This window comes from Glandiceps talaboti, chromosome 17 (assembly GCF_964340395.1).
Source record: "Glandiceps talaboti chromosome 17, keGlaTala1.1, whole genome shotgun sequence".
Taxonomy (NCBI): Eukaryota; Metazoa; Hemichordata; class Enteropneusta; family Spengelidae; genus Glandiceps; species Glandiceps talaboti.
The window spans coordinates 9,548,565-9,611,066 of record NC_135565.1 but is presented as its reverse complement, the minus strand read 5'-3'; the positions used below and the strand labels follow the sequence as shown (position 1 = coordinate 9,611,066).

The window sequence follows — 62,502 nt, the reverse complement described above, 5'->3', positions numbered from 1 at the left end:
GTGTGATCATTTCGATTTGAACACTATCCCCAACTAGACGCCCCTAGTACAATATCACCCAAATACCACTGCCATCAGCCCTGTGATTGTGTTACACATATATATCACTATGTCTGTATCACTACTGAACCATAACTATGCACCATTCAGTACAATTCTCTATAGACATCCTTGCCGTGTTCAAGTGTCCAGGGTAATGCTCAAAGTGGCACAAGCTGAGGTTATAATTTTTGACTCAAGTGAAAATAGTGAAAACCACATTCCAGTAAGACAATGCATACCTTCTCTGACGTTGTCTTCTGGCATTGTCAGTAGTCAATTCCATTGTAAGGATTTCCTTAGTCTTACTGCTAGACGGACGGGCCTTCTTTCTGATACCATAAGCGAACAAAGTTTGCAGTGAGGGCTTTGCCCGAGGTCTAGCAGATAGACTAGGATTTCCTGAACATTTTTTGATACGTGATAAATTATGTCATCGGATTGATTGTAGGTTATATCTGAATATAAGGTTTGAGTTCAGTCAATTGCAAGTAGAGGTAAAAAGTGCTTCAGTAAGTACAATACTGCAAGTACCTTGTAAATATGCAATAACAGCTATGCCAAAATTTATATAAATCCAGGTTGTGCCCCTTTAAATTTAACAGACAGACAGACCATATAAGATTTGCATAATAAGACAGTCTATCTTTATTTCCTTAGTGAAGAGTAAAATAATTAACAAAAAGTGAAGCAGTCAATATTCCCTGTCCTCAAATTCCTTGTATGCAATATGTAGTATACTGGTTATCAAAAAGACAAAAGATTATTCAGATTGGCCACTTGGAGTGCTGTTCAGAAGCAGTGCAGCTTTAAGACAAGGGAGGGCCATTGTGATAGTCAAGTACTACAGTCACCCTTGAAAAAGTCAATTCCAAGTATTTCATGACACAAGTTGGTTGCAACCACAAGCAGTCAAAATATTCCACAGACTTTGTTTCTGGTAAGTCATTTAAATAATGTTTTGTTAACCAATTTTATCTACAGCCATCTCATTCTAGCCTTCATTTTCCCTCATCTAGCATGTTCTCTTGTGACAATTCTTTCCAAAATGACTCCAAGGTAGAATATGTCATAGGGGCATGTTGAATATATCAAGCAGTTACAAAGAAACTGACAAAAGGAATTCTGACAAGTCTGGTGTCTCGGCACAAAAGATGTAAAATACAACATGACATATTAGAACTCCTCTCTCAATTTTATCAATACAAACAGCTTACTAAAACATAACAACGCACTATAAAACAGCTAAATTTGCAAGGGCGACAATGAATTTAATATAAGCTTACCCTTCATACAAGAAATGTTACCCCTCTGAAATAATGGTATAGTCATGATAAATTTACATCACAAAAAAGACTATACAACTGTGTTCAAACGTCCACACTCAACAATAAAGGGGGGGGGGGGGGCATTATACCAGTCCATCATGGAATCTGTGACTGCTGCATTTGCTCTCATTTTACTATCCCACGCTGCTTCACTATGGGTAGTAGGACAAGTGTAGATTCACCTATCCAGTGAATTAAGACAGGCTAGGGGTCAACTTAAAATGTTTTTACTTCGGCAGGACTCGCATATTAATGACATATGAAGACTTAGTACATCAACCTGACATCCAAACTAATAAATGTTCAAGTTTCTAAATCTGACTTCATTTCTAAAAATAGAACAAATTGAAAAAATAAAAGAACAATTCTTAAAAAGTACTCAAATAACTTCACAATAAACCGTATTATTTTGTCAAAGAAATTTGGGTTTTGTATCATCAACCATATGTATACCTCGAGAATGAATGTTCATAGATGCCGGGTTCATATTATGTAATGAAATTTCTACTCACAGAGTCAAAATATTCCAAGAACTGACTATTTTGATACTGTGAGTAGAAATGTCATTACTAAATATATGTATACTGTATTGGAGATTTTGTTTGTTTGTGGTGGTGGTGGTGGAGTGGGGGGGGGGGGGGGTGTCTTTGGGGTGCATAAACAATATAGTATATCATGTCTGTCCACTTGTAAGTAATCAATTTAATTCAAAAAGAAGACAAGAAAACAGAATAAAAGTCCACCATAAATTCAAGTCTCTAAGACATTGAAAATAACATTTCTTCTTGAATCCACATCTCTAAGACCCTGAAAATGACATTTCTTCTTGACTTCACACCACTAAGTAATAATCCTCTTATGCCATATAGTTTTCAGAAAAATTCAGAGAGTCAGATTGAGCTATTCTTGTAAAATGAAAACAAAATTACTGTGGTGAGTAGGAACCATTTTCTTCTTGAATTTTTGGTTGTTCTTGAACATCTGGTAGAGGTCTGTATGATGGAGGTGACCTGTAATGGAGAGGATTGAGGGTTGGATTAGATATCACAAACTGACACACTATACCGGTAACTAGTCTAGGGTTATCATTTTTGTGACTTTACAAACACGACATGTTGTTAAGCAAAGTAAATAACATATGATTTTCCATTTTGATAGCTTACATCAGTTAACAAACTTCAATATTCATAATTTGGGTACATTTCCGGAAATACCAGATGGCACGACCATTTTGAAAAATGGCGTCCATCTTGGATTTTGTAGTGACAGTTTTATTTTCATAAGTCACTTCAACAAATGAAGTGTTCCTGTCGATATTAAACTTGTATTACAAAGGTAATTATTGAAATTACTGTGCCCCCCCCCCCTCCCCTCGCACGCCTACAATGTAGCTAAATTCAATGTTCACTTTAAACCCTGGTTAATGTACAAATGGCTTTAATTTATAACAGGAAGGGTGAAGTGGCTTATGAACTCGGGTGAACCATGAACATTAATTGATTCTCACACACAATGTTAAGCCTATGACGACTACCATTAAATGATTTTATGCCAACGAATTTGAACTTGAAGCTAAGTTATGCACACCTGGGGTGGTGGTGGTATAATAACCAATCAACATCCTTACATGAAGCCAAGCTATATACACCTATGAACACCTGGGTGGAGATGGCACAACCAATCAACATACGAACATGAAGCATACCTACAGTGTATAGTTATATACACCTGGATGACAATTTACAAACCAATCAACACTCACATATGTAATGTATATGAAGATTACTATGGTAGAAATCAGTGTATTCACTGGTAATTAGTACAGCAATTTTCAATACTTTGTCCATTTGCTGGCAGACAAAAAATTGAATTACCTGAAGATATCTATATATTCAGCTTTTAACCTTTTCTATATTTTGTTCAGAAATATTTGCTCAGTCATTTCAACTCTGTGGAGTCAGCATGCCAAACAGCAGGGAATGAATTTTTAGGTGGTGAATATTTTACTGGACAGGTGATTCAGAGAACTCGTGAATTTGCAAACGGTACAAATACACCATAGAATACACTGATTTCATCCTCTTTTTATAGACCTGTATTTAAATGTAGCAATGTGCTTTATTATCACACTGAGTCTATGATTATAGTAGTCTTTTCCATTTCAGCAAACCTTCTATCAGGACTGATGTCAATGTCTCTTCGTGGCGAACCCGATTCACTCCTGTGGAGATAAAACATTTGAAATGTAAATACCACGGACATAAAACCTGTAAGAACCACATGAATAATAACATATTTTCAATTATGCTTGTTCATATGTATGTTGTTCCTTTGGTCAAACCTTTCATGTAAGAGGGTTTTTTTTTAAAAATTAAAAAAAAACCACAATTTCATGATCAGACACAACAAACTTACAATTTGGTGATTAACATTGAGATGTTATTCCCCAATATTTTTCTTCGTTCAGCCAAGGAAAATACGAGTGACCTAAGGGGCCTTTTGATAAACCGTGTGTCAGGTGTATTTTCCAGCTGAATGAAGAAAGATACTGGAGAAAAACATAATTATACCACTGACAATAGTATCAAGAAAAATTGGGGAAAGTAAGGGCAATTTTGAACGTTTTGACTCATATTTTGAACACAGCAGAACCAGTGATGTAGATGCACTTGATGATGTAGAACGACCAGGGTATATATTCCATATTTATGGTTTATCCATGGTATAGTGATAATTACACACATTTAAAACTTGACATGGTCACAATACACACTTCTAATAGCTAAATATCATCCCATCATACTGCCAATTTCTATAACAGTAAAACATTCATTTAACAAAATAGTGAATTTATTTCCTGGAAAGAAAATGAGGTTTCAGGAAAATTTCTTGGACCTAGAGGATCATATAGCCATACAGCACATTAAAATTTAGATGTGATCTGTAATAAACCTGTGTGCCATCTCATCTTGTGGAAGATATTTACCACACTGTAAGTAAGAAGAGTGTCGTTCAGTTTGACTCTACCGAACACAGGTTTTCCCCAGGTACTCCGGTTTCTTCCCCCATTAACACTAAACCTATGAGGGATGGTTCTCACTGGACTTCTTGGGAGACAAGTGTTTATATTATTAAAGAACTATCCAGTACAAATAAAAGACCATTATTATTATTTATTTCAACTGTAACACATACCTTCTTTTTCGTGGACTCTTGCTAGAACTTCGAACAGATCTTGATCTGCTTCTGTGTAAGGGAAAGACAGAGAAATATAAAATTAACAATAATTATATGTATGAATGCCTTTGACCACCAGCCCATAGTAAAGAAAATAATACATACTGTATCAAATATATCAGTCAGTGAATACAAAAGAGCTTAAATACTGCAAATTCCTTCAAGACAACTTTCCTTCCTCAATGCAAATGCTTCTTAGATAAATTTTGCTATGTTACATTTAATGCCTGTTTGAAAAAAGTTCACCGATGACTGTTGACTTGGATGTCAAAACGCCTATCTCTATTTTCATCACAATGTGATTCTCATGTTTTAGATTCAAGAATGGCTTTCTTCAAATTACAGCTCTTAATTTATTCATAAAAGTGGCATTATGGGTATTTACTGTGATGTGCGAACCAACTCACCTTTTCTGTGCTACTGGTGATCCAGCATTTCTTGGTGTTCGTGACCGAGACCGTGATTTAGATCGGGAGACACTCCTACACAAAAATACAAATCAACATGGTTGTTTAACATTTCATTCGTGAGTGAAGATGGAAATCACATACAGTAAAGTATTCAGTTATCTCTAAACAATCAGTGTTTATGCTACCACTGTCAAGTCAGTAAAATAAACCTGGTTTCCGCTGCTATTTGACAAGGGTTTCCCACCAATATGGTATAGAAATCTATGTAACTATTACACGTAAACCCCCCCCCCCCCCATCTATTGCCATGGTACCAATCAATTTATGGTTCCTACTATGAAAATCATTGCAAATTCTACCAGGTTTCTCTAACCATTAACAGGCTTCCCCACTCGACGAAAATAAAATACAAATTAGCCACTGTTCAGTTGTGCAAAAAGATAGAATAATTTTGCAAATATAACTCACCTGTCCTTACTATAACTCTTCTTACTGTGTTTCCTAGCATAGCAAGACAAAATAATTCAGCAAAGTGTCAGTTATGATTTATAAACATTTCACACAGTATAGTAGATTGATCGTGCCATTCACTTCGAAAAATACATGCACAATTAAAAAGATTAAGGTCAATAACATATACAACTACATCTAAATACATAGACCTTTGTGATATAGGTTTCTGGAAATATCACGTGGCAGCAATCTTGAAGAATGGTCACCATATTGAATTATCAAACGGCTAGCATTTTTTTCATATTAGTGTACTATTTGCTTGTTACATAATTTGAACGGTTATGCCACTCATCTTATCTGCTCCCTTAGAAAATTGTACTGTTCTAATAACAAATTGAATCAGTTATACCTGTCACGACTTCTGCTTCTGCTACGGCTTCGACTTGGAGAATGTCTATGGCGACGGGATCGAGAGCGTGAACGGGATCGTGAGCGGGATGGTGACCGACTGTTATTTGGAAATAAAGAAGAACAGTTTTTAAAACATGAAACAACTCAAATTTATCAACAGCCGTCAGTTTATACTAAAGACCAACAGCATTTTCTAAAACTATGATTGCAGTGTTGATTTTATATCTAGTTATCTATACAATGAAGTATATAATATAGTCAGACAAAGCAATACACATTGATACTGTTTTGGTACATTCCAAGCAAATTATCTCTCATATTAATAATATAATAATAATAATAATAATAATATAGTATTTTATTTGCCACAAACTCAAAATCATATCAACATAACAAGAGAGAAAGTAAAAAAGACAGTGGAATAAATATTATACATAAACTGATGGATGAATACAGAGTTTATGGCTGGACCACAAAAATAGTTTGAAACAAACTAGTCAAGTTTGTGGCCCATACTACAATTGATTAAACAAAATATCAAAGCAAAAACAAAAACAAACTTGAAATTAAAACAAAAACAAACAAAAAAACAAACAAAACAAAACGCGTTCTCATCAAAAAAAATATAACAACTGGCATTAAATGCAATGTAAGGTAGAAAAGTTTAGTTTTTAGACTGTACGATACATTATGTCACTCTGTCCTCGCCTGGCTGCTCTGAAAAGGGTTTGACTCATGTGTGAGGGTGCACTGTCACGGCATACCTTGCAGACAAACTACTTATAAACATAAACCCATGACTTTGAATTACTTAAAAAAGTAGGTCGCCACTGTTGGATATTGTCAGTTTTGAATAAAACGAATCTTACACCGTTACAAAGTGACTTTATAATTTTGGTTCATTTATCTTGAAAGAGATTACTGAAAAACATAAAAACTGAAACATATCAGTTTTATTGCTTTAGTTTGTACCTTACAATTTGGACCCACAGTACAGTCACCTGGATATTTTCAGTTTTATTGCCTTAGTCTCTACCCTACACTGGATCCGCAGTCACCTGGATATTTTCAATTTTACTCCCTTAGTCTACCCTACACTGGATCAACCCGCTCTGTAATTCTTGGTACCTTCAATAGCATTTTACCTCATGCTAGAGGGTCAAAATAGAAATAGAGGGTTGACTTATTCTCATGCGCGTCTATAGTAATGAATTTGAATCGAGTGAAGACTAAGTTATGGTGTCGACCAAGAAATTGAATGTTCATTATTTTTATGATGTGCCTCGGGAGTAATATTCTATTTCAGGTACTGAGAATTCATTTCATATGAATTATTTTATTAGTATTATTTAGACTATTTAACTAGTAACTGGAGATTTTACCATTTCATTTGAACAATCTACATGAACAATAAGAGGACTTAATTACATCTGGGTGGAAACTGTCATTGATGTATCACCATGCCTACAGCACTACAAAAGTTATTGCGTTCACTTGTGGCTAAAATTGAGTCCCAGTTGAACTTCGTAACTCAAAGACTATGAAAATATAACTTGTGATTTGTTTGGAATATACCTCAACCAGATCAATACATAATGTCAGATCTGACCATCTTATATACCTGTTTCTTACGTCCCGTGTTCTTCCTGGCCATGGTCTGAAGCACAGTGGGTTGAAGAATATGAAAAGAAAGATAACATATTGATAGTAGACATGTACAATTGATTAGAATTAATTATCATTATCATTTCACTAGAAGGCCAATTAGAAAGTAACTAAAAAGCATCTGTGTCAAGTACATCATTTAACATATTAGGATATCGCAAGTAGTATTTGATGATTTGATGTCTGGTAGCATTGAATACATGTGGTGATATATATTGACCCACTTTGCTGTGATGGCAAGGAAAGAACACTGCCAGAGACACAATAAATTGATGTTACAGTTTCAGTATCGTCCAATCATTGATATGCATGGCTCAGAACATAGTTGAATTCCAACCTCTCCTATCTCAACAGAATGTTAAATTAATCACACAGTTATCACCTGATAGAAGAGCTGGCCTGACTTACATGTACTACTATGTATATAGCCTTTTAGTTATAATCATAATCTCTAATTCTTATAAAGTGCATTACATTAAAAATAATCACAATGCGCTGTACAACTGATTGGAGAAACAAACAAACAAACAAACATAAAAGACAACAAAAATACACCCAAAAAAAACACCTGTTAAAACTTGTGAAAAGGTTCACATGCAAAAAGGTAGAATATATAAAGTTAATTATATAAAACGACTTCAAAAAAATTATTTTGGTTATGCAGATTCCACTAGATCTAACTGACCCCCTTAAATCTCATTTTCAATTCTGTGATCTTACTTTGAGAAATTGTTAACTGTTAAGATAGTGTCAGTTATCGTATGTTTCTTATTTAAGAATGTTAACATGTCAAAACTGTGTTAATAGTCTGTATGATACAATGTGTTGTGCTGCCTTATCAGTCAGGAAGAACAGACTGTTAGCGACAGAGCAACACAACGTATCATACAGTCTATTTCCAATACAACATATCGTACAGTAAATCAGGCCAGCTCTCATCTATCAGATTTTCATTACTCTAAATTTAAAGTCGTTAGTGTCATTGTTTAAATCCCACAATTCAATCACAAGTAGTATATTATTGGTAGGTAGCCATGGTAATGGGGTAAACTTGCACATATATCATCTTTACATTATCATCTACAGCACTATAACTTGTACGGTGGGTTCCTGTTATATGGAACACAATGCATATATTTCCATACTTTATAGTTTAATTTTGTTTGAGGTGCCCAGGTAACAGATGGGGTGGGGGGGGGGGGGGAGGGGAATGTTCTGATAAACATAGCATTGATTTCCATACACTAATTCTGGCAAGCAAAGTTAGTTAATAATCTTGGAATCTCCGATAAATTTGACCCACTCAATTAATTACACTTCACAAAAACACTGATATAGTGAACACATACAAACTTAGTAACTGTATGAACTGGGAAGAAGCTAGGGTAGTTTGTGCTGGTAGCTATTGCTGTAAAGGAGTGCAAGGGGACTGCTAAGTGTGTGTGTGCTTGAATTTAGAGGTTTATTACTTTAAGTTGTTACAAGTGTGGTACTAGCATATAACAAAATTAAGATGGTACGACGAAGAGTTGTGTTATCTTTCACTAAAACTATCATGTATTTTTTTTCTTTACTCAGCACACGAACTGTGTGTTAAAAGGTGTTGCTTAGGTCATATGTAGATAACACATTCACTCCAGAATCTATGGTTAGCATTGACAGAACTGTGTGGTTGTGTGGTGCAGGGTGTTGCTTAGGTCACATGTAGATAACACATTCACTCCAGATGGCTAGGACTGACAGAACTGTGTGGTGCAGGGTGTACCTTACTAATTAGGTCACATGTAGATATTAAACACATTCACTCCAGAATCTATGGTTAGTAATGACAGAACTGTGTGGTGCAACGTGTAGCATTTAGATATCATAATGGTTATTTTTTTTTATCTAGATGCTGACATGCCATCCTGTGTAGCCTCAACAATGTATGTTATATCAACTTTACTTTTTCATCCAGCAGTTGCAAAAGACTAGTTATACAAACACGAATTGTATAGTGGTTCATACCAAAACTGAAATCAGTCAATTATTTAGTACAAACACTATCTATACTTGTTTACTTAACAATTACCTTTTACTCCATGGATTTACTAACTCATTATAAAATGTCAACATAGGTATGAATATACAGCAAATTGGAATATCTTAGTTGTGTATTTTTGTACAGTCAAATATCTAAGTGGGAATTATCAAATTTGTGCACAGCTGTTATCTACAATATTTTCCCAAAATTATTTGTTTCCACTATAGATATCCATCAATCTAGAGTTGTTGTGTGTTCTCAATTACATTGTGAGGGTCCGGGGAAAAAAGAATGCATTGTTATGTTGTTTCTACCACAGGCGGTTGTCATAGTTACTACATATGTTAGCACAACATTGATCAATAGGGAAGCAGGGAAAACAATGTTAGTGACAAGTGACAGTGGAGAGACACACACACGTCAGGAGTACCTAGAAACACACTGCATTAATTGTTAGTCGTGGGGTAAGATAGTCTGTGAGATACAACATACGTGCCATGCTATCAGCTATCAATGGAGGTTTTAATAGAGGCTTGATAGGACTGAACGACATGACATATCTCACAGTCTAGGTTAAGATGGGTCCTATTATCTAGTCAACGTCATCAATTTTATCTTCGCACTATGTCTCAACAGTTCTTACAGTTACATTTCATGAACTGTTACAAATCATTTAAAACTTTAGACTGTACCAACTAGCTAAAATATATCTAGCTTTCAACTTTAGTTCTCAGTTCATTTGCAGGGTATTCACAAAGGCGAACTCCATCAGAATATTTCCATCATTTATCAACTGAGACAGGGTTGGGGTTTTGCACTTTTGAGTCTAGATGTGGGTGGGGTAAAGTGTGCCCTCTAGCGATAGCCAAATTTTGTTATTGTGGGCCAGTATGATAAAAACTTACATTTTGTGTGGGTCACCACATAGTAAGAGATAGGGGAACACCAAATGTTGGTGCGTCACTAGAAATTGTGTGCATCAGTAGCACGTCAAATTAGTTTAGAGGGTACACTGGTGGGGCATTCACTTTACAACCAGTATGGTACAATATTATGACTTGAAATTCCGGAAGACCTGAGAACGCTAGTAGAAAGCTATGATTTATCTGAGCATCAGCATGCAGTATACAGTTCTAAATTGCTTGTAACTACATTGTACATGCATATCACCTACACAGATGAGTTTCTTCATAATTAATACATTTACTGTATTATACAGGGTCATGACTGCAATGATCATATTTTGCTGTTGCAAAAAAACATTGTCACACTGCTACTTTCTGGTTGACATGTTTTGTCTGTGTTTCATTTTTTTTCTTTCAAAAAAACCGAATCTTGGCTGTACAAAAAGTGGACAACCCAAAGGGTACTTACTTACCATACAACTTGTATGAGATGTTAAACTCGTTATCTCAACTGGCCAATATTGACTTGTATGAAACCATTGCACAAGTAATGCAGGGACCTTAGTATGTAAACACTGATGTCTTTATGAAGACATAGTGTTTATATAACACAACTCTACCACTGCACTTAGACCATTTGACCATTTGTTTCTGACGATTTACGGACTCGATATCAGTTAACCATTTCATGATTCTACCATTCAATACCACTTTATCACCCCTATCTATCCACCATTACAATTCATCATCATCATCATCTCTCATCCCATTACTGCATTGTTACCATGGTAACCAGTTACCATACCAACTAACCAATATCACAACAGCCTGGCATATAGTAGTAGCAGTAAAATAAGTCAGAGAAAAGGCAAAGCAACAACAAAGCCAAATAATTGGTGGCAACAGTACATGTTATACAGAAAATAGATAATTGGTGATTCTTTTCATTTGTCTTTTCGACACATCACATCCTGCTGTACATGTAGGGGCATCCAAAATGTCTAAAATGTCTCTGATAATGTGACACAAGTCCAAAAAATAGCTAAAGGATTATTGGTGACATTTTGATTGGAAGAACAAGTGAAAATATTATACAGATGTTGATAGATTGGACCAAGTTTATTCCAATTCTTGAAGTATACAGGAAATTGGATGACATCGACTCACTGTCCATGCAACAAGTAATGATGGGACAAAACAAATAGACCGTGGTTTCAGCTTCTCCCTCATAAGACTACTTTGCAGAGATACAGGTACATCTATTTTGTGTACAATTGTAGCACACAAGTTCAAATAATTTACTTACTATATAATAATAACTGATCATACAAACTTACAGATGAGAAAAAATTCCAGACAATGGCAGCTACTAGTATGTTCACCTATAGTATTTATAAGATGACATTATCAAGGAGGTTTACCGTAACACACCAATGTTGTCACTGTCGTAGGAAATGTGGAACAACTTTCAAACCAATTCTAGTAATCTATCAACATCTGTATAATCATTTGTGTTGGTTCTTCTCTTGAAAAACAGTGTCAACTATTAAACACCTTCTACTTTGATGCTTTCAAATTTTGGGAATATAAGACAAGAGAAACTGAACAGGCTTACAAAAACAAGTATTGTACACAAAGATGAATAAATTATACATCTTATATAAATATAAATTATACATAAAACTGATTGTATTATGAGCTCTAAATAGCTAGAAAATTTGTTTAAAATTTAAAAATAAATTTGATAAAGGAGTGTGCAAGGAGGAGTATACATCAAATGTAATAACTTAAGATATTAAAGATGCAAGGTAGTATGTGCCCCTGGGAATGAATTCCCTGAAAATTGAAATCTCTTCAAACTCTGTTTTAAAGCTTGTTCAAGTTGTTGTAGGTTCTTTTGACTTTTCCCATAGTTAATTTGACTGTCATATTGAATTCTAAAATGGCAATACATTGAACATTGTTATCATTTGGAGCCCCATTTCAAAGATTTGTAAAATGAACCGATTTATTTCTTGGTTTTCACAGAGAATAGGTTTTGAAGGAAAGGATACAGTTTGTTATTCTAGTATCTGAGGCACATACTACTAGTATGTTTAAGTGTAACTTGAAAAATATGTACAGTGATTCTACCTGTATTGATTTACATATACATACCGTCTATAGCTGGTACGAGAATAGTTATTGCAGTCTCGAGAAAAGTGGCCTCGCCCTCCACACTGATAACACCGAAGGTTAGGATCGTAGCCCCTGCGTCCCCGACCACGTGTTCGTGGCCGTGCAAGGCTTACACGAACCCTCCCACCACATAGCATCCTAGTATGAAAGAAAAGCTGTTAACTAAATATTGGTCACAGTATGAATTTGTATTTATGAATGGATAGTTTTAGTTCTTAAAAGACTGATTTTTTTTATGCACTACTAAGCGTGGTACACTATTTATGTACAAAAGAGGCACTTTAATCGCTACTTATTTTCATGTTTCTGTTCTCCAGTGAAATACTGTATGCCAAAATAAGTCTTTAATGAAATGGTACAGATTTCCAATACATACCTAAATTGTCAATATGGCATTAAGAATAAGATATATATTTGCCTACCAATTGTAAACACGTATTAACATGAAATGCTATGAGTTTACAACTTTGGAGAGAGACAGATTACATTATTCATAATACTTTGACCACCTTTTACACTCACAATACACTAATCCAAGTAACATTACCTGCTAAATTTGTAAGTCACTATTGTCTCACATAGTAGTCATAGAATATATGCAAAATCTAGCATAACGTTAAAATCAAAGAAAGAATTGTCAGCGGTATTGCCAAGAAAGATGCACACCAAATTTCTCAAAAAGTATACTTTTTGAAAGAAGGCATGCATCACCGGGGGAAGTTATTACTAGAATAGTAGGAATAACAAGGGGGTAGAGGAAACGTTCTAAATCAAAATGGCCGCCGAAGCTTGGCAGGGGGCATCTACGATTGTTAGCGGTTTCATTAAATTCACAAACCGACACAGTCAGTTATTCAATTGCTGATTTCTTTTAACTTAGACATGGTGGTAGCAAAAATCCTGAATGTTGTTTGACAAAGAACCTAAATGAAGGGACATTCCAAGAGTCGAAAGGGCGAGAGTTTCAACATTTGCTTGTGCACGAATGAAATTAAACCAATCTCCAAAAGGGGGAAGTAAACTAATACTTGCCTCCCATCCATGTCTCGTATCGATTCCTCGGCATCTTCTCTATTGAGGAACACCACAAACGCAAAGCAAGGTGGATTTCTGGCAACCCATACTTCATCGATTGTTCCGTACTTGCCGAATTGCTTTTCTATTTCTTTTTTGGAACAATCAATCCCCAAGTCGCCGACATACACTCGATAACCGGTTATTTCGTCTGGGGATCTTGATCGAGAATGGCGTGAACTCCGATGCCGACTAGAGCCATAGCGATCTCTTCTGGGTGACCTGGATCGAGATCTCGATCGTGAACGAGAGTAGGATCTGTAACGGCTCATTGCTGAAAGATGGATAAATGCACAGATTGAGAAAAGAATTGAGAGAAATGATGCAACATCATGAACATGGTGGCATACGCGACGTCGTGTTTCTAAAATTTCACATACATACAACATATTCGACGCCATGTTTTACCAAAATTCACACGCCGTACTATTAAACGCACATTTTAACTGTGCGAGGTCTGTAAATTATTTAAAACCTAATATCGTACCCCGACAATCAAGCTAACACGAAAAACGGCTAATATAAGCCCGAAAAACGTTGATAATACCTACTCGCGTGTGCTTTCCTTTTCAACGCTGTGAAAATGGCTGCGTCCCAAAGCGTTGGTCTTTGGCGGAGGGCGTACCTCTCGTACGTATTGGTTGAAATCTCGCGAGAAATTAACTTATCGTCACATGTACAAGAGTCTGTCGGTGAGATTATGTACGTACAGAATTCAGCACCAGAGCTCAGCACTGTAACTTGTATACTGAGGTCAATGCAAATTACTGGTATGTCACTGAAATATTTATGTTAATAAAGGCTTTTTAAGAATCATGGTGGAAAGAATATATAAAGTGAAATTTTGCGTAAATGATGCGTTATATATAGTACGATATGATCAGTGCAGTGGTATGACCCACAGTTATGGAACCAGTTCCTAAGTGAAAGTGATCACTGCACTGCTTTCCATAGTCTTGGTTACCCAGCCTCTTGCCGTTGCCCTCAACGCAAGAGGCTGGGTAACCGAGACTATATGCTTTCCATGACATGTCGAGCCAACCTGGAATTTCATCAAGCCCTTTACCTATAAATTATTGTCATATTTGTAATTAACAGCAATGAAAATTTGGCTGAACCACAAGGATCTCAGGAAACACGTTAAACCTCAGACCACTCTTTTTAGTGGTCTGAGGTTAAACAGAAAATAAATAAGGAAACAAACAAACAAACAAACAAACAAACATGAAAGCAAGCAAGTAAATAAATAAATAGATAAATAGATAAATAAATAAATAAGTAAATAAATAAATAAAACTAAATATACACAAACAAACAAATTATGCATGAGTAAATGAAATTACCGCTTTATTATAATTGAATAATGTTTTTAAGGGGAGAACCATTTGATTTCTGGGGGGGGGTATGGAGGATTTTGAGGGGAAAAAATTTGTTTCCAGGTGAACCAGAAAAAAAAATTTGATCCTGTAATGGCTTGGGGGAAAAAAATTGTCATAATAGACAGAAGTGAAAAAAAAAATTGTCACAATGCACCAGAAATGAGCAAATTTGGAAACCTTATTCTCATGTATTCTTTGGCGGCGTGCCGCCATAGGCGGCACAAATGTTTTTTAATACAAGTATAAATTCCTTATCATTAAAGCATGCACTATATAGCTCTGCTTTAAACCCAAGTGCACACAAAGTTTTCATTTCCTTTTCTGACCCAAGAAAACATATTTCAGGATTTTTGTTGCAATATCTCAATGACACAGTCAATATCGGAAGGGGACTATTTGGCTTCTGTAAATTAAGACAATTTAAAAAACAAGACAGGAGTCAATAGACTAGTGTTAAAATCAATATATATTTCTTTCAATATAAATCTCTTATAAAGATGTACAAATAAATCTTTCTCAAGTGGACAATGAAAATTGAGGAACAACAAATATAACGAAATACAAAAAAATAATATCTTCCCTGAGAACTTAGAGGAATTGACTGATTCAAAGAAAAGCAGGTTTAGTACTGATCAGAGTTGATTTTGGAACTGCTCTATAATTTAAAGTTGTAATTTAACGTTTTTACACAAAACAATTATTTTCCCCTTGATTTGCATCTTAAAGCTAAGTATCCTAAAGCTATAGTGGAAAAAACGGTACAGTTGTGAACCATTGTGACGTGGTATAGGTATGAACAACGCATTACAAACTTAACGACTAATTAAAAAAACATTTGCACTGCTACTCCATTTGAAAAAAAAATTGATGCAGGACAAAAAAAAATTGCTGTCACTCTGACTGGAAAAAAAATTTGCTCCCATACCTACTTCGTCCATACCCCCCCCCCCAGAAATCAAATGGCTCTCCGCTAATAATAACAATGTTAATAATAACGGAGAAGATTTATAGAGTAGCTAATCTCTGCAAGCAGAGCTCGCGAGGCGCAGAAGAAAATGGAAAGAAAATTACTGTATGGTAATAAAGAGGAAAAGTTGCATGGAATCCATGCGGATGGGGATTTTAAATTTTTGGTATCCCCATTTTGGCTTTATGCGTTGAGATTTTCAAATCGTATTATCAACGTTTTGCGATTCTAGTTATTTGTGAGGATACGAGAGATTGAACGGAATATACCGTAGACCGTTGTTTATGGGCACTGAAGTTGAGTAGTACTGTTAATTTAATGTAGTGTACAATACAGAATGTGGGACCGGGGAGGGGGTGTTACCGCTGTTTAATATACATATATATATATATATATATATATATATATATATATATATATATATATATATATATATATATATATATATATATATATATATATATATATATATATATATATATATATAATATATATATATATATATATATATATATATATATATATATATATATATAACTATTACGCTCTGCCACTGCGGTATAGAGCACTGTCTTAGCAGATTGATACTCACCGAGTTATATATATATATATATATATATATATATAAATATGTATATCACCAGACGATACTGTCATGTATACATACTGAGCACTGTTTGCTCCAGTATAGACATGTAATTGTATATGCCGAGTATATATATATATATATATATATATATATATATATATATATATATATATATATATATATATATATATATATAAATAAACATATGAATATAAGTGTCTCACTGGAGAGAACAGTGTTCTAAATCTCTCTCTCTCTCTCTATAAGCTTATATATATATGCAGAGGTGGGGGGGGGGGGGGCTACGAACATTCGTGGGTTAATTTCGGGTGGGAGAGGCATGAAATTGTTTTAGATGGCGGAGGGGGGGGGTGAACATTTTTTGCCAAAATATTTTGTTCTCAACCCCCCCCCCCCCGTAAATTCTGCTTGCTCCTTTGGTGCCTATCACCTCACACCACACTTGGTAGTCTGAGCTATCACATATTAATTGGTTGAAGGACATGTGTAAGTTAAACACATCAACTTGACTGTTCTCCATGACAAACATCTGGGAGTCCGAGTAAAACAGTGTGTGAACTGACGTGTTCAATTTTGGAGTTTGAATCCTGGAGTGTGATCAAGTGTCCACATTGGTCCCGCCCCCGACCTTTTATCGTACACGTTCCATCGTCGCAAACCACGGCCTGTTTTACGGCAGCGTTCTTAACTAGCCTCCCACATATTTCGAAATGTAGTGGTAGAAATAATAACTCTGGTTTGCCAGAATGATGGAGGCCCTTATACCTCCATGGTACTTGAGAGTAAAGGATAGAGCATGGATAGAGCCCCGGCGGGGATAGAGCAAAGCCATGGTGTGAGTGTGAAATAAGTTCATCGTTGGCGGCGCTGTTGCTGTTGAAGAGGTCAACAGAAAAGAAACATGGCGACTTCCACAGGTAAGGCCACGCTCGATCGCTCAGTTCTTGGTGTTTAAACGCCAGAATGTTCAGAATCTATAGTTTTAATCTAATTTTCGATATAAGCACATTGACAGTAAGATCATAATGATGGGGTAAATATAATTGGCGATATGCTGTGTTCATATCCACCATTTTCACGATGAAATTCACTGCGTACGTACCACAGGCATTTGTTTCCCGAGTTATGTCTCAGAATATTTCTATCAGATTACAATAAAATGTCGATAATATCGTTAACATTGACGTACATAACCAACTATATACGAAAGGGGTAAAATTACACTAGTTTCTGTGATCGCGCAGGTTCACTCACTGCGAAAGAAGTGTCTTCCAGACTACGTACTGATTACGGGCATGGAATTACTTCCATGGAACGACGCGATTGTATGGTACACATGGACTAATTTGAAAATCATTGGAATTAACAATAACACTATCCGGGCTGCTGACGCTTTTCTCGGGCTCGAATAAAGCATATATTAGTTTTATGTTATTGAATTTAAGAAAATGAAAACTGCCAAACTGTATGTCGATAAAGTCATCAGCAACAATGAAAGATTTTTAAGAAATATTAACAAGAACCTGCTTCCACATACTACAACAGTGATGGCCACGGCCACGTCATTTAGATTTCAAATACTTTATGTGCACATCTAATTCACAACCCTCACATCACATACTAGTATTTAGGGCCATGGAACCATAGTGTGAGGTGTAAGTCAACTATCAACATCACCTTATACATGTATAATCAATGCATCCAGTGCTAAGCTTTGTTATAGGGATAGCGTTTTTGCTACAAATTTGGAATGTTGGTTTAAAAATAAACGTGGAAATCGCATAAACCTGCATAGATTTCCTACAGCATTAATTTGATGGGGAAGCATAGTAAAATGACTGGAACTCAGATAGATAGATAGATAGATAGATAGATATATATAGATATAGATAGATAGATAGATAGATAGATAGATAGATAGATAGATAGATAGATAGATAGGCCGAAAAGAAAATTATGTGATTCCGATTACACTCAATAGATGGGATAGGTAGACTTTTGATCCACCCCACCTCACCCCACCCCACCCATGTGTGAGTGTCTAGTTCAGGCAGTTATGTTTTCCATTGTTTTCCATATGGTCTCTGTGTTATCGGTTTCTTCCCATCAGATTTACAGCCATTACAGATGGGAAAAAACAGTTTTATATTGTCTGTTTAAGTTGATGTCAGTTTCCGTATCCACTGTTTCTCGCGATTCTTCACAGTTTTCGAAATTTTATTTATTTATTTTCTCAAATATGGGGGAAAAAAGTTTAGGGTTGGCAGTGTAAAAGTAAGTGGTGTCAGGTAACTGAAACCAAACAATTTTTTTTACACCTCACCTGGTTAACTCATTTAACAAAAAACACTGAAGAAAGTTTAAAACTACATGTCTGGAAACTGTGACTCAGGGTGATATAAATCTATAATGTATCTTTATCATTGTTAGGTAAAAATGATTCAGATCTTCTGACTGTGCCTGAAGGGTGGAAGGAGCCAGCATTCACCAAAGATGATAATCCACGAGGGATGATTGAAGAGAGTTCATTTGCTACGTTATTTCCAAAATACAGAGAGAAGTACTTGAGAGAATGCTGGCCTTTTGTTCAACAGACACTAAACGATCATGTAAGTATAGAGTAATAGACACATCATACAAGATATTCAATATGATTAAAATCCAATGTGGTGAACTTGGCGCATTTTCATTATTTAGCACTTAAGTTTGTTGTTATGTGTTTTATTTTGTTCAACTTCTGTGAGCACCCGTTACCTACATCTGACACAATACCGTAGGTGTTCTCAAGCCAAAGGAGAGTGCTGACTGAATTCTCTCAACGAATGAGAATGCATAATGCGCCGAAACATACAGATAGTTACAGTACTTCAAAGCACTCTGTTTGAAAAGAGTTATCAGTATTGGTGATGGTTTTTCTTTCAATTTCGAACGCTGAGTGTTATATTGTAAGATGGATTCTGGTTGGCTACTCGCAAGTACGAGATTGGGTCTGAGAACACCTATGGTAGTGTGTTAGATGTTAGGTATCGAGTGCTCACACGACAACAACAAAAACACGACAGTAAGCGTAAGAGCTTAATAAAGAAATCGTGCCCAGTTCACTACATCGGATTTTAATCAGATTATCTAGATACCATGCCACGCTAATAGAAATGGTTTTCTTTCAGTTTCAGTGGAATGTTTCAACAAGTGATGCAATTACTGGTGGCCATATTGGATCTGTCACTGCTGTTGACAAATATAAACCTAATTATGTGTACTTGCTGTCATCAGATATTCTAAAACAATTTCATTTCTGTTCAAAAGGAATAAAATATTGAAATATCACTGTGTTTATTATAAAGCGACCTTCTAAATAAACAACAAAGTCAACGTTGATGGATTAAGAAGTCCCTTGTACATATAACATATACACTTTGAAGTAATCCATTGTACCATATCAATCAATCAATCGATGCAATTTATATAGCGCCAATTCCACTATGACAAGAGTTCAAAGGCGCTGTACAGTCAAAATGTTTTAGAAAACAGGTAAGTCTTTAAGTGTTTTTTAAATGTGCTAACATAGACCCTGCATGAAAGTAGGGTCTATGATTGTACTTGTACATGCCACTATTTTACAAGAATTTAGTCCAAGTTGTCACAACCAACCAATTACTATTAGTCTCGATTACCCAGCCACTTTTAATTTTTGTCTTGCCAGGGTATCAAAGCAACTCTAGATGCCGTTGAGGGCAGTATGACGGTCAGCACAACAAGGAAGACCTTTGACCCGTTCGTCATCATCAAAGCTAGGGATATGATAAAACTATTGGCTAGAAGTGTACCAGCTGATCAGGTCAGTCAGGAATCCACTTTTTATCATTGTTATTTGTAGCCATGTGATTTAACGAGACTCTTCCGATCTTTGCTACATTTCTTGTATGATCAAGAAATGACATATTCCCCAAAATTTTTTTTTATATTTCTTTTTTGTCGTTTTTTTTTGTCTCAGGCAGTACGGGTTCTAGAAGATGGAGTAGCGGCTGAAGTTATAAAAACTGCATCATTAGTTCGTAATAAAGAAAGATTTGTTAAAAGAAGACAAAGACTTATTGGGCCAAATGGCTCAACACTGAAGGTGCAGTATATAGTATATTATAATGTGTATATACAGAAGTATATGTTTACTTTCCAAGTATGCAAGCCTCCCATTGCATGATATCAGACACACTGTGATTATTGAGTTCAAATGAACACTGATTGTGATATCAGACACACTGTGATTTGCTGAATTCAATGAATACACATTGTGTATATTTCATGATATCATATGATGAAATATTTCGATTGACACATTTTCACTACACGCTAAAGATAAGCCAAGTGTGTATATGTTACACCCAATCTGTGAATTTGCCGAATTCATGAAATGGGTAGGTAACTTTACCCAGTTCATGAAATAGTTAATCGTGTTGCCCAGGTTATGAAGTGGGTATGGTAAGATATGCCCAGTACATGAAATGAACATATTTTATAGGACACAACACAAAAAATAAATATCAATCAAACAACTTTATTATCATGTATTTCCAAATTCATCATTTAACAATTCTTATTTTATCATAATTCAGAGTAGCTTGTGTTTTTAATAGAGTTCGATAATCAACACCCCAGTTCAAAATTCTTGCCCCAAAAATTTAATTTTGCCCTTTTAGATCGTAATCTATACTCTCAATTGCATAAGGTTGACCATTCCATGAACTGGGCAAAGTTACATTGCACATTTCATGAATTGGGCAGTTTCACGGATTGGGTGTAACATATATACAGAATAATATTTGTACTATCCAAGTATGCAAGCCTCCCATTGCATGATATCAGACACACTGTGATTATTGAGTTCAAATGAACACTTCATTGTGTTCATTTCATACACACTGTGATTACTGAGTTCTAATGAACACTGATTGTGATATCAGACACACTGTGATTTGCTGAATTCAATGAATACACATTGTGTACATTTCATGATATCATACACACTGTGATTCCTGAAATATTTTGATTGACACATTTTCACTACCTGCTAAAGATAAGCCAAAGCCCCCCAAGTGCATATTTCCAAATTGGCTAAACTTACTAAAGCTATCGTCTTGGTTCTCATCACCATATCAAGTTCATAGTTACAGATGACCTCTAGGTGGCAGTATCATCAACTGATATCACATATTTTACTTGCTTTCTCTTTGTTGATTCCAGGCTATAGAACTATTAACTAATTGTTATGTAATGGTACAAGGAAACACAGTGGCAGCATTGGGTCCATACGCTGGCCTTAAACATGTCAGAAAAATTGTAACAGACACTATGAAAAATATTCACCCTATTTATAATATAAAGGTAAGTAGCAATCTGATTATAATCTGATGTAGTGAACTTGCCATGATTTCTTTATTTACCTCCTACTTTCATTGTCATGTGTTGTTTTTTGTTTGTTCTGTAAGCATCTTGTTCATGTACCTACAAGTGACACAATATTATAGGAGTACACATACAAATCTCATACTAATGTGTAGCCAACCAGAATTCGTCTCCGACTGTTTGAGTCATTACTCCAGGAGGTTCCCCCCCCCCCCCATCCCCAAATCGCACTCGTCTTGTGAGTAAGACATGGTTGATAGATACAGCCTACTCCTCGACCCTGTAGAACACTCACTCAGGGTTTGGGTTAGTCACAGAAAAATCCTGTTTCCAGTTGGATTTGAACCCATGACCCCACACTCATGCAAATACCACAAGTACATGCACTTGCACTCATGCAAATACCACAAGTACACACACTTGCACTCATGCAAATACCACAAGTACACACACTTGCACTCATGTGTTATGGTATTCTGTCATATTATGTTTCATTTCAGACACTAATGATTAAAAGAGAATTAGCCAAAGACCCTAATTTAAGGAATGAATCATGGGAAAGATTTCTACCCAAATTTCACCACAAAAACTTGAGTAAAAGGAAACAACCACGGAAGAAGAGAGTCAAGAAGGAATACACGCCATTCCCACCACCACAGCCAGAGAGTAAAGTAAGGAGTTTTACTATATTATATTACACACTTAAAGTGAAGTCGAATAAGTTTAGACAGAATATACTGGTGGCTGAGAACGAAGGAGACATAACTCCAGTGTGACAGGATAGGGGTTTCCGTCTGTATTGTTCTTTGACTTCAAATATGGGATTCAGTTTATGGTCATATTACAGCAAGACAACAAGTACCTATGTCATTAGTTCTATTTTACTTGATGTATGAGTTAAAATGTTCAAAATTACCACTATTAGCTTCAACATTATGTGAATTAAGTTTGCGCAAGTACAATATATTATTCTCCAACATTTTTCTTCACTCAGTTGGAATATGGGACTGCAACTAAGACACTTTTTGTCATCAAGTAATCAATGACAGTCAGTCAGTAAATCTACCTGAGTTCCTCAGGCATATCATCCAGATTTTCTTTCAGTGTTTTTGTAGAGGGTAGTCACCATTTTACCAGGATTCTCTATACACTAATATTATGGTACGAAGCATTATAATCTATGCTAGTTTTACCAGATTTTTCCTGCTGTTTCCTGGGTTCCCAAACTTTAATGAAAACACTGCAGATAAAATGTTTTAAAATATCATTGTTATTCTCTCTTCAGATCGATAAACAAATTGCTACAGGTGAATACTTTCTTGAGGAAAAGCAAAGGAAAGCCAAAATCAGAGATGAAAGAAAGGTAAGTATTATACAGCATTGTTTTAAATAGATGTTACAGTTAATGTATTTTGGAAATTATAATTGTATTCTGTTGCAATGATCCAACATCTTTGATACCAGCCGCATTAACGAAAAACCTGAGATCAGTCACCTCTATCAAATTTGTGCAAGTAATAAACCACGGTGGGTGGACACAACTGCAAAATGTAGACCTGCAAATATTCTTTATACTACAGTGAACTTGGAGTTCAAACTTGTTTGATTAATGAAACTGAATACGATTATTATTTCCACTCTACCTATATATACTCCCTAGGAAGTTGATGAAATAGAAGAGGTTGTTGCACTATAGGTCTGTGCAATGGTATTAATGAATTTGGAACTATATCGAGGTGCTGTGCAAGGTAAACATATGCATCAGTATTGATATTGTGTTTTACACTCTGTTTTCAGCAAAGGCATGCAGAAGCTGAAAAGAAAAGGAAAGAAAAGCGAAATGAATCCTTCATTCCACCAAAGGAACCGACTCCAAAGACAGCAAAACCAGAAAAATCAAAGAAGAAGGCAGAGATTGATGTGACTGCACTCAAAGCAAAGATAAAAAAATCACAGGTATAGAATGTTGAGGATTTTTGTCAAGCCTAACGTTAGAAGCAAAAAATAGTGATGCAGATTTTAATCTATGCCTTACTCTAAGAAAGCCCACAAAAGTAATTTCAAGCACCCCTGTATTTCAAGTAACCCTGTATTTCAAGTAACCCTGTATTTCAAGCAATCCCTGTATTTCAAGCAACCCTGTATTTCAAGCAACCCTGTATTTCAAGCAACCCTGTATTTCAAGCAACCCTGTATTTCAAGCAACCCTGTATTTCAAGCAACCCTGTATTTCAAGCACCCCTGTATTTCAAGCAACCCTGTATTTCAAGCACCCCTGTATTTCAAGCAACCCTGCATTTCAAGCACCCCTGTATTTCAAGCAACCCTGTATTTCAAGCAACCCCACTCCATTAAAATAAAGCTGTTACATTTGGCAAATGTGGCTCAGAAAAGACCTGTTGGACACTGTAGAGAGGCATTATGGGAAGTAAACAAAGTAAGGAACGTCACAATGCCATAGAATGCTTAGAGCAGCTGTTAGAACAAACACAGGCTCGTACCATTGTTTATTACCCATAATTCTTCACCCGAAGTGTCTTGCAAACCACTTGTAAAACCACATTTAACAATTTGGAGAACTCAATTTTAGCAACATCATGCACTGTTCAGTTGGCAGAAATTACTTGCTGGGCATCGTAAGCATAAAGCACAGCTAAGATGGAATGTGCCTCATCTGTACCCCCCTTCCCCGTTAGATGGTCCAGTGTATACCTGAGGCCCCACTTTTGATTAAAGTCTGTACAAAACATAAAGATACAATACACACACAGACTGTGATACATGTATTTAGAACCACGTCATTGTCAATAAGTGTGACATAGATTTGTGCACATAGTGGCATGGAAACTGAGTGTGATTATTATAAAAATTATTTTGTTACCTTAAAAAGTTATAATAATGTCATTTTCTATGAAGTATGAATTTGTGATGAGAACTCTACTGGTGTCCTAGACATGATTCTTCATGTTGCAGTAGTTGTTATAACATATGCAGACCTCAAGCTCCTACACAGCGCTACTGTAAAAAAAAGTCAACCTCCACAACTTCCTGTCCAACTTTCCAAGGCAGCACTACATTCAGTTGGAGCCATACATATACTGGATATTGTCAAAAAAAACCATATCATTCAAATACTAAAAATAGACATTGTATTTATGGGCAGATTAGTTCATAAACAATACATGAAATACTATTTCTGTTCTGCCGAAATTTCTATATCAATAGAACAATTTTTGGGAACATATGTAAAGGAACTCTGGTCGCTGGTTGGCATACCAACTACTAACTTTGTATATGTATATATACATATACTTTGCACTAGCATTTGTTGGAATTATTCATAATCATAATTTAACCGAATATATTCCAGAATTGAGTCAGTTTATTTTATCAATAAATTAATTATTTATCAGTATCAACACCTCGAACATTGTGTCGGATTATCCACTTCAAAAAGGTGGCAAACATGTAATATAAACATTGTTAAAAGGCAAACATGGCACCACTGAAGGTAGCAATAAATTATGGGATATCGATGCATAGCAGCTAGATGCAGACCTCATTATGAAACTAAGATAACCATCAAAGACATTAAATCAAGGACAGCTATGTTTTGTTTTGTTTTGTTTTGTTTTGTTTTATGCCTTTACCTTTTGAATTTCAGTCATATGCAAAATTCTTTTAAATTAACACTTCCTCTTTTTTTATTCTCTTACAGAAAAAGAAAAAAGGAGTTAAACCATAGCAGTCCCCTGCCGTTTGCAATAAAAATGATTCAAGCCAAAAGACTTTAAGAAACACACAGACAAAAAAACTCTTGCGAGAATGAATGTGTATGGACTCTGGGGTCATACTTAGTAATGCAACTACTATTGGGTATTGGGGCCTGTACAACATCAGTAGGAGTCATTGTATTTATTGATACTATCGAAAAAAGGCTTCAGTTATTGCACCACTTGTTATCAATGTTATTGTAAATGTACCAATATTTTTCACAGGAGGTCCATATAAATGAAGGTTAAAGTATGCATTGTATAAAGTCCAAATTAATATTATCATTTGTTTGCCTATTGTCTACTGACACATACACAATTCAGTACATGATGAAATAAAATATTTTCTTCAGAATATCAAAAAGTGTGGCGAGTTTATTCTGATAGTGTAATTTCCAATCCAATGTCAGTAAAGTGGCATTGTTGCCTACTCCAAAAATGACATGTTATGATTAGGGTGGCTGTACTGGAGGAGGTCTGCTAGTTTCATGTTTAACCATAGAATCCAAACGAAACTTAGCGGGTGTATAGAATACATAGCAATGAATTCAAATCTGAAAGAAAATGGGGGGGGGGGGGGCACCATATTCCCTTAGAAACTAAACATCGGCAAAATCACCAATATCAAAATTTTCATACATTCCATGTTATTGTCCCATGATAATAGATTTTAATAATATCGTTGAAAAATAATATCACTTTTGAGTAATTTTGAGGGTCTAGAAATATTATTTTTTTTCAAAATTCTGTATCTAAAGATATTGGACTGATCCTATATATCTTAAATCTGGCAAATAATATCACGTCACTGATTCTATGATAACGACATCTCAAACATGTATCTGAGCAAAAATTATCGTTTATAGTGGAATTCGGGAACTGTATTAAAATAAATAGTTCAAAGTTTCCTTCTGACTTTAATTCTTATCTGAATGTTGAAGCACAGTTATGAAATGAAAGTATCACCAACATATTCACATCCACCTGACTTTAAAAAAAAATGTTATAACATTTTCAACCGACTGACCAACATACCCATCATTGTTTTAGGCTTTATGTTGAGAAACATAGAGTTAATTATGGGTGGCCTTATAATTTACATCATGGCCTGTGACTGTGTGGCTAATTTTGCCATGTGAATAAACAACATTACTAATTTAGATTAAAGTGGCCATATGGATGAGGATTGGGTATTTATTTTGGATTGTAAATTTATAAAACTATTTTATCATGACTTCCTAGTTGTAAATGTAAAACAACATATGCCAAGTCCTTGAGTGTAAATCAATTAATTGGAAAAGAAGTAATAAATGTACAAAATGTCTCTCTCTCTCTCTCTCTCTCTCTCTCTCTCTCTCTCTCTCTCTCTCTCTCTCTCTCTCTCTCTCTCTCTCTCTCTCTCTCTCTCTCTCTCTCTCTCTCTCTCTCTCTCTCTCTCTCCACCCTCCCTCTCAAGAAGTACAGTCCACCATCTGGTGTATTAATCTGATGTAATACCATTAGTATGAGTCTAAGACTAAATTTATTTCATCTTGTTGGTATTTCCAACCAGGATGGCTACCGAATGTATAACACAATCGGGTTCGCGTTCTGGTCCGGGTAGTAGTTTGACTGGACTGACAGATCAGCCTTTATTTCCAAAATTAGGGCAGGCCGATAAGCCCGGATCGATGACATCATAATACAGTCTAGGTGTTTGACATGATGTGTCTACAAGAAAGACAACCACAGAGTCACAGAGTACTCTTAAAGATGTTGCTTCCTTTATGACTCTGAGTTTAAGACTAATTTACACACCAAGGACAAAGTGTTTCAAATCCTCTATTAAATTAGTATAACCGAAATCATAAACCCTGAAATAAAACGTCGTCTGGCTCTACAAAAATCTCATTAACAAAGCTACATTCTATCGGCTGGCTAGACAAAAATCTTACCAACAGCGTTTCGTCAATTGTCTGGCGCGTCAAACATCTTTACCGATATTGTTATACTTTCTTTGTGTGAGCTACCATTATCTTAAGGAGATCAACGCCAAATTCATATGTCCCAGCCTGGTAAACCATAGACAGTGGAGGGTCTCCCCTCCACTGTCTATGGGTAAACCTAAGGTCTGGCGCGTTCTTTGATATTTTTGAGACAGTCAATTGACTAAAATGTATCAATTGTAGTTCAGTTCTTGTTGTGCTAGACGATAACATGTGGAAATATTAATTAGATTTTTGTTGAGCCAGACAAGAACATTTACAACATCAAAGAGATATTTTGTCTGGCCAGACAAAAACTGTGGCAATGTTAATGAGATTTTTGGCGACGTTTTGTTTCAGGGTTTGTGATTTCCATTGTAATGTCAAGGAACCTAAAAACTGTCAGAAACAAATAAATGAATGAATGAAGATAAACAAATAGAAATTTGCAGAACTTGACGTACCATGACAAAACACGTGTATGCGGGTCTGTATACAGTGTACTGTGTTTCTAACTTTCAATATATACTCAACGCCCTTAAATCGACTGAATATATTTGTATACAAATGTAGTATTCTATATGATAGGGTTTAATAGTACCATAAGTTAAGGTCCTAATTACAAACATGCTATTTTGAGAATAGGGCCAAATATTTATTTTCGGCACAAGGCCGTTAATATGATCCTATTAAAGTCACTTTTTTTCTGTATTAACTGTCTTCACACAGCTAAAATAGTGAATGAAATCGACCCGGGGAAATCGTAGAAGAAACAATAAACTGTCGGGGCTACCGACATTCTTGGGTTCATTTCGGAGGAGGGGGGGGGGGTGTGACATTTTTTGAGAGCGTAAAGGGGGCTGTGAACATTAGTTTGTCAAGTTTTAAAGACTCACTTATTGTGTTGAAGTGACGACTATATTTTATGCCAATCTACACACTCCTCTACAACATATTATCTTTAATTAGTAAATCGTGTAATAGACGGGGCAAGGTGCCGCCTAGAGGTCAACGTGAGTAATCAAGATGACGCCATCTAGAGGTCAATGAGAGTAATCAAACTGGGCGATTATTTTCAATTCTTTCTTTCTTTCTTTCTTTCAGCGCGACAAATCCATGATACAATTCATGATATTGTTTAATTGATATTGGGAATAGTGGATATACAAATGTTGCTTGGCTATTTTTAATTATTGTAACTTGCAGGTCATTGATTGAATAATTTACAGCGCTTTGAAACCGTCGATAGATTTTGCACTTTCTACATATATATAGTTCAGAAGGCGGTGTCATCGGTCATATCCTGGAGTGGTTCCGGAGGGATCACTTGATGGAATAGCTGATAATAGGTCAACTAGCGATCACCCTTAGGCTGTGGGAAGTAGGTGCACCTTCACCTCTACCCGCCCCCTGTCCCCTGACCCCCTGGATAAGACCTGCTACCGCGGTCGTCCTTAGCGCTATGGGAAGTAGCTGCGCCTGTACCCCTCCCCAGCACCTATGAAGGTTAGACCTGCTACTGACTTATTTCGGCACAACACTGATGCGACAGCCTGGATATCTGGTCCGACTCCACCGAGAGGCCTTAAGGTGGACTCGGACCATCATAAAGAAATAAATGTTAGAAATGACAAATTTTGCTATATACAACATATTCTCCTAACATGGCACATATTCATAGTATAGTCCTGTGTCCGTACATTGCATTGACCCCTTGGTGCAAGAATTATTTAAATTGGCAGAAAGGCATTTTAGGACGTGTCGGGCAAACTTTATTTTGACGGACAGGAAAAGGGTAAACTAAATACATTTTTTTAATAACTCAGCTGGCCAGCCATGAGTGTTCATATCAGTGCAACTAATGTAAGCACCTTTGACAACAAAAACTATGTTCGTGTCGTCTACATACCATTGAATACAACGACTGTATATAAAGGTGGGCTCAAGTCATGTTTCCAGTGGTGGTATGTAGAACAAGCAGTGAATCAACTACGAGTAGATTAATCAGAATCGAAAGAAGCTGATCACGACGTCTCTAGGTGGCGCAAGCCAAAACTTTCTAGCTAATTTGTATCAGTTATTTACATAATCAAAAGAGATTCATCAAATTGGTTCACAATAAATGAAGGCTATTTTATCACAAGCAGGAAATATTACCATGTCCAAATAGTATGTCTCGACTTCATTGACTTCTTCAGTGGACTGAATATTTTCATCTGATGTTGGTGGGGATACCTGGTCCTGACGAGAACTTCTATACTCTGTCACCGGAAGTCACTTCCGTGGAAGTTTTTTGAGCAAATTCAGTTATAAATTAATCAGGTATTTTGAGACATAGATAATCATCAAATTCTTGATTACATTATGTGCATGTTACATATATTTTTAACAGCACCGTAGAGTTTGGAGTCTAAAAAGGTCACATGGAACGAGACGACAAAAAACTCGTTGAGACCGACTAAAGTCTCCTGTAGAAACAAAGGCAACAGCCTGTAGTCTTGCTGCTGCTGGACGTTCGGGCTTTCTTCCGATACGATAAGCGAACGACGTTCGCAGTGAGGGCGTGTTCCAATCTCGATAGCGATATTCGTTCGCGTGTCGTGTCGTGTCGTGTCGTGTCGTGTCGTATTGTATCGGAAGAACATCCGAGGTCTAGCAGCTAGACTAAACAGGCTGTAGCTGAGCTGAATAGCTGACGGAAACTGTCAGATAGCAGATTATTATTACAAATAGTCTCCTGTAGACTTATCGGAGTCGCTTCAAATAATATAACAACCGGACTTTTGTACATTTACGTTTTCTTATCGAGGAACTTATACTCTGAATTAAAATTAACGAGATCTTAGGCCACCTTATACAAATGTATTAGAATCTATCGTCTATGACGTCAGAATCAAAGGACGAAGTCAAGAAACCCGAATACTTTCGTTGGGCACAGTTTTTTTTGAAAAGCATTTATTTTCAACAACATCAACTTTGTTTATAATGTGAATTCGTACGATGGTTATGTTTACACATTAAAAAAAATCAGGTTATCGTCTTTCTTTCCTCATTTTCGGCTCTTTATTTCTTGGATGAATGTTAATCCGTAAAAAATATGACACCGTAGCTATGGTTTTTTAAAAACATTTTTATCAATATACATGCCGACACAGCCTGTTGTTATAGATTCCATATACACCATCGTCACACTGTTGGTATGGAAAGTATATGGGCAGTATGTTAACTGCTGTTTGGTGACTGGGCCATCTGCTATACACTTGCCTAATCATCCATGTTATTTTTGCAATGACGAAGCTGTTGCATATTTTTATTCCAAGGATATCGCTATTGATATTAGGTGTTTATTCACTTGCCTTCCATCGGTATTGTTTTTATCTTTGCAATGTATACCACAATTAGGATGTTGCCATGGGCGTGGTGTTGTAGCTAGGCGCTAGGCATATTTACATACATTTGTTTGAATGGTTATTCACTTATCTATTCGTCCATGTTATTATCTTTGCAAAATGCACCCCCGTTTGGATATTACTATGGGCGTAGGCATGTTGCTAGGCATATTTGCAAGTATGTTTTGAATCTTTGTTCACCTGCCTAACCTAATTTGCATATCACAGATGGGATCACTATGTCATAAACTATTTTTAACCTACATACATGTCTACAGGCATTCCCACCATATTTCAGACCAATCTGGACTGTAGTTTTTGACATTTTTACCATGCCTATGACACTACTGAACCTCAGTACAGCTGTGGACAAAACACTTGCATATCATAGACAGTGTAGTACTGATATTTCTGGAGCCATTTATTACATGAGCATCAGAACCAATAAAAATGGGTTTTCACAAATTCATCAGTAGAAATTGTACAGTTTAAAAAATTCAAAAATGTTTCCACAAACCCCTGCAAACTGGCGAGAATTACCCGAATTGAAAGGGTCAATATAATGTCGGAATATACAGATCAGAGAGAATTGGGGAATATTTAGCGTCCGGTGCGATATAACATGCAAATGAAATGTATAAGATAAAAAATGCCAAAAGAAGGCGTTTTGTGACCTTTGACTTCATTATAAGTATTTTGTTTGGTTTTCACATTTTAAACTCTGGACAATGATTGTTCTTTGATGAATGGTAATCCGTTAAATATGACGAATAACTATTCTTTTTCATTACTTTATATAATTATATTATAAATTTGTCTATTTTTTCAAACTGGTCAACATTTTATTAGTCTCTACACGAAATCAATAAAACACAAATGCTAGAGATAAAACATTATATGTAATAAGAGTGAAACATCAAATTATGATAAATCTGTAACATCTAATACATACACTATGTTCACACATGATAACACAGGGAATGTCCATGAAATGTGTCATGTACTAACAAAAAAAGTAAAAATTCCATCAGGCTGTTATCCTTTGACCCAGTTATCAATTTTCTTTATCCCAAAACTAATGAAAAATACTTGCTAGATAATAATCTATAACATATAGTGAGAAAACTTTTAAAAATGACTTTAAATATACATTGTTGTATAGGTATTAAGTATTAAGCATATCGAATGTAACCTTGATAATTGTAAGAAGCGCATAAAGACTTATCTGTTTAGAAGATCATACTAACAACTCTACTCAGACCTTGTAAAGTGCCATTGAAGATTACTACGTATTGGAGTTTGGTGCTATATGAATCCATTTGATTGATTGATTGATTGATTGATTGATTGATTGATTGATAAAGAATGCATACAATAGCCTTTGAGATATCGTTTCGACAGACAGACAGACAGACAGACAGACAGACAGACAGACAGACAGACAGACAGACAGACAGACAGACAGACAGACAGATAGATAGATAGATAGATAGATAGATAGATAGATAGATAGATAGATAGATGGATGGATGGATGGATGGATGGATGGATGGATGGATGGATGGATGGATGGATGGATAGATAGCTAGATAGATAGATAGATAGATAGATAGATAGATAGATAGATAGATAGATAGATAGATAGATAGATAGATAGATAGATAGACACAAAACCATTTATTAACCCCCCCCCCCGAACCACCACCACCACACACACGGTAGGTATCAATAATTAAAGTAAATATCCGTTAGTTTGAAGGGGAACGCCATTCCTAGAAATAGGAACATCTTCATAAACTATTGATTCTTGAGAGTCAATTCATGATTTTTGATCACCTACAAATACTTGCAATTTCAGAGAAATATCAAGTTGATCTTTTGCACATATAGCGTATCTTAACTATGGGCTATTGCATCATGGGAGTCAGCAGAAATAAATTATTCAATGGTTGAACACTGAATATTCATGAGTACAAAATGCTATACATTTCAGTGGAAAACAGCTGTCATGAATATTAAGTTCAAAAAAATAGAAAGACAACAGAGACGAATTCATGGAAATCATTTTTTTTATCATAGTTTGTGACCAGGTCACAGAACGAACCTAAAGAGCGGGTGACATTCCTCACTGAATCTCGAATGCTAACTTTATGCAGAATGCAAACACGACATTTACTGTATGATAAACAACGGATTATTTCTCAAGTTTCAAGTAAACGAATTCTATTCGCCAGTAAGGATTTCCCTCTTCATCCTTCGGTGCAAGAGAGCAAAACAGCTGATATACATCTTCAATAAACTCGTCGTGTAATTCCAATGGTATGTAATCCAGATGTTTGAAAGTAGTTTTTATTAATGCTGTAATGACAAACAAAAATCTTAAATTAATTATCATGAATTGTAACATTTGATATATTCAATACAATTAATTTGAATTTCTTGAACCCATTCTACCTCGAAACATATTTCACAATCGTGATCATAATTAGATAGGTCACATGATGATTTATTTTCAATTGTACATATATTTACATACATTGCTACAGAGATATTAGTGCTATGAACCAAAATATAAAGGGTCTTATGTTTCATATTTAGGGTAATAATTAGTAAATGTTTGTAAATGGCTTCGGTTATCATTGTAAACAGTTTTAAAGTGATTGTTCACGTTTGTTATTACAGTAACTATGGAAATCAAAACATAGGTAAACTTAGACACACATGTTACAACACGTTGTTGATTGCGATCACCGTAGGAGGCATTTCCGATAGCAAGGTTTCCTCACATGGCCACACACTCAACCACAGTGCGTATACTAATTTTACAACTTACACCACGCCTCCATTTTTGGTATTGATTTGACATCATGCAATACAGAATTGTATCCCCAGCTCTTATTTTCACATAAACAATAGGGAACTTGCAATCTAGACTGAGCATGCTCAGACGCAACGGACTATGGGATTAGCTGTGGTTATCGTAATACCTCATCTCGAGTTGCCAATAAAATAGACCTCCCATAATTGTCAGGGTGACTATGAATTGATCATTTGTGGTTAAAAACAATGTAAGATTATTGTTTACAATACTATTCGATTAGTATTTATCATCACTTTTCCCATGATGCAACATTCAACATTGCGGGTTTGCAAGTTCCCTATTGAATTCAAATTCAAACCAGGAGACATTTGTGAATTATCAGGGGTAAAGTAGTATTAATGGACATAACTATGGCACCTCTACCCCCACTTAATATTTAATACCCAACATGCAACAACTTTAGTTTTTGTCCACTTTTGCCTTGATTTCCATAGCGGTATATCATCTATAACTGTTCGTATGTTACCCCACCTTTATCTTTTTCAGTACACCCATACTTCCACTCAAGTGATCTATGGAAACTTCTGTGAATTCTAAATCCGTTCCGTGTGACCATTTCATTTAAGTCTTCAAGTCTACCATTAAATGGATAGAGATCGCACTTGAAGTCCTATCAGCAGAGATAGGAAGAGGCAGAGGATTGAATAGAAATTTATATCATATTAGTCATTATGTATTAATACAGTTACTCAATATTCATAAGAATTATGTATGTCTTTCGCTCACACAACAATTAAACCCACGTGTTTTATTTCATTCTCAAGATCACATGCAGTTATATATTCATATAACGCTAAAAGAAAATGTGTATTTATTACTAGAGTAGAATAGAATAGAATAGAATTGAATAGAAATAACTTTATTGTCCACAGTGTATATATGGAAAATCGCTGTCAGTCATTCAGGTCAAAGATTGACATACAATAATCAAAGAACATAAATAACAACAAGACAGGCTAAAATTACGGAGACAGTGCTGATATACAGCAAATTAAAATGGGAATAGGAGAATGTATCAGTGCTGGACATATTGCAATGACAGATTGCAAGATGTTCTATACCATATGTAATATTTTTTCAACTTCATCGATGCTATGAAATTGCACTTTATATATATAAAAGTCTTTATTATGTATTATTACCCAATACTTTCCTTCACTCAGAAAAAGGAAATAAAAATGACACAAGATGCCTTATCACTACATATTGATAAACAAGATGCGACAAAAGACTGAGATAACAACTATTTTTTTGGCTGATTTGCGAAATTTATTGCAGTACAATATATCTATATTTATAAAAAGTAATGGTGATTTGGAACATTTTGCTTCCAATTTCAAGCACCACAATTGAAAATGGCGACAATGGCGTTTTAGCACAATTGTACAGTTTTAGCAAAACGTTTATTCACATGCTGATCCATGCTAGATATAGGTGTTCAAATGCTGAATGATTATTGTGTTGCCTATCTAGCCCTGTTATCTTTGCAATATGCGACTATTTGGCTGTTGCTATGGGCGTCGTCCTGTTGCAAAGCATATTTGCATACATTTTTAAAATGTTTATTCACTTGCCTATTAACCCATTATCTTGGCAATATAAACGATCGTTTGGCTTTTGCTAAGGCATGGTCATGTTGCTAGACACATTTGCATACTTTATTTAATATTCGTTCACTTGTCTATGAATCCCTGATGGTATCTTTGCAGTATACATCATCATATGAGTGTTGTTATCGGCGTTGCCTTGGTGCTAGACAAATTTGCATACATGTTTTGAATGTTTTATTCATTTGTCTATTAATCCCTGTTGTTATCTTTGTAACATACATGATCATTTGGCTGTTGCTATGTGCGGGGTCTTGTTGCTAGACACATTTACACACATTTCTTGAATGTCTGATCACTTGTCTAAGAATCCCTGTTGTCATATTTGTCAAATTCACTGTCATAGCATCGCTATTATATGGGTCATGGTTGCTAGGTGGTTCGTTTGCATATATTTTTTGAATTTTAACTCACTTGTCTAGAAGATGACGATGTTATTTTAACAAAATATACTGGCATTTGGTTGTTGCTGAGGGCATGGTCATGGTTGCTCATGTTGTTAAGGTATTTACCAATCAACAATAAAGTAGACAGGGTCTACTGCCTTTTACTACATTTTTATCATCGAGCTTTTGCTACCTCTTACCTTTAAATACTTTGTCCATCGAGGAAGTTGTAAACACCCATCACGCACGGTGACGAATGTATCTTCCGGATTCCTTATCAAGATCGATGCAACGAATCCGCTGGATGGTTTCAAACTCCAGTAAACGTTTTTGAAAACATTATCATGGTCCTTATCTTCAATCCAATGAATAGTATTGAAGGAGACAGCCTTTGTGAAAGAGCTTTCGTACTCCGTAAATGCGCCCTTTAGTTTGGTAGCATCAGCCACAACATAGCGGGTCTTATTTGCGACAGAATTTTCTTGTTTTGCAATGTTGATAGCAGACACAGAATAATCAATACCTGACAATTAAGACATAATATTAATGAAATAGTATTGAATACTAATACATGAGTAGAAAGTATTCAATCATGGATTCGGTTTAGGGAGTTAATTCATGGGCTACATGTATATTAATTGATACACAATACAAATTTGTTCATAATTTTCTCTGAAGTTGTCTTTGGAACTTTGGAAAATCATGAATACTATTTCTTCATCTTATACCCCTGGAGGCATCTAATGTGCTCAGTCGTTTTGGAATGAAATATTTTTGACCAAAATGACACATGGTTAGCCCTAATTTGCATATGGAATGTTCCCAATACATTTCAGACCAATCTGTTCAGTAGTTTTTGAATTAACTTTTTGCGACAAAAATTGACATATTTGGACCCAAATCACACACCTGTGATCCGACCATTTTGCTTTGAACAATTCCCACTAGACACCAAAAGTAATTTCCCCACCAAATCTCATAGGCAATCGGTCAAATATTTTCTGAATTGAAGTCGTCCAGACACACATATATACCACCACCACCACTACCACCACAAACAGTCAGACCAGACAGAAAGACAGACAGACAGACAGACAGACAGACAGACAGACAGACAGACAGACAGACAGACAAACAGACATACATACATACAGACAGACAGACATGACACCATGCCTATAACGCTACTGAAGCTTTATTAGTTTAGCTGTGCTAAAAATAGTTGAATTATTATTCACTCGAAAATTAGACTTTAGGAATTTCAGATAAATTCACGGTTCTTCAAGCGTGAACTGGAATATCTGCATTGACTAAGTCCTCAGTTCGAATACAATACAGACGATCGTTCCTTGGACATTCAACTGTTTTCCAGTGCCCTTGTATACTAAATGTAGTCTTTTAACAGTCAATTTGATTCGGCACAAAACAAAGGAAATGTGACAGTTGGTGTTTTTATTGTTAGTAAAGACCAGAAAAGGGTCATAAACTACATAAATGCTTTCCAATCCGAGTACTCTTGAAGTTTCAATGTCATTTATAAAGAATCTATGAAAATACTGTCATGTGTTTATTATTATTCATAGGACGGGCGCCACGTGATCAGTTATTCACAATTGCGTAGGTGCACCGTGATTTTGTGTACTAATCAGTCATGCATATCAGTAATTGCCATATTGTATTTTAAAATCATAGTTAACGTACAACTGAATGAATTAAGCTATTTTGTCGGTTATTTTAGTCCGGTTGCATTGTATTTGTTAGCAAACAACGATCAAATAGAGCTCATATCAAAAATCTTTCCTGTTGAAACTGAAGGTTGACTGACCTTGAAAACTATAGGTCAGTGTTTGGGCGTGTGGAACAGTCAATAGCATTACAGTTAGAATAGCCGTTTACAAAGCGACATATCTAATTATTGTATGAGTAACAGGTAGAAATGCATATAAATCTTATGATTTGACGGTCTTACAGCCCAGTACCTCAAACACATGTCTTTGCAAAGTGAAGTAATGTGTACCACTCACCAACAACACTTTGTACATTGTCACGGCTTGCTATAATCTTGGTGAAGCCACCGGTTCCACATCCTATGTCCAAAATATTCTCATCGTTTTTCCAATCGTCATCATCCCACAAAGACAGTGCTTCAAAGGCAGCACTGTGTTGTAGGGAGCTATTGGTTAGGTAGTCTGCCTTGTAGTCCTTGTTCATGTTCAATTGATTGATTAATTTGTGTTTAGCCAACTGTCATGACACAATTTGTCACTGCACAGCGTTTTGTAACAGGTGTCACCCAAAGGTCATTTGGTTGTCTTGGGGCCAGTTTTATCTGATTTGAACTTTGAACCGGCGTGACCAGCCTGCCCTTGTGCCCCCACCTTTGAACTGTTACGTTATAGCTTGTAAATTAGTGTCTTTCCTTTAGATTTTTAGGTCACCCCTAAAACAAAAAGGAGTTTTATATGATTTGACACACGTTTTTCAGTTTCTCAACTTAAAACAAATAATTGTATACAGAATTCGACCTCCTGGTATGATACTATAGAATGTAAGGATTATGATTCGAAGTTTGTTTTACTTAGACGATGTGGAATATTAGATTGCAGTATGTTCTCATGCTGCGCACGTACAGTATATATTTAGTACAGTATAGAACAGTATACCACGTGATATGATTCTATACCATTGAACGGTATTGTATGGTATGTACAGTACATTGTGATGCAATGTATTGTGCCATGCCATTTTGATCAAAGACCTGTAGCTATGAACTGAGTTGAGAAATTGTCAATGTTTACTCATTTTAACTTTCCACAAGGAAAGGTTGTTTTATAGGTCTATCTATCTGTCTGTCTGTCTGTCTGTCTGTCTGTCTGTCTGTCTGTCTGTCTGTCTGCCTGTCTGCCTTCCTGTCTGTCTGTGTCTGTGTATATGTCTTCCTGTATGTCTGTGGACACTACCTCTTATGAGCTACAGTGCATCAATTCCAATGAAACTACTTACGGTACAACACATCGATTAATGTACCAACGTATATGAGGTTTAATACATCGATTTATGTACCAACGTATATGAGGTTTAATACATCGATTTATGTACCAACTCATGTGTTATTTGAAGGTTGCATTCTTCAGGTATTGCTTAATCACAAACTAATTAATTATGCAAATGATGCATTCATGTTTAAAAGCTAAATCAAAAAGCTTTTAGGACTTAGGAGAGCTATGCTACAATGTTCTATAAAAGCTTCACATTACATGTTGTAGTTGGCCATAAGATCGCATCTGCAAGCAATCATACAATCTCTTCACTATTTCAAAATTTAAAATCTTGTTTTCCTTCGTTCATACTCGCGCGTGTTTCTGTTTCTGAAAGCATACATGAGGAGATCGTCGGTCAAACCAGGTCAGCTTCAAATTCCGGGTGAAATCACCCGCTTTCTACCGAAAATTCTTGCTGGAGAATTCCCCAAGATAAATCCATACAATCTTTTCTTCGATCAAAATTGAAAATCTTCTCTCTTTGCTTTAATATAAATCTTTCGATACTGAGGGCGCGTTTGCTGCAAGAACGCGTGCATTTATTCGTAAAAAATAACATTATCACAACAATGCAAATGAAAACAGTAAATTTTGTTACTGTGTTACTGTGTAATGTTGGGCAGTATACTAAGTGGTTTAATTGAGTCAATTTTCCCCAATTTTCCGACATTGATTGGCTTTGTTCTAGACAGTTCAAAGAATTCAGGTTGCTTGTATTGAAAGGTAAGTATATCGAAATATATACCGATAAGTTTCTATCCAGATCTGAATTTGATATTTTGAGAAACCAAACGAACTTGAGAGCCATGGAAATTCACCTCATCGTGGTGTGCATCGCGAAATTCTTGAATTGAGCGTTACATAAAGGGTATATTGCCGTAAACGAGAATCAAAGTATAGAGTGGTATCATGCTTACCATAAAGTTATAAACTTTCTGATGCGTACTAGCAACGTTTATTATTTGCTGTGGAAACGAGTGTACATATCCCGGGTATACATGTAGGAGATCGCGAAAGTTGGAGTGTTCAAAGTCGAGTCAAGCTTTCCTGTATTGAGAATAGGTAGCGGATATTTGAATAACTTTTTCGACAACTAACTTTCACTTGGGCTTCAAAAATCACACAGATGTAGAACTAAAACTTATTATGTTCAAATAGTACCAATAAGCAATCCATACATTTGTTCTGTATGCATGTGTAAATGTACGTATGTCTATATGCATGTCGGATGTATGTGTATCCCTGTAAATTTGAATAATTTGATTTAAAAAGCAATTACATCTGTTCCACTACATGTACATACATAGATTGATATAACAAAGTACTTTCAGATTTCTATAGTTTGGCACATCTATTTGCGAATTCAAGGATTTATCATATACTAATAGCCTACTATAAGAAAGATTGTTGCATTCCAGCAATTATTTTATGTGTGGGAACAAAAAGCTCAATATTACCCTTAAGAAAGGCATTCGGTTTAAATCTGGTTAATATAGTGCTTGTAACCAGCTGGGATCAAGAATATGAGTAAAACCTTTCATTTGATGACTTGCATACCTTTGTAAAGTAAGTACAATTTGCTTTCAGTCATCTGAGTAATATACAGGAAATAACACGATTTTGACAAGCATTAACAATCATAGCCAAGATTGCTCATACCAGTACTTTTCTACAAAAATTAAAAATAGTTATCCGTTATGAGTTGTGGAACCACAAACGAAAGTGACGTGTACATGTACCAAGTTGTTTGTTCACAAATCGGTCCAAGCACGGTAGAGAAACAGCCACAGAAGAATATATAGCTGTACAGGTATTTATTTCGGACTGTTCTTTGCTTCTTAGTTAAAATAGTAATTCTTATTAAGAGTAGATTAGTTCCTTGCAATGTTTGGCTTATGGTGAGAATATATTTAACTGATTCACAACGCATCCAGTTTCCTAAGAATTAACCCCCCCCCCCCCCAACTAAAAGCATTTGATTTTTGATCTCAACTATGGATCTCACTCCTAAGTACCAAGCTGGATTTTAAAAAATACCGACAATGGCGTTGTAGCACAACTGTACAGTTGTTAAAAATGTTTATCCATATGCTAGTCCATGCTAACAATAGGTGATCTTTGCGATATACGCGATCATCTGGTTGTTGCTATGGGCGTGGTCATGTTAATAGATATATTTGCATACACTTTTCAATCTTTTTGTTCACTAAGTACTTTTTGAGATATATGTTTTTGACCAAAAATGAAGATTTGTACACCTAATTTGCATATCACTCACAGAATCATTGTATGCTCAACATTTCTTCGTCCATACATCCCTAGATGCATTCCCATTAAATTTCAGCCCAATCTGGTCATTGGTTTTGGAATTATAGATTTTTGACCAAAAACACACAGTTTTAGCCCTAATTTGCATATCACTGATGGAACCATCATATCATGAATGATTCTTAGTAAAAACATTCTGAAGAATGTTTTACCCCAATTTGAGCCCAATTTTTTGACCAAAAATCACATTTTTTTTACCCAAATCACAACCGGTGGTAAGATCATTTTGATTTGAACAATGTAATGGACCCACCAAATATGGCAATCGGTTCAGCGGTTTTTGACTTTAAGTTGTTTACACACACACACACACACACACACACACACACACACACACACATACACACACACACACACACACACACACACAGACAGACACACAGACACCGGGCGATCCCTATAGCACTACTGAACCTCAGTTCAGTTGTGCTAAAAGCGTGCTTTAACTTTGACAAAGGTTGTAGGACCAAGTGCCAAAACTAATATTTAACCTTTGGCCTTTTACCTCATAATAGCATTTTTGCAGTTAAGGACTTATATCACTAATGCCTTCATATTAAACGGTTGTGAAAACCAGATTTAGCGATTTTTCACTTCTCAAGTTTCATGAACACAGCCTCATTGCGCGAGTACGGGAGCCCTTCTTCATCCTTCGGTGCAACAGAACAGAATATCTGGTAAGCATCTTCCATAAATTCGTCATGTAATTCCAATGGTATGTAATCCAGTTGTCCAAGAGTAGGTTTCAGGAATCCTAGGAGAAATGTGTGACAAGTTGACATTGATCATAAATATATAACAATTAAGCTAGATTATGCAACATTGATATTACGTCCAGTAATGGAGAGTTTTACAAAGCTTGTCGGCAAGAAGAGACGAAGAAACGTTACTTGTAGTTAAGTAATGTCTTAACAAATCATTTTTGGTTCCGATAACGTTCAATTGTAAAATAGGTAGGGTAAGTAGATTTTTGATTAATTTGAATATTTTTATTCATGTGTGAGTGAGTGTCTAGCTGAGGGAGTTATGCTTTCCGCTGTTTTCCATATGATGTCTGTACGTGTTATTGGTTTCTTCCCATCAGGTGTATAGCCATTTCAGATTGGGTGAATAGTTTTACGTTGTATTTTTAAGTTGATGTCAGGTTACACATCCACTATTTCTCGTGGGACTTCACAATTTTTGGTATTTTAATGTAAAATATGTAAAACTATGTTTATGGTCGGCAGTAAAAAAAAATATGTGGGGGTTGGATAACCGGAACCAAACATTTTAGGCCTAAATAGAAACATTGGTTGTGTATCAAGAACTACTTCTTAATACTACTTTCTCCACTTTGCCCTGTTCAGATCGCCTGTAACTCTAGTTCGAATTCTTCAACACAGTCTTTCACTGAGAACACCCAAGTATAGTGTATCATGATTCCATACCAATGATGTAATAATAATGGCAATGGTGCAATTGCTCAGAGTAAAAAAAAAGGTTTATCAATAACATTCGTTATCAGTGCAATGTTCTTCACTATTCACATAAGTTATATGGTGGGTCTGTAACAGTACTGTGTTACCATACCTTTATGTTCATCCACTGAATCCAGCTTCCATGTTATCGATTCAACAAAACTTCTACGAATTTTGAATCCTATTCTTGTGACCATTTCATTGATCTCCTCATGTGTCCCATTAAAAGGTAGGATATCACACTTGAAATCCTATCAGTAAAATATGCAATAAGGAAATATATCTATTGCCATGCGTTTTAAAATTGGCATAAGCTACATTTATAAGCTTAGTAGGAGCGACTAAAAATACTTGCAAAAACGATTCTAGTACAATTTTAATGTCAATGCATGCCTTCTATCACATTACAATCTATGTTCTGGCATTGTTAGAACTGTTGATTACAGAGTAAGGAATTCCTGTACATTTTTTATACATATAATAAATTACGTCATTGTATCATTGATAAGATAACCTCGCACAAAGTTTGTGTTCAGTCAATAGGGAACTTGCAAACCCGCCATGTTGAATGTTGCATCATGGGAAATGTGATAATAATTACTAATCATTTAGCATCGTAAACAATAATGTTACATTGTTTGTAACCACGAATGATCAATTCATAGTCACCTTGACCATTGTGGGAGGTTTATTTTATCCGTAGCTCCAGATTAGGTATATCAATAACCACAAATAATCCCATAGTCCTTTGCGTCTGAGCATGCTCAGTGTGGATTGCAAGTTTCCTATTGTAAGTGATAGTTAAGTATCCATCAGTACGTAGAATACTGTGAGTACCTCTTAATATGCAAACAGTATTTTTTTTTGTAATTTTGACAATTAAAAAAAAAATCGTGTCATCTCGCCATTTTAGACACACTGTCCTGATTAGAAACTATTCTTTTGTTTTGGTCTTATATAATGGTTTGTGTTGCTCATTTGTATTACATAACACGTGTATTTCTTTGCTAACAATGCTGTTGTGGTAAGAATTGATATTCCAATATTTTTTGATATTGCTAAGTGTACCTTGAAGTTGTTAAATCAAGTATATTGTGACTGTCATAATAATTATTTGATTTCCATCTTACCTTTAGATACTTCTTCCATCGAGGATGTTGTGAGCACCCTTGATACGCGGCAACATACGTATCATCCGCGTACTTTATCAGTGTTGATGCAATGAATCCTCCAGATGGTTTTAAACTCCAGTAAACGTTTTTGAACACTTCCTCCTTGTCTTCAATCCAATGCAGAGTTGCTAAAGCTAAGGCTTTCGTGAAAGAGTTTTCGAACTCTGTACAGCTTTCCTTTAGTTTGGTGGCATCAGCCACAATATATCGCGACTTATTTGTGACGGGATTGTCTCGGTTTGCAATGGTGATTGCAGCCTGGGAAATATCGATACCTGTCAAACAAATTGATATAAAATCGTCTGTATCAACATAGGCATCCAACCAAAGACAAACAGAATATTAATAGATAAACACTACTGATTAATGGACAAGTTTCTATCTCTGCCACATATGGGTATAGGTGTACCATGTTATTTTGTCACTTATATTCTATCTCTGCCACGTATGGGTATAGGTGTACCATGTTATTTTGTCACTTATAGCATTATTTAAAAACCGACAAAAAGGTAGGCAATGCCAGATTTATGCAACTCTTTGTCTGTCTGTCTGTCTGTCTGTCTGTCTGTCTGTCTGTCTGTCTGTCTGTCTCTGTCTGTCTGTCTGTCTGTCTGTCTGTCTTTAGATTCTTGTTCCTACAAATACACATTTTTTGGTGGAAAAGAAAATAATCTCTTATGATATACCTCTCAATTGGCAAATTAAATAAATCAAATTGTATGATTGGAGGTTTGCAGACTTAAGATATTGCTTAAGTAGCGGAAATAATTAATTATGGAAATAACTCATTAAGATATCGATAGCTTCATTAACAAGCTTAATAGTACACATACACTTTGTTAATATCGATCCACATCTCAAATTGTATGAAATTGTAAGCATTCATTCTTTTTTGTCTAATTAATGAAAATCTCCAAGTACGTAAATGATTGATCACAATTAAAGTACACCACAATTAAAATACATCAGCAAATTATATCAAACACAAATGTGTTATCGTTAATGCACGTACCTAATAACATGGCATTTAAATCGTGCATTCTTATAATATAACCTAATTACTGAAAATCGTGTTATGCAAATGACTCATTGAAACGTAAATCTACATAATCAAACACTTTAGAACATGCAATCTTTATGCAAATTACTAATTAAGATAAAAACTGCAGTAACAAAGTTTATACGACACATCCACATTGTATTTAAGAAATCACAAGATATTTGAAGTATGCATTATTAAGATATGACGTAATTACCGAAAATAGTTCTTTATATTCCCTATTCATATTGTTAGGATGTATACCAAAACGTATAATCAGTACTAGCCATTACCCTTAAGAATATTTGTACTCAATTTTGAAATGAGCCAGTCATTCTTGAGAAAACTATAAAAGACAGTCACAGACACAGACAGAGACAGACATACAGACAGACAGACAGACAGACAGACAGACAGACACATGCATTCATGCATGCATGCATGCATGCATACATACATACATACATACATACATACATACATACATACATACATACATACATACATACATACACACACACATACACACGATACATACATACATACATACATACATACATAGATGCAGACAGCCAGCCAGCCAGCCAGACATGTACACACGCACATGCACACACACTCAGCACACACACCATTAACATATTACCTTCTGTATATAGCATCTTCCCTTATGGAACGTACACACAATAGTGAAAGGACGTTATTCTAAAGATTTTACGTACACGGGTATTATACAGAGCTTAACAATGAAATGTACCCTTGAAAAACTGGGGTATAAATTTAGGACAATACTGTTAAGCAACATTTACAACTACCATTACCATTGTTACTAATGGAACGTAATGTTATGAATGTAATGTTAACGAGAAGACATGCATAACCAATGAAAAATGATAGTGAAGTACGATACCGGCTCCCTGTAGCGTAGTGATTAGCGCACAGGATTACGGGTTCTGTGACCGACCCAAACCCAGTATGGGTGTTCTACAGACTCGATGGGTAGGCTGTCATAGGATGACATAGATCACGTAGTCCCAAACCCGAATGGATCTCTGTAGCATTTGTGTTTGTTTGTGTGTATTTGTCTGCATAACAGAAAATCGCTGGGAGGAATTCCCACCACAAAAATTATCTTAAAAAGAAAGAAAAAAGAAGAAGTACCATACCACTTACCAACAACACTTCGTACATTGTCACGGCTTGCTATAAGCTTTGTCAGCTCTCCAGTTCCACATCCGATGTCTAAAATATTCTCATCGTTTTTCCAGTCGTTATCCCACAGAGACAATGCGAATAGACCAGTTCTATTTTGAATTGGTCTATTATTTGAGTAGTCTGCTCTATAGATCTGGTTCATTTTTGAGGTTGTAGGTTGAGTGTACGACATATATTGTAAAATGGCGTCGTCCAAGGTCATTAGAGGTTGTGGAGCCTAAATTAGTAGTGCTGACCTTTCTGCACGTCAGTGTTCAGCTTTCAACGCCCCCAGTGCCCAGACCATCATAGTGGAGATTAGAAAGGTTATTCAAAAAGCGGAAACGTAGGAATTAGAATTACACCAGGTGTAAACTAAATGCCTTATCTAAGAGATTGTTGCTCATACACGCATTGTCGGAATGTACATTCTGAGTTATCATACAGTATTTTACAATGATAAGTCCTATAAAAGGAAAATTAGTTATGACCAAATATGAATTGAATTGAAAGTGTTCATAAAAGATATAGAAGAAAATGACTGAACTGGCCAAACAGTAATTTAATCATAAGGTGTACAAACCGTTTGTGGTTCCGATTACATCAATTTTAAAATAGGTGGACTAGGTAGATTTTTGATTTTATTTTATTATATTTTTTTTTCATATTTGAGTGTGTAGTTCTGGTTTTCCATTGTTTTTCCAAATGGTCTCTGTGTTTCTTCCTATCAGATGTACAGCCTTTACAGATTGGAAGAATGATTTTATACTGTCTTTTGAAGTCGATGTCAGTTTCCGCACCCACTATTTCTTGCGAGACTTCACGATTTTCGCGATTTTATTATTATTTTTCTCGAATACGTCAGAAAAGTTTAGGGTCGGCGTGAAAAACTAGTCGGGGTCGAGTACCTGGAACCAAATAACTTTTTTATTTGGCCTAATACTAATAATTCTATGCCTACAGGCACTTCACTTGAAAATATATCATAAAATGCTTCACACAAGTAGCATTTATCTCTGAATTTATCTCAGGTATTGCTTATTCACAAACTGATTAATTATGCAAATGATGCATTCAAGTTTAAAAGCTAAATCAAAAAGCTTTTAGGACTTTTGCGCTTTTTTTAAAATCAGAGCTATAAGAACAAAACTATGAGTTTTGAATTATTTAGATATGCTCTAAAATCATTATTTATGAACATTACTCATTAACATGCGTGGGGTGTTTATAAAAAGCTATTCGCTTTTTCCTATTCCATTCGACAAAATGAGTGTCAAGTAATTTCTAGGTACATAATTTAGTAATAAGGTGTAGAGTAGTTTGTTATTTGTCCTTCATGCTGAAAGTCAAGGTCAAAGGTAAGTGCCCGATTTGAATGATTATTGCAATTAGCAAAAGTGCATACACTTTGAGTGGTGTATCTAAGTACAAAACTTCGAAAGTTGTAAAGCAATACGCTATTATATCTCGATGATGGAGTAGTTTGGGGTAAAAGGTCGGTCACAGACTTAAAAGCTAGCTTCCACAAAACATTCGCTGTGGACAGGTAAATCGAGTCTCCGCAAAAAACTGAAACACTTATAAAGTTTTTGAGCAAATACCTGCTGTACCTTGATGTCATGTCTGGGCAATCCCTGTTACATACATGGCTACCAAGATGGTCCCTCAATTCCAACACTACCGTAGTGTTTGTGTAATCCAATCAATAATTCATGAGAACCTAATTGATAAATAAACTCTTATCTAGTACAAAATTTAGACACAACTGATTTATGAAAATGGAATTACTAGTTCAGAACCATCCTAGTCTAGTAACAATCTGGTGGTAGATTAGCACAGCATTGTACACTAGTTATTTTGTAAAAACAATATCACCACTTAACTGGCGTTGTGGTCTATAACACACTATTCTTTAACCCGTCAGTATTTGTCGACCAGTGATTTATGAAATTATGTTAACGACACAATCGAGAATGAAACCTTCATGCAATATGTCTGACGTCTTCTTAGAAAGAAGTTTCAAGATGTTTGAGTGGTATCTATACAAATGTCACTAAAAAGAAAGTATTACATAGTTACGTTAAAATAATTTTTGATATAGTTCTCGTAACCAGGATCAAGAGTATGAGTAAAACGTTTCAGTTAATGTCTTGGATAACTTTGTAAAGTGAGAACATTTTACTTTCAATCGTTTAAGTAATATGCAAGAAATAATACGATTTTGACCTGAAGCATTAACAATCATAGCCAAGATTACTCATATCAGTACTTTTCTATAAAAATTCAAAAGAGTTATCCAGTATGAGTTGTGGAACCACAAAAAAGTGACGTTACTAGTTTAGGCATGATCGAATGTTTGTCCAGTGTGATAATCTCCCAACAGATGAGAGATAAAGCAAACTGTTAATGTAAGTGATATCTCGCCACTTATAAGATTAAGAATATTTTAATTTAGATGAGAGGGGAAGAATGGACAAGGCGTCTTTATTTAGTCAATAAAGAAAGAGAGAATTACATACAGCCTCAGACTGCTAGTGGTCTGAGATACAGCTGAGAGCAGAGTAACTAGGGCAAAGAAAAAGAAATAGTTTAAAAACTCAATGAGTGAATTGATCAATATCACACACAAAATAAGTTATATTGCACCACAAAAATTGATCATTCAATCGATCAATCATTCAACCAAATAATAAATCAATCAATCAATCAATCAACCGATTGATCGATCGATCAATCAGTTACATGCTCGCTGCCCCCCTGTGATTAAACAAATAACAGTTGTGTAAACCAGATTTAGCGATTTTTCACTTCTCAAGTTTCAGGAAAGCAACCTCACTCCGCCAGTACGGGTGCCCTTCTTCATCCTTCGGTGCAACAGAACAGAATATCTGGTAAGCATCATCCATAAATTCGTCATGTAATTCCAATGGTATGTAATCCAGATGTCCAAGAATGGGTTTCAGGAATCCTAGGAGAAATGCGTGTCAAGTTGACATTGATCATCAATGTATAGCAATTAAGCTAGATTATGCAACATTGATATTACGTCCAGTAATGGAGAATTTTACCAAGGTTGTTGATAAGAAGAGACGAAGAAACGTTACTTGTAATTAAGTAATGTCTAAAAAAACATTGTGCGGTTCCGATAACGCTCAATTTTAAAATAGGTGGGGTAAGTAGATTTTTTATTAATTTAAATATTTGTTTTCATGTGTGAGTGTCTAGTTGAGGGAATTATGCTTCCGCTGTTTTCCATATGGTGTCTGTGTTATTGGGTCTTCCCACCACGTGTATAGCCATTACAGATTGGGAGAACAGTTTTATATTGTATGTTTAAGTCGACGTCAGGTTTCACATCCACTATTTCTCGTGGGACTTCACAATTTTTGGTATTTTTTTGAATATGTAAAACAATGTTTATGGCCGGCAGTGAAAAAATATGTGGGGGTTTGGGTAACTAGAACCAAACATTTTAGGCCTAAATAGAAACACTGGTTGTGTACCAAGAACTACTTTGTAATACTACTTTCTCACCTTTGCACTGTTCAGATAGCCTGTAACTCTAGTTCGAATTCTTCAACACAGTCTTTCACTGAGAACACCGTAGTATAGTGTACCATGATTCCATACCAATGATGTAATAAAAATGGCAATGGTGCAATTGCTCAAAAGGTTGATCAATAACATTCGTTATCAGTGCAATGTTGTTCACTATTCACATAAGTTATATGGTGGAGTAACAGTACTGTGTTACCATACCTTTATGTTCATCTATTGAATCCAACTTCCATGATAACGATTCAACCAAACTTCTATGAATTGTGAATCCTATTCTTGTGACCATTTCATTGATCTCCTCATGTGTCCCATTAAAAGGTAGGATATCACACTTGAAATCCTATCAGTAAAAATATGCAATAAGGAAATATATCTATTGCCATGCGTTTTAAAATTGCCATAGGCTGGATTTATAATTAAGCTTAGTAGGCGCGACTAAACATACTTGCAAAAATTATACTAGTATAATTTTAATGTCAATGCATGCCTTCTATCACATTACAATCTATGTTCTGGCATTGTTAGAACTTTTGATTACAGAGTAAGGAATTCCTCTACATTTTTATACATATAATACATTACATCATTGTATCATTGATAAGGTATAACCTCGTACAAAGTTTGAGTTCAGTCAATTGTAAGTGATAGTTAAGTATCCATCAATACATAGAATACTGTGAGTACCTCTTAATATGCAAATAATTTTTTTTTTGTAATTTTTAGAATTAAAAAAAAATTGCGTCATCTCGCCATTTTAGACAAACTGTCCTGATTAGAAACTATTCTTTTGTTACGGTCTTATATAATGGTTTGTGTTGCTCATTTGTATTACATAACACGTGTATTTCTTTGCTAACAATGCTGTTGTGGTAAGAATTGATATTCCAATAATTTTTTATATTGCTAAGTGCACCTTCAAGTTGTTAAATCAAGTATCTTGTGACTGTCATAATAATTATTTGATTTCCATCTTACCTTTAAATACTTCTTCCATCGAGGATGTTGTGAGCACCCTTGATACACGGGAACAAACGTATCATCCGCGTACTTTATCTGTGTTGATGCAATGAATCCTCCAGATGGTTTTAAACTCCAGTAAGCGTTTTTGAATACCTCCTCCTTGTCTTCAATCCAATGCAGAGTTGCTAAAGCTAAGACTTTCGTGAAAGAGTTTTCGAACTCTCTACAGCTTTCCCTTAGTTTGGTGGCATCAGCCACAATATATCGCGACTTATTTGTGACAGGATTGTCTCGGTTTGCAACGGTGATAGCAGCCTGGGAAATATCGATACCTGTCAAACAAAGACAAACAGAATATTCATGGATAGACCCTACTGATTAATGGACAAGTTTCTAACTCTGCCACGTATTGGTATAGGTGTACCATGTTATTTTGTCACTTATATTCTATCTCTGCCACATATGGGTATAGGTGTACCATGTTATTTTGTCACTTATAGCATTATTTAAAAACCGACAAAAAGGTAGGCAATGCCAGATTTATGCAACTCTTTGTCTGTCTGTCTGTCTGTCTGTCTGTCTGTCTGTCTGTCTGTCTGTCTGTCTGTCTGTCTGTCTGTCTGTGTCTGTCTGTCTGTGTCTGTCTGTCTGTCTGTCTGTCTGTCTGTCTGTCTGTGTCTGTCTCTGCCTGTCTGTCTATCTGTCTTTAGATTCTTGTTCCTACAAAGACACAGTATTTGGTGGAATGGAAAATTGTCTCACATGATATACCTTTGCTTAATTAGCAAAAATAATTAATTATGTAAATAAGTCATTAAGATAGTATCATTAACAAGCTTAATAGTACACATACACTTTGTTATTATCGATGTACGTCTCAAATTGTATGAAATTTGGAAGCATTCATTCTTCATGAAATCTTTAATTATGCAAACGATTTATCACAATTAAAATACATCAGCAAATTATATCAAACACAAGTGTGTTCTCGTTAATGCACGTACCAAATTACATGGCATTTAAATAGTGCATTCTTATAATATAGCCTAATTACTGAAAATTGTGCGTTGTGCAAATGACTCATTCAAACGTAAATCTACGTCAGCCAACAGTTTATACAAATTAGTCATTAAGGTAAACACTACAGTAACAAAGTTTATACGACGCATGCACAATGTATTTAAGAAATCACAAGATATTTGAAGCATGCATTATTAAGATATAACGTAATTACCGAAAATAGTTCTTTATATTCCCTATTCATATTGTTAGGATGTATACCAAAACGTATAATCAGTACTAGCCATTACCCTGAAGAATATTTGTACTCAATTTCGAAATGAGCCAGTCATTTTTGAGAAAACTATATAAGACAGTCACAGACAGACACACACACACAGACAGACAGACAGACAGACAGACGGACAGACAGACACATGCATACATACATACATACATACATACATACATACATACATACATACATACATATTACATACATACATACATACATACATACATACATACATACATACGTACATACGTACATACGTACATACATGTACATACATACATACATACATACATACATACATACATACATACATACATACATACATACAGCCAGCCAGCCAGACATACATACATACATACAGACAGACAGGCAGACAGACATGTACACACGCACATGCACACACACACATAGCACACACACCATTAACATATAACCTTCCAAATATATCATTTTCCCTTATGGAAGGTACACACGATAGCGGAAGGACGTTATTCCAAAGTTTTTTAAGTATACGGGTATTATATTAGACAGAGCTTAACAATGAAAAGTACCCTTGAAAAACTGAAGTATAAATTTAGTACAATACTGTGAAGCAACATTTACAACTACCATTACCATTGTTACTAATGGGACGTAATGTTATGAATGTAATGTTAACGAGAAGACATGCATAACCAAGACATGACATATGATGGTGAAGTACCATACCACTTACCAACAACATGTCGTACATTGTCACGGCTTGCTATAAGCTTTGTCAGCTCTCCAGTTCCACATCCTATGTCTAAAATATTCTCATCGTTTTTCCAGTCGTTATCCCACAGAGACAATGTGAATAGACCAGTTCTAGTTTGAATTGGTCTATTATTTGAGTAGTCTGCTCTATAGATCTGGTTCATTTTTGAGGTTGTAAGTTGAGTGTACGACATATATTGTAAAATGGCGTCACCCAAAGGTCATCAGAGGTTGTCAGACCTTGATTAGTAGTGCTGACCTTTCTGCACGTCAGTGTTCAGCTTTCAACGCCCTCAGTGCCCAGACCCTCATAGTGGAGATTAGAAACGTAATTCATTAAGCGGAAAAGTAAGAAATTAGAATTACACAAGGTGTAAACTAAATGCCTTATGTAAGAGATTGTTGTTCATACACGCATTGTCGGAATGTAAATTTTGAGTTATCATACATATTTTACAATGATAAGTCCCATAAAAGCTATTATGACCAAATATGAACTGGATGTGTTCCCAAACGATAGAAGAAAATAACTGAACTGACCAAACAGTAATTTAATCATAAGGCGTAAAAAATATTGTGTGGTTCCGATTACATTCAATTTTAAAATAGGTGGGGTAGGTAGATTTTCTATATTATTTTATTTTATTTTATATTTTTTTTATGTATGATTGTCTAGTTCAGGTTTTCCATGGTCTCTGTGTTGTTTATTTCTTCCTATCAAAAATACAGCCATTACAGATTGGAAGAATAGTTTTATATTGTCTTTTTAAGTTGATATCAGTTTCGAACCACTATTTCTTGCGAGACGCGATTTTATTATTATTTTTCTCGAATACGTAAACAAAAGTTTAGGGTCGGCGTGAAAAAATAGGTTGGGTCGGGTAACCGGAACAAGCAACTTTTTTTATTTGGCCTAATGCTAATAATTCTATGCCTACAGGCACTTCACTTGAAAATATATCATTAAATGCTTCGCACAAGTAGCATTTATCTCTGAATTATTCTGTCATCAAAGCAAGTTCTTTTTTGTAATGAAAAACATACGTTAATAATTGTGCAAATCAGCCTGATACTGTATAGAACATGTGTACAAGGTGAAAGAGCATTTGCATTTTTTTTTGAGAAAATGATATTCATCTAATAATTATAATTGTAATTGCTCGAACTGTATCAACAGTTTCTACTCCTGGGTCCATTGTGTCGTGTAATCGGGACCTATATGTAAGGGCAATTATGTAAATGATATGCAAATGTATATACATATATTTTGCTCAGAAATGAAGTTTCGAAATACAATTTCATAGTGGGTGTACATTTCCTTAATGCAGTTGTTTTTTGAAATACTGGTGATATTTAGAAAATCCGTTGATGACGGTATTTGTTATTTAAATCGTTACGAACAGATGTCAGACATTGCCTCATCCATATAATGGTATATTTGCCAATTATTGATTCGCTGCTTCACATATCATAAAATAAATATCAGATAATATGTAAATAAGCTTATGTGTAATTGGTATGCACGGATACCATTAAAAAACTAATCATACCTAGATATAACCACACAGCCTTTGCACCACTTCTAATTGGGGGAAATGTTTTTTAATAAGGCCAATTCTGCCGAATACTGCAAACTAATTCGACTGAAAAAGATTATAAGTTGCTTCACCCACATAATGTATACACGTCACGTATTAATTGATATAATTGCGTTGTGCTGTGTTGTGTTGTGTTGTGTTGTGTTGCGCTGCATTGCATTGCATTTTGTCGTGTCGTGTCGTGTCGTGTCGTGTCGTGTTGTGTTGCTTTGCATTGTGCTTTTCAGTGTTGTGTAGTGTAGTGTGGTGTAGTGTAGTGCCGTGTTGTGTTGTGTGGCGTTCGTTGTAATGTGTTTTGCTGTGCTGTGCTGTTGTGTTGTGTTGTGTTGTGTTGTGTTGTGTTGTATTGTGTTGTATTGTATTGTGTTGTGTTGTGTTGTGTTGTGTTTTGTTGTGTTGTGTTGTACCGTGCTGTTCAGTGTTGTGTTGTGTAGTGACGTTTTTGTGTTGCATTGCGTTGCGTTCTATTGAGCTTTGCTGTGTTGTGCTGTTCAGGTGTTGTGTTGTGCTATGCTGTTCAGAGCATGTCTGTATATATACCATTCAGTAGGCTTTGATATGAGAAAGGGGCTACTTTTGCCGGAAAGTGTGGTATGACAACACCTGGTGATGGATGTCTGTCTTGGAGTTGCAACCCCTACCCCACTCCCCCATCCACACGAAACGGTGTTGACAGGATATTTGAGAGAGTTGGAAAACTCGGAAATAAGAATTTAAAAAGTGTGTATTAGTCATGACTGATAATAATGTAAGATGTAGGGTGCCATACGATTCGGCACTTCGAGAAACTAGGGGCGTATAAGAAACCAACCAAATCCCAAAGTCTCTCCTTGTGGAACTGAAAATACTTAGTTGAAAAGAAATTGCTAACCTAAAAACGAAAATTATTATTTGATGAGGCCTGACCTATCATGTGTTATGCGAACTTCAGAGGAAAAAACCTGAGGTCAACTTTGTGAGTTTTAGCGCAAAAAGTAGTGTTGCCAATCCATAATCAGTTGGACAACATTTTATTTTCAAGTTCTTCAAGTAACGAATATCAAACAACAAATTGCGGGGAGCGCCATACATGAGTGACAAATATTCACCTACACACATTTTCGTTGAGGTGGCATTTTGGTCTCAGAATCATATTATTAATCATATTAAAGACATGGCCCAAGCAAGTATCAACAAAACACATTTTGGGAAAAGTAAGAGACATACCAACAGTTTCCACCCGGAGAAAAGAATGTTTTGCTCTAGCAGCTGTTATACCTGTGTCAAAGGTCACAAAGAAAACATTGGCACCAGCATTTCCATTGGTCCACCAACCTATATTACTATTATTCTTCACATCTATTGTTTTCTTGCAGAAAGTTAAATTTTAATCTAACTCTATTTTCTTGGAAATATAAGCGGAAACAACACAACAGCACACAACGCAACATGACACAACACAAAATCGTAATGTCCACTCTGAATTCGACAGACAATTCTGATGTGACCTTTTATGAAAACAAATTTAATAATAACTTACAAGGGATCAAAAAACGAATCTAAAGAAGTATCTCAATCTGATCAATGGGTTAAATCGGATCTGATTTTGACTGCGAAAAATAAAATTCCGGCCCGGCCCGGCCCGGCCTCGGTTATGTACAGACCGTGCACAAAATATTACAGTTCTGACATGGAGCATCACAGCCATTTCCAAGGTGCTCAGCATTTCTCTACACAACGTCAAACCAAAATATATGTGGATTGTATATATGTATACAGCGTGAATTGTAGACCACAAATAAAGTGACGTGTACACGTACACCTATCAAGTTTTTTGGTGGTTAAGGTGAAATGCACCTCGACTTTGAAAGTCGTCGGATCACTTTCAAATTTGTACCAGTGGTAGATTATGATGGAAGATTTTATATTTTTGGAAATAAAATTGGCTGTCCACCATCTAGTTTTTGAAGGAGGGCGCCCTCTAGAGTAAACCAACGTCAGCAGTTTGTCACTTCTCAAGTTTCAAGAAAACAGCCTCAACTCGCCAGTACGGTTTCCCCTCTTCATCCCTCGGTGCAAGAGAGCAGAATAATTGATATGCATCTTCTATGAACTCGTCATGTAATTCCAACGGTATGTAATCCAGATGTCCAAGAGTAGGTTTGAGGACCCCTAGGAGAAATGCATATCAAATTTATTATTCAAAGTATAAGAGTATTTTGAGTCAAATATACAGTACTATTTCAAGTATAAATGTAATTTGTTTCAAGAATATTTAAATGAATAATATGGCCAGAGGTAAAACCAGCAATTGCGATTTTGACAAAGCTTCTTGACGTTATTAAAAGACGAGAGGTTACTTGTAAGTAATGGAAACCTTGGTTTTGTAGCAAGAACTACTTATTAATATTACTTCCTTAACTTTAAAATTGTTGTTCACAAGATCACTAATGTAAAAATACTTGCAATTATTATTCAACACAGTCGTTCCTTTGGGACACCTTAAAGTGTGTATGTTCTTCAGGGAGTTGAGGAAGTGATGTGCCACTAAAGATCTGTGCCGGGGTAACAATTTGTAAAGCGCTTTGAGTACAGATTGGGAAAGCATTATATAAACTCCAAACTTACTTTTAGTAGTAGTAGTAGTAGTAGTAGTAGTGGTGGTGGTGGTGGTGGTGGTGGTGGTGGTACAAGTGAAGGGGTTTAATATTATACATTAATAAAATCACACAGTTAAAAGGAATGTAGATGTACAAAGAAATACTGTCAGAGATTTATGTTACCGAGAAAAAAATTACTCATACTAGATTATGTGCTCAATATTTTTCTTCACCTTTTCAGTTCTTTTTAAAACATTGAATATGGTCCAATTTAAAATTGAAGGAGTGGTTGTCAGATATAGTCTGCCGTCGAGAATAGTTGCTATAGCAATAGGCGTTGGAGAGAGCGCGCGTCTTCATTTGGAGAATTGAAGAATGTACTGTATGTACATGTAGCTACTAAACTACTGAACGTATGGTACATGCACGTGCCCTTTTGCATTATTAATTCTCTGGCTTCATAGAAAAAAAGGTTTAGTATGGCCGCCATGTTTGGCAAGTCCTTGTACGTACATTGTACGTACGTACGTACACGAGGGTGATAACAATTCTCGATTGAAAAGAAGTTTTCGCTCGAAGTTGGAGCAGAATCCAATACAAATGTTTCTGGAGTGAATTCAAACTGATGGCCGCATAAGTTGTACGATCAAACGTTGTATATGCGAAAATCGGGACAGTTTGAGGGTTGATGTATTTACATCTGTATATATCATCGCTGTGCATGTGTAGTATATACTAACTTTTGAAAAAATCCTGTCAATGAGGCTCGTACATATTTACATTTTGGCTTACTTGCTCAGGAGAAAGCGTTCTTCAATATCTGAATAGAGGACGTCGGTTGCAACAGTACATTGCTGTCTTGAAATAGACAAATATTCTGTGACAGACAGACAGCATAGTAATCAACGCGACCACTTGTATTTGAATTTGTCTCGTGGGCTTTTCCTTGAACTTTTAAGTTACCAAATGAAGTTCCCGACTGAAGAGAAATTCGGAATGTTGTTTGTTTGAAACCTGCCGTCCTGAAACCCTGTACTGGCACAGGGATTCTTGTGTTCTGCAGAAAATGTAACACTAGTAGCTGGAGTTCCTTTTCACGGAAATGATGATGACCCAAGCTCAATGAGTCATCACAGTTAATATTCAACATCTTTCAAACTGAACGGACTATAACAACAATGTTTACAACCCAGGGTCTCTCATTTTCAAGTGTTTGTGCTAAGTATGAAACTTTTCTTTGAAATACACATGCAAGAATATAACGAAATCTTCTTGTAGTGTCACTGTTCCATTGACAGTTCATAGTATATTATTTGAAAGTGCGTCGAACTTTGTAGAATTTTATAATAGGAAGGTCGGTGATTTTGTTACTGTGGCAACTGATTTTCAAAGAATGGTAACCTTTTCAACTAAGTATAACAAACTACCCCACATTGGGGGGTCATTTTGCAAATAAACCAGATTATTATCAAATTCATAAAATATAACATTATTTTGTCAGTAGCACATAGTTTACCAAAACCACATTTTTAAGCCTCCTGTGTTTCCATGGAAAAAGCTGTCCTATTGTACACCTTTTGTGTTACATTGGATAGCACCGACTCATAAATGCCAAAAGCAAAATAATCCACATATTATGGTGATTTTGGTTACCATGGCAACGAATGTTCATAAAGAACCCCTTTTTGAATTCAGAATCACAAATTACCCTACTTAGGGTAGTTAATATTCAAATAAAATTAATAATTATTAAAGTTATTATTATTATATATTACTATTTAATCTTTATTATATACTGTAAATGTAATCTTTATGTTATGTAATGTTATAACGTATCATGATTCCATATCAATGACGAAATATTAATGGTAATTATGTAAATGTATCAATAACTTCAGTTATCAATGTAATTTTACAAAAAACAATGTTCTCCATTATTCACATTTGTTATACCAGTGGTTGATAACTGTTTGTGTTTCCATACCTTTATGTTTCTCTATTGAATCCAACTTCAATGGCACTGATTCATTGAAACTTTTATGAATTTTGAATCCAATTCTTGTGACCATTTGATTTAAGTCTTCAAGTGTACCATTAAATGGGAAGATATTACACTTGAAGTCCTATCAGCATAGATATGAAATTAGTAGATACATTATCTCGTCATGCGTTAATATAGTCAGTTGAACATTAATAACATGATGGTTCTGTTTCCTCATACAGAACAGTTTGTATTTACCTTCCGTAAGGAAGGTTATGTAGTAGGGATGAAACATCTGAAATTTGGTGTACATGTTCTTTAGGGTAATGCCTAGTACTGATTTTCGTAAACATTTTGTTTTCGCAAACGTTTCATGAATATTAATGAGTGATTTACATAATTAATGGTTTTCGGTAATTAGGCGATATCTTAAGAATTGCATATTTTGGTAATTTTTGCTGATTTGCTGATTTTGTAATGATTGATGATGTTGCTATATGCACCGTCATAAATCTAGTATCTTGTGGCTGTCATAATAATCATTTGAATTGGAGCTTACCTTTAAATACTTCTTCCACCGAGGAAGTTGAGAACACCCATGATACACGGCGACGTACGTGTCTTCAGGGTGGTTTATCATGATTGATGCAATGAATCCGCCTGATGGTTTCAAACTCCAATATATGTTTTTGAACACTTTCTCCTTGTCTTCAATCCAATGAATAGTTGCTAAAGCTAAGACTTTCGTGAAAGAGTTTTCCAACTCCTCACAAGTTTCTGTTAGTTTGGCAGCATCGGCCACAATATATCGGGACTTATTTGTGACGGAATTGTCCCGAGTTGCAATGTTGATGGCAGCCTGAGAAATATCAATACCTGTTAAACAAAGACAAACAGAACTTTAATGAAGTGTATTATTAATTGATTGCAATGTATGTATGTATGTATGTATGTATGTATGTATGTATGTATGTATGTATGTATGTATGTATGTACGTACGTACGTACGTACGTACGTACGTACGTATGTATGTATGTATGTATGTATGTATGTATGTACGTACGTACGTACGTACGTACGTATGTATGTATGTATGTATGTATGTATGTATATGTGCGTGTATGACTATATATTTATGTCCCTGTATAGAATTTGAACTGGCATTCTCAAGATATAGCTAATTATTTAAAAAGAATTAATTATGCACACACACACACACACACAGAGAGAGACAGACAGACAGACAGACAGACAGACAGACAGACAGACAGACAGACATTTTGCCATGCCTATAGCACTACTGAACCTCATCAGTTCAGTTGTACTAAAAACCTGTAATGGTCTCAAAGGGGGTATTGATTTTTGGTCAAAGTTGATCTAAAATGGGTCCTGGAGTTTCCAGCACTTGCAACACACCCCTACCACAGCTGGCCACTGGTACTGCCCTAGGGCCTCATACCAATCGCCATTTCTTAAATATGTACTTGAACCTAGTCTCGCTGCCAGACTCGTGACTATCGTCCCTAATCTGTTTATGTATGCCGACTTGTCCCTCTCTTGAAAAACAGAAATGTGTATACACTGAATTTAGGACAATACTGTGAATTAGCATTTACTGTCGTCATTATTACCATTGTCACAGGAGGCTTGTAATTCGTATTAATGAAAGGAATAACCAGAAGACATACATGGCCAAGGCATGAAATATGATAGTGAAGTACCATACCACTTACCAACAACACTTCGTACATCGTCACGGCTTGCTATAAGCTTTGTCAGTTCTCCAGTTCCACATCCTATATCTAAAATCTTCTCATCGTTTTTCCAGTCGTTATCCCAAAATGACAGTGAGAATAGACCAGTACTAATTTGAATTGTTCTATTGTTTGAGTAGTCTGCTCTATAGATCTGGTTCATTTTAAGGTAGTAAGTTGAGTGTAGGACATCAAGGTCATCGGAGGTTGTGGGGCCTGGATAGTAGTGTTGACCTTTTTCACGTCAGCGCTCAGCTCTCAACGCCCTCAGTGGCCAGACCTTCATAGTTGAGATTGGAAACCCCGTAATTCAAAAAACAAAAGTAACAAATTAAATTGAAGGGACCGGTCAGTTTCTTTGAACGGGGGCCGGGTGGTGGATTGGTAGGGGGGGGGGTCACCCTGTTTATGAAATTGGTAGTAGGGGGTCATGCTGTTTTGAAAGTTGTGGAGGGGGGGGGGGTCATTGTGTTTTGGATTGTGATGGAGGGAAAATCCCTTTTCTACAATGGCATATAACCCCTATCTGAAATGTGGTACATGTAAATATTTGTTCTTGTCCGTTTCTTACATCAATTCTTTAATATTATTTCACGTAAGAGTTCAAACATAACTATACACACACACACACACATACACATACACATAAACATATACATATACATAAACATATACATATACATATACATATACATATACATATACATATATGAATACCTAGCTCCCACTCTAGTTACAGAACATATCACATAAGTACTTGGCTGTTTCACAATCAATGCTCACTTATATGCATTTTGGGGCAAAAGTGAACTTGAAGGTATCGTAATGGTAATCTTCATAGATAGTTTATAAAAATAAGTTAATCTAAATTGTTCTACTCTTCAGTATGAACTTATCAGAAGGGATTAATATGCTTTCTATTTCGGACATTCCATGTTATCGACACTACAAATTACCACGTGTCATCAGAGTCCAGTTTCTATTATACACTAAGTTTGACCACCTAAAGTTACCAGTGACTTTACTATACGTGCAATATTAATGCCCCATATACCAATGTCACAGTCCCACTTTATGTCCCATGGGAAACTCATTTAAAATTTACATTTACGTTAGCTTTTCTAAGCATGGAAATATTACATCAAAGGCTATGAATAACCTAAAAATTGATCTGCCAGGTGGAAAACCCAAGGGCTCCCTCACCCCCAGAGGTCACTCGTGCATTCAACTAATAATCAGATGCACAAACCTTTTTACTGTCATAATGGTATCAAACTTTTCTTAAACATTTTCTCCCTATGCTAATGAGATGATATGTCTTTTAAAGTTGTGAAATGTTTGCCAAGATAGTCTAAAATTGCCTTAAAACTCCTAATCTCCCCTACCAATGATACTACCATTAGGTGTGCTGACCTTTATTATAATGATGCCATTTAACTTTTTAAGAACATATTTCAACCCTATTTAAGTTATAAAGAATAGTTTCTGATACTTGATGGTGCTGTCTTGTAAAGCTTGCAAAAGTTATTGCTTGAAATGGTCTGAATAGCCTGAAACCTTCAAGTTCACTTTTGCCCCAAAGTGCAATATAAGTGAAGCATTGATTGTCAAACAGCCAATCATTTACATGACATGTTCTGTAACTAGTGTGGTAGCTAGGTAGTACATGTATATGTGTATGTATAGTTATGTTTGAACGTAATATTAAAGAATTCATGTAACAAACAGG

The 62,502-nt window shown here is 35.6% G+C and overlaps 6 protein-coding genes across 6 annotated transcripts; 1 reads left to right on the top strand and 5 right to left on the bottom strand.

Moving 5' to 3' along the window:
* Positions 1-2,011: 2,011 nt before the first annotated feature.
* Positions 2,012-14,338, bottom strand: LOC144447972 (uncharacterized). Its single transcript, XM_078138096.1, has 10 exons — positions 14,275-14,338; positions 13,682-13,997; positions 12,629-12,787; positions 7,500-7,535; positions 5,877-5,975; positions 5,483-5,515; positions 5,012-5,086; positions 4,563-4,613; positions 3,461-3,588; positions 2,012-2,377 (listed from the first exon to the last, which is right to left on the bottom strand). The coding sequence occupies exons 2-9, from the start codon at positions 13,993-13,995 to the stop codon at positions 3,492-3,494; spliced, it is 864 nt and encodes a 287-aa protein (XP_077994222.1). The 5' UTR covers positions 13,996-13,997; positions 14,275-14,338; the 3' UTR covers positions 2,012-2,377; positions 3,461-3,491.
* Positions 14,339-17,574: 3,236 nt separating this feature from the next.
* On the top strand, positions 17,575-26,141 carry LOC144448479 (KRR1 small subunit processome component homolog). Its single transcript, XM_078138743.1, has 9 exons — positions 17,575-17,596; positions 19,110-19,288; positions 20,383-20,517; positions 20,674-20,799; positions 21,921-22,061; positions 22,583-22,753; positions 23,368-23,445; positions 23,880-24,038; positions 25,801-26,141. Exons 1-9 carry the CDS (start codon positions 17,581-17,583, stop codon positions 25,825-25,827), a joined length of 1,032 nt encoding a protein of 343 aa, XP_077994869.1. The 5' UTR covers positions 17,575-17,580; the 3' UTR covers positions 25,828-26,141.
* Positions 26,142-33,402: 7,261 nt separating this feature from the next.
* On the bottom strand, positions 33,403-38,293 carry LOC144448048 (juvenile hormone acid O-methyltransferase-like). The gene is made up of 4 exons (XM_078138197.1): positions 38,107-38,293; positions 36,283-36,605; positions 34,561-34,699; positions 33,403-33,566 (listed from the first exon to the last, which is right to left on the bottom strand). Exons 1-4 carry the CDS (start codon positions 38,291-38,293, stop codon positions 33,403-33,405), a joined length of 813 nt encoding a protein of 270 aa, XP_077994323.1.
* Positions 38,294-42,041: 3,748 nt separating this feature from the next.
* Positions 42,042-46,476, bottom strand: LOC144448047 (juvenile hormone acid O-methyltransferase-like). Its single transcript, XM_078138196.1, has 4 exons — positions 46,293-46,476; positions 44,042-44,358; positions 43,024-43,162; positions 42,042-42,205 (listed from the first exon to the last, which is right to left on the bottom strand). Exons 1-4 carry the CDS (start codon positions 46,474-46,476, stop codon positions 42,042-42,044), a joined length of 804 nt encoding a protein of 267 aa, XP_077994322.1.
* A 2,641-nt stretch (positions 46,477-49,117) lies between these two features.
* LOC144448046 (juvenile hormone acid O-methyltransferase-like) lies at positions 49,118-53,064 on the bottom strand. The gene is made up of 4 exons (XM_078138195.1): positions 52,841-53,064; positions 50,847-51,163; positions 50,073-50,211; positions 49,118-49,281 (listed from the first exon to the last, which is right to left on the bottom strand). The coding sequence occupies exons 1-4, from the start codon at positions 53,052-53,054 to the stop codon at positions 49,118-49,120; spliced, it is 834 nt and encodes a 277-aa protein (XP_077994321.1). The 5' UTR covers positions 53,055-53,064.
* Positions 53,065-56,445: 3,381 nt separating this feature from the next.
* LOC144448045 (juvenile hormone acid O-methyltransferase-like) lies at positions 56,446-60,936 on the bottom strand. Its single transcript, XM_078138194.1, has 4 exons — positions 60,753-60,936; positions 59,578-59,894; positions 59,022-59,160; positions 56,446-56,609 (listed from the first exon to the last, which is right to left on the bottom strand). Exons 1-4 carry the CDS (start codon positions 60,934-60,936, stop codon positions 56,446-56,448), a joined length of 804 nt encoding a protein of 267 aa, XP_077994320.1.
* Between the last annotated feature and the right edge of the window lie 1,566 nt (positions 60,937-62,502).

Excerpts from the sequence above, each read along its gene's own strand:
- LOC144447972 (XM_078138096.1), bottom strand. The coding sequence starts at position 13,995 with ATGAGCCGTTACAGATCCTACTCTCGTTCACGATCGAGATCTCGATCC. Across the intron at positions 5,976-7,499 it reads ACACGGGACGTAAGAAACAG|TCGGTCACCATCCCGCTCAC; the intron begins GTATATAAGATG and ends TCCAAATAACAG. Across the intron at positions 3,589-4,562 it reads AAGAGTCCACGAAAAAGAAG|GAGTGAATCGGGTTCGCCAC; the intron begins GTATGTGTTACA and ends TTATCTCCACAG.
- LOC144448479 (XM_078138743.1), top strand. Across the intron at positions 22,754-23,367 it reads CACCACAGCCAGAGAGTAAA|ATCGATAAACAAATTGCTAC; the intron begins GTAAGGAGTTTT and ends TTCTCTCTTCAG. Across the intron at positions 24,039-25,800 it reads CAAAGATAAAAAAATCACAG|AAAAAGAAAAAAGGAGTTAA; the intron begins GTATAGAATGTT and ends ATTCTCTTACAG.
- LOC144448048 (XM_078138197.1), bottom strand. The coding sequence starts at position 38,293 with ATGAACAAGGACTACAAGGCAGACTACCTAACCAATAGCTCCCTACAA. Across the intron at positions 36,606-38,106 it reads CAATGTACAAAGTGTTGTTG|GTATTGATTATTCTGTGTCT; the intron begins GTGAGTGGTACA and ends CTTAATTGTCAG. Across the intron at positions 33,567-34,560 it reads GTGTACTGAAAAAGATAAAG|CATTAATAAAAACTACTTTC; the intron begins GTGGGGTAACAT and ends TTGTCATTACAG.
- LOC144448047 (XM_078138196.1), bottom strand. The coding sequence starts at position 46,476 with ATGAACCAGATCTATAGAGCAGACTACTCAAATAATAGACCAATTCAA. Across the intron at positions 43,163-44,041 it reads GATGGAAGAAGTATCTAAAG|GATTTCAAGTGTGATATCCT; the intron begins GTAAGATGGAAA and ends TTTTACTGATAG. Across the intron at positions 42,206-43,023 it reads TTCAGTGGATGAACATAAAG|GATTCCTGAAACCTACTCTT; the intron begins GTATGGTAACAC and ends CATTTCTCCTAG.
- LOC144448046 (XM_078138195.1), bottom strand. The coding sequence starts at position 53,054 with ATGTCGTACACTCAACTTACAACCTCAAAAATGAACCAGATCTATAGA. Across the intron at positions 51,164-52,840 it reads CAATGTACGACATGTTGTTG|GTATCGATATTTCCCAGGCT; the intron begins GTAAGTGGTATG and ends TTTGTTTGACAG. Across the intron at positions 50,212-50,846 it reads GATGGAAGAAGTATTTAAAG|GATTTCAAGTGTGATATCCT; the intron begins GTAAGATGGAAA and ends TTTTACTGATAG.
- LOC144448045 (XM_078138194.1), bottom strand. The coding sequence starts at position 60,936 with ATGAACCAGATCTATAGAGCAGACTACTCAAACAATAGAACAATTCAA. Across the intron at positions 59,895-60,752 it reads CGATGTACGAAGTGTTGTTG|GTATTGATATTTCTCAGGCT; the intron begins GTAAGTGGTATG and ends TTTGTTTAACAG. Across the intron at positions 56,610-59,021 it reads TTCAATAGAGAAACATAAAG|GGGTCCTCAAACCTACTCTT; the intron begins GTATGGAAACAC and ends CATTTCTCCTAG.